The 72,089-nt window shown below is 36.4% G+C and overlaps 3 protein-coding genes, 2 long non-coding RNA genes and 1 pseudogene across 7 annotated transcripts; 5 read left to right on the top strand and 1 right to left on the bottom strand.

Annotated features, from left to right (window-relative positions):
• The first annotated feature begins 22,142 nt into the window (after positions 1–22,142).
• Positions 22,143–28,341, top strand: LOC110929598 (bidirectional sugar transporter SWEET17). Its single transcript, XM_022172756.2, has 6 exons — positions 22,143–22,277; positions 22,360–22,396; positions 22,537–22,747; positions 23,403–23,564; positions 24,374–24,493; positions 27,897–28,341. Exons 1-6 carry the CDS (start codon positions 22,244–22,246, stop codon positions 28,059–28,061), a joined length of 729 nt encoding a protein of 242 aa, XP_022028448.1. The 5' UTR covers positions 22,143–22,243; the 3' UTR covers positions 28,062–28,341.
• Positions 28,342–35,921: 7,580 nt separating this feature from the next.
• LOC110929599 lies at positions 35,922–39,525 on the top strand. Of its 2 annotated transcripts, XR_002587278.2 has the most exons (9): positions 35,922–36,274; positions 37,042–37,258; positions 37,477–37,637; positions 37,726–37,783; positions 37,894–38,106; positions 38,812–38,908; positions 38,990–39,078; positions 39,184–39,220; positions 39,331–39,525. It is a non-coding gene; the product is annotated as an uncharacterized LOC110929599 (long non-coding RNA). The 2 variants fall into 2 exon arrangements; XR_002587277.2 differs by lacking the exons at positions 39,184–39,220; positions 39,331–39,525 and having other exon boundaries at positions 38,990–39,182.
• A 597-nt stretch (positions 39,526–40,122) lies between these two features.
• On the top strand, positions 40,123–40,877 carry LOC110932005 (annotated as a pseudogene).
• Positions 40,878–42,730: 1,853 nt separating this feature from the next.
• LOC110929601 (bidirectional sugar transporter SWEET17) lies at positions 42,731–65,362 on the top strand. Of its 2 annotated transcripts, none has more exons than XM_022172759.2 (7): positions 42,731–43,019; positions 43,109–43,145; positions 43,276–43,486; positions 43,899–44,060; positions 44,241–44,360; positions 64,741–64,890; positions 65,014–65,362. In XM_022172759.2, exons 1-7 carry the CDS (start codon positions 42,773–42,775, stop codon positions 65,017–65,019), a joined length of 933 nt encoding a protein of 310 aa, XP_022028451.2. In that variant the 5' UTR covers positions 42,731–42,772; the 3' UTR covers positions 65,020–65,362. The 2 variants fall into 2 exon arrangements, with proteins under 2 accessions (XP_022028451.2, XP_022028450.2); XM_022172758.2 differs by having other exon boundaries at positions 64,741–64,926.
• LOC110929603 lies at positions 47,028–47,422 on the bottom strand. Its single transcript, XR_002587279.2, has 2 exons — positions 47,344–47,422; positions 47,028–47,262 (listed from the first exon to the last, which is right to left on the bottom strand). It is a non-coding gene; the product is annotated as an uncharacterized LOC110929603 (long non-coding RNA).
• LOC110929600 lies at positions 52,741–55,348 on the top strand. The gene is made up of 2 exons (XM_022172757.2): positions 52,741–53,650; positions 53,725–55,348. The coding sequence occupies exon 2, from the start codon at positions 54,249–54,251 to the stop codon at positions 55,155–55,157; it is 909 nt and encodes a 302-aa protein (XP_022028449.2). The 5' UTR covers positions 52,741–53,650; positions 53,725–54,248; the 3' UTR covers positions 55,158–55,348.
• Positions 65,363–72,089: the final 6,727 nt, after the last annotated feature.

Genomic DNA, 72,089 nt, shown 5'->3' with positions numbered 1-72,089 from the left:
ATATTGTTGATACCTAAAAACCCCTAATAATATGCTTATTTATACAACGGTTAATCATCTAATATGTGACATATACTTGTCACTTACAAACATGTTACATACTTGTACATTACACTTTTTACCTAATTAAATCATGTTTTATTTCATATTTCACCTTGTTACAAGTTAGGGGAAACATTGTTGCATATTATTACATAACTTAATTAACAAAATTACTCATTATAATGTTTTAAAAAAATAAAAAAAAATAAAGAAATATGGCAACCCCAATTCAGCAAAATTCAGCCCCATATAGTTGGGTTTTGTGGGCTAGTTTCAAGGTGTAACCCCTTCTAAACACTTCCAAAGCCCAACCCATTGAAACCCTAATCCTTCCCCCTATAAATACCACTTATAACCAGACTCCCTACCACTTTTGCAACACTAAAAACTCTCAAAACATCCTCCAAACCGTAGCTGAAAGCAAGGGTTCGAGCAGATTGACACCCCTTCACGAAAATGAGCATAACTCACTCAGTTCTTATCCGATTCACTCGATTCTTTTTCCTACTACTTTGTATTGACCTTATCTACGTTTCCATGGGTTTTTCACAGTAAATAAGTCCCTGGAACTCCGGAAAAAAGGCTCCAAAGTCCACTGGTTGTTTTTGTTTTCAGGAAATCCTTGTTATTTCTTACCAAACTTGAGTCTATCTCATCTCAAACCTATGTGCTAATGCTTACAACACTTTAGTGGTTGGTTAGGCTTAAAAACAAGGTTGAGACACTTAAAAATCAGAGGATTAAACCTCATAAACTTGGTGTTTTGTTTAGGGTTTTTAACCCACAAGTCATGTCAAACTTTGTCTTTGATACATGAGTGATTATGGAACAACTTGGGTTGTCCAAACATACAATCCTCACATGATTTGATGATTTCTCTTAGTTTGTGTGTATATTTCTTATTCTTTATTGTATGTTCATGACCCTCCTTGGTTGTTTTTACATCAAGTGTAGTGGTGAACACATAGAGGTGCCTAAATGGAAGACTTGATCTTCCTACCTCCTACATGATTTCTATAACATTTAGAGGTACCAAAATGAAGATTTTAATCTTCTACCTCATGCTTGAACTATTGGACATATATTATATAACCTAAACATATTATTCGAATAATCGAATCTTTGATGATGAACTAGTGTTCATATGTCGGGGTACTAGATTACATCATCCTAGACTATGATAACTTGTCACGATTCTAATGGAACCTTGTTCCATGAAAACATCTGAACTCCTTCGAGTTTCCTAGTGTCAAGAACAAGCATCATATGTACTAAATGATTATTTTCCATGTTGTTCTCATATCTTATTTTTATGTTGTTTTAAACACCGAATCTCGACTCTAAACATACTTGAACTTTAACCCTTATACATTCGGACTCTAAATCTCTACTCGTCAACAATTGGATAATCGGAAAGCATATGCAAGCCTTGTGAGTATACTCGTATTTCCCCCTTTTTACTTTTACCACTTTTGGGGTATAACATGTTTACTTATCAAAAACTTACACATGAACATTTTGCTTAAACACATGAACATTCCTATAACATGCTTGTATACGTGATGGCTTGATACTTTAAACTTTGGTGAAACTTATGTGTTGAATTTATCATTAACTTCGTACGAGCCAAACCGTGACATATGTAGCGCTATAGGATTAACGACCCGCCCTTTATCATCGGTAATGTCATGAGCATATTGCGTTTCCTTGGTTTGATATGTTAGACACATGCCATGTTTAAATGTTTATCTTGAATCACATGCTTGCTATGAGGAATTGTTCAAAACTTATCTTTTACTATGTATGTATCAAACTTGTATACTCGCCTTTGCTTTTGCATTGAATTATTTTAAACATGTTACAGGTTGATGAGGACGATGCTAAGAAAAGAAGTAGCGTTGATGCCTAGATACACATATAGACGTTAGGGTTTAATATGTTGTATCAATTTTGTTATGTTATCATGTTATTTTTGTTAAACTTGTTGTATTTGAATTTCTTGTAATGTTGACAATTCATCTTATGAAATGAAATCGGATTATTTAAATACTTGTCACAATTATTAGCGTTATGATGTCTCGAGCAATCTTCACACTTCGTCTCATCCCGATGTTTCCGCCATTGGTTGGGGTGTGACACAAACAAACAACACACAGTGACTAATCAAAGTAAATGGGTCAAAAATAATGTATCGCGAAGACATGCTCACTTATAAGTGAACACTCACCCCAAGAGTTTCCAGGTAAGAGTGACTGGTCCGATTATGAAGATTTGTACGAACACTCTAGCCTTAGACAGAAAACCCAGGGTACAGGCATTCACCCTTCCTGTTTGCACGTGTTCACACTATTTAGAACCCAAAACTTTGACGAGATTTTGAAAACTTGGAAGGCACAAGGCCAAAAGAATCATTCAAAAGCGGATGATTAAAATTTCAAAATTATTCTGAAAAATCGAATGGTTCAAAACCTTATAATAAATCATTTAAAAACAGATGATTGATTTTCAAAAATCGTTTCGGAAAATTGGGTTCTTGTTTTGGTAATCACCTAAGGATAGATGAAGTGCATGTTTTAAGATCTAAACACAAGGTTGTGTTGGGGTCCTAGAAAGGTTATAGTCTAGGTCAAAGCATTACTAATAACCTAATTCCCTATAACCATTGGTTCTGATATCAACTCTTCTGTCACACCCCGACCACGTAAAATATCAAATCGTGGCGGAAACGTTGGGGAGTGTTGTAACAGAATTATTGTTTCACAACCATGGCATTTAAAGTTATGTTTTATTTATAAACACAAAGGGATTACATTGTCTCAAACAAGGAAAACAAGAGTACATGACATAACCAAACTAGTTCTAGCTTCGTTTTAAGTCACTAAGGCCCGAGTCCACCCTAGTGTATCCTGCTCAAACCTATGCACCAGCTCCTGAAAACACATGTGAAAATAGGTACGTCAGCATAAAAATGCCTGTGAGATACATAGGTTTTGTGAAAATAGAATTCATGACTTAGGTTTAAAGAAATATTTAATAAAAACTAGTCATGAATCTTGTAAGTGTTTTCTTTTATAAATCATATGAAAATGTGATAAGAAATCAGATTATATAAAAGAAAGGTATATGGTTAATTAAATAACCAAGTAAAATGAGTTGTATAAAACAAACTGTTTTGTAAATGTCTTGTGAAAAATATGTTCTTGATGTAAAATGTTATATGTCTAAACTGAAATGTTTTAAATAACGCTACGATATGTAATATCATACAAGCACTTATATATAGGAAGTACCAGCGGCGTATCCACCATGCTTGTATCATATTACACATGCCTCGTTACTTAAATCACTTAAACAAACCACCCTTGTAAAATGTTCATGTTTAAACCAATTGTCAAATGTTATTGTATAAATGTAACACCTCGAAATTTTGTGTCCAATAATGTGTTGACACGTGTCATATTACACGTGGTATTAAATACTAAATAAAGGACTAAAGTTGACAAACCTTGAAAGTATGTAAATTCGAGGGTTAAGAATGTCAACGAGGGGTAAATATACTGTATAGTAACCCTAAATGATGCTCGTACCTTCAAACGAATAAATCATGGATCGTACGGAGCGAAACGCGGGAGAAAGTGAGAGATTACAAGCTACAGGGGTTAATTGTGTCAACATGTTTAATTTATACCTCTGAGTGACCCTTTGACGAACCCGAGGCTTTGTAACAGTAAAATACGCTCACTAGGATATACGATATAAATTTCGCGAAGTTCCGTTTTAAAAACGAGAAAGTTATGGTCAAATTCGTATACGAGGGGTTAAAAGCATCAACAATAAAAGTTAAGGCTTTTCGGATAGTAATAAACTAACCGGGGACTTAACAATGCGGGTAAAAGTTACGAGGCCCTTAATTGTAAATAATCGAGGGCCAAATCGCAAAGTTACCCCTTCGAAAACGAAAGGTCAGGTTAATGATTACAAAAGATTTGAAAATCTTGGAAATCGACCCTTAGGCGGGCCACGTTAAGTATATGATTGAGCTAATGCGGGCCGCGCACCAGTTGAAGATACGTTTACTGACTTTAGGATTCATGCGGCCCGCGTCCAAGAGGCCTGAATCCTAAAGCGGGCCGCGTACAACACCCAGATGCAGAATTCTTGGACAGATTCAATGTTTGAGCTTGTGAACGATCATTTAGGCATTAATTGAAGCATGGGCGCCCTCTACATGTCCCTTAGCACTATAGGACACCTGCTGATCATCCATGAACCATTGTAGAGTGAGTTTTAATGATCTTATGCCAAAATTTCCACTATAAAAGGCAAGGTAGTGTTCCATTGTTCAACACACCTTAAACCTGCCTTCTAGTTCATCTCTAGAGCTCCAAAGCATTCCTCTAACATCCTTAGTCGTGCACCAAGCTTCTGTAATTATGCCTAACCTTTTGTGGCTTAGTTTATGCATAGTTTTGCTTAAAAGTCAATCCATCGTAATTAACGATTGACTTTGCGATAAATCACAAATGGTCCAGTGGTTTGTCGAATCAAAGATAGTTATATGTTGGTAATCATGTGGGCTTTAAACCCCTAAAAGGGCACCCTCTGATTCCCACTCTAACTAGTCCAAATGTCGAGTCAAACGTGCTTAGAAAAAGTCAACAGAAATGCCATTTTGCGATTTAATGCATAATCAGTAATGTAGATGATGTGTAACCTGTTTAAACACTCATAAAACATGATAATAAGTGTATTAACTAGTCTAAGCTTGTTTGATCCGACCATTTACTGTTTTGACCCGGTTCGGAGCCGAAAGTCGCAAAGCTTTGACTTTTGCTTTGACTTCAGTTCTGACCCGTTAAAGTATGATTTAGATATGCCTTAGGACTCTCTTAGGACCAGGTTACATGATGGTATAACCCCCTGTGACCGGTTCGTTGTTTGTCCGAGTCTTTTACGCATTTCCGTTAAATGCTTAAAAGTTGACCGTAACGCCCTTTTTAATTTAAAACGAGAATTTCGGACATGTGAAAGGACCGTAACATTTGTTACTGATTTCCAAGCATGTCCCTAAAATTTCACGTCAATCCGAGGTCCAGAATAGGAGTTATGCTAAATAGCGCAAATTACGGAAACTTTGTAATTAAATAGCGCAATTAGCATAACGCCTATCTAAACCCAGATTTCGACACCAAACCTTTTACACACTGATGTAAAATAATATTTTGGGGTTTTTAAAGATTTTTAATTATTTTTAACCTGCTCATAACCTGCGGTTATGGCATCGGTTCGGTAAATACCGAATATACCCTTTTTGGCCATAACTTGAGTTCTACAAGGTCTTTTGACCCGATTCCAGTTGCCACTGATTTTAAATAATAAATAAAGTATTTTAGGCTTTATAAACTGTTCGGGAAACTTAGAATTCCTGTAGAACTCAGAAACCTCTTTTATAATCTTTAAAAAGACCGAAATACCCCTACGGGGCATAAAATGGATTTAAACTCGTTACGAGCATTATGGAAGGTATCCTACTGATACCACAACCTATTTAAAGCATATTGACTTAGGAAACCAGTGTAGGACTCTTACGGTTACCTGTTGCGCCTTTTTGCGCGCACGGTTCGGCTTATGTAACTAGTTTACATAAACTAGTCGAAACGGGTCAAACCATATTGTTTTGACCCCAAAATCCAGAGTGTGATTATTATACCCATATAAAACAAGTCTTCAAACTTGTTGGGTCAAAATCACATTCCATGCCCGGTTTTCGCCTTTCACGCGATTAAACCGTAACTATCCTTTGAAAATGACCGGTCTAAGCTACGGCTAAATTAAAGACCCGTTAGGATTCTAATAGGTTATTTTTAAACATCCGTTCTAGAATAGGAGACCAGTAAAAGCTTTCTGCGATTTATTTCGATTAAGTATTTATACTTGCAAAGGTAAATACTTTTTAACTTATTTTCCATTATACGGGCTTGGGTTACGGTATATAGCATACCGCTTGATCGGGCATCAGATTCTCCACCGTTGAGTGGGTAATTGAATAGATTTGATCAGCTCATTTAAACAGTCTTGTTACTTAAAAGCCTTTGGGGGGTTAATGACCATGTCCCGGATATCCCTGGCATCATTTTACGAAAAGGCCACGACCTAAGCGCGGAGTGTAGGCGTACACTCGTCAGTGCATAAATAGTCGATATGGTGTGTCTATTGATCTTTAACCCGGACTTGATCCGGGCTACTGAACGCATAAGGAACATGTAATCCGTTCACAAGATTATAAATTTAAATAATTCTCCCAAGTTATAAAAGAGTTTGTGCCTTGTGCATTCAAATCAATTTTTAATAAACATTTTTACAAAAGTGTCGGTTGAATGTATTTACCAGTGTAAACTGACATATTTTCCCAAAAAGACTAAATGCAGGTACTATGCGTAATTGGCTGGATATCTCTCCTTAGCATCATAAAGAGTCTCGCAAGTTTAAGATGCCTTCGTCTGATGAACAAAACTTATATTTTTATTTGATCCCCTGTGGATACCTTTCGACTATTCGTAGTACATTTGATATTACAAACAATGGTTGAAATATAATTATCTTTATGCTTCCGCTGTGCATTCATATATTGTGTGGTTTGACTATATTATTGCCAACTACGTCACGGTAATCCCCACCGGGCCCACCGGTGAGACACGTGGAAACCGGGGGTGTGACAGGTTGGTATCAGAGCCAGCATTGAGTGAATTAAACACTATCCTTATGTGTTTAATCTCAATGACACAATTGCACATACTTGAGTCTAGACAAGAACATAGGACAAATTCGAATTGTTATTCCAGTTTGTCTTTTTATTGTTTATTGTTATTTAAAGTTTTGAAAGCAGGAAATATGCCACCAGCAATCAGACGAGGAAGAGGCAAAGGGACAATCATTACTCACAATGATCACGAGGCTGGTCCTTCGAACATGCGAGCTCCTTCCAGTACAAGAAGTGAGGAACCACAGAGACGAAGAAGAAACCTCTTTGAACCTGCAAGGCATTCTACCTCGCATAGCTCAACACCCTCATACCGTCATTCCTTTGGACCAAACTCAGAAAATGACCCCAATAACCCTCAACCATCGTTCATACCTCTCCAGCGATCTGCTTCGCACCGTTCTTATGGTGATCCTTCACCTTTCTTCATAGGACAGTTTAACCCGGCGGATTATGTCCAAGAACCAATAGGGTATAACCCTTTAGGACCAGAGGATCACTTTTCTGAAGATAATGCAGTGGATATGGACGAGGATACAGATCCCGTCGAGCCTGCACGGGGTACTCCCAATCATCCAATCGAGATCTCTGATGGGTCATCCTTCCATGGAACGCCCTATCAAGGTCCCGACAGTTACCAGGCGAGGTTTGACCAATGTAATTGGTACTTCACACCATCTCATCATTTCTCGCCTCATGACCAACAGCAACAACAGGATCCTTCTGAGGATTCACGGTTTATGGCAGTTACGCCACCGCCACCGGTTCAACCAGTAATTCTAGATCCGCCAAGGCGTAGAAGATCAGGCGCACGGATGTCCACTAGAGGAGGGGAATTCCATTTCAGCACCCCTCGCCACTCGAGTGCGAGTCACTTTTCGTCAGTGCCTGAAGAAGAACCACAATTAGGTGAACCTTCGGGTCACCCTGCAGAGGTGAATTCTGCACCAGTTGCACCACCTCCGCCACCTTTCGGATATGACAATCCGATACCAGCGTACGGCGGCTCCACCGCGTACAATCCGTTTGAGCAGCCAACTCACACGCACTACAAATATAACTATGATGCCGATCCATACGTGGTAGCGGCTAATTACAATGCCCTCCATGGAACCTCTTGGAGACCAGATTACTCAGCTCATGGGTATCCAATACCTCCTAGACCTCCGGTTCAGCAACCGTCGCAGCAGCCACGTTTTTCTCCTCCGGAGCAAGAAGAAATACTCCACCGTTTAAACCGTGTGGAATGAGACTTCGAACAAGAACGTAAGAGTAATCGTGGATTTCTCAAGGGCCTAGCAAACCTACTAAAAGGGAGGAAGAAACGAGATCATTGGTCTCCTTATGTATTGTTGTATTTACTATTACAATTTAGTCCCTGCATGGACAATTGCATTTCAGTCCCTACGTGGACTTATCTTTTAGTCCCTGCGTGGACATCTATCTTGTATTGGTCCCCGCGTGGACTTGTTTTTCTATAAACCTCTGCGTAGGTATTTATTTATTTAAAAAGTCCCGTTTAGGGCAGCGTGTAATCATATTTGAAGTCTATGGAATGTTATGTTATAAATTTCATTTTTGTTATTATATATGAAATAAAACAAAAGACAAATTATTCCTTTTTAATTTTAAATCTGCCTAAATAAAGAATCTTAAGAGTGAAACCTAGCCAGGTGTCTTAATAAGACCCGGCCAAGATGGTAAGACCTGATTAAAAGATCCGGATTCCCAGTTAACCTCTGTAATCATGTTAACGTTCATGACAGATGTGATTAGTTAAAATCGCACGCGTCATTCTTATATAAGAATCCTTCTAAGGATTCCAAAGCCCAAATTAATGATTGTAAATCGTAGGTTAAATCATCAATGAAGATGATCACTTATTAAACATCCATTAGCGATGTAGTGCCTACGGGCCAAATTATTAAACATCCATTGATGATGTAGTGCCTACGGGCCAAACTTGTAAACATCCATTAGTGGTGTAGTGCCTACGGGCCATATTTATTGTCATATAAGACAAAAGGCAGTTGTAGTCTATGACTCCCTGTCAGAAAAGGTAAAAGGACTATGGTTCAAACCTTCATGCCTTGATTCTCTGAAATCCCGGCTAATAATATATAAAAACGTCCTTGTGACTAGGCTTTTATGCCACTAACAATATTGTTTGTAATTAGGATAAGTTATGTTCAAATCCTAAATAAAAGTAAGTAACAAATTAACCAGATATGGTCTCTGTTTACCATGGTTAATGAATTTCCATAAAAGACAATTCCATAATAAACTCCTAAATAAAACTTTTTCGTTATCTTCTGTAGCAGATTCAAGTTACAATGGCTGATCCAAATGAAGTGAATAGTCACTCGAAAGAAAATGAAAATGATAATGCCCAGATTCATTTGACGGGCGCGGAATTGAAAGCTCTTGTCGACGGTGCTGTTAAGGCAGCCCTGGATCGACAGTACGAAGAGTACACTGAATCCCGGAGCAGAACCATATCTAAACCACATTCAAAGCCAAAAACCCACTCAAAATCTCACAGCAAACCACCGTCTAAGCCTAAAAAGGACGATGATAACCACTCGTCCAATGAAAACAGTGTCCGTCCAGAAAAAGTGTATACTGATGCATCCCGCGCCAGGGGCTGCACCTATAAGTATTTTGTATCTTGTAAGCCCCGAGATTTCACTGGAGAGAAGGGTGCGGTAGATTGCATGACGTGGTTAGACGAGATGGACACCGTGGTGGACATCAGTGGCTGCGCAGAGCGAGACGTGGTAAAGTTTGTTTCACAATCATTCAAGGGCGAGGCCCTGGCTTGGTGGAGGTCGTTGGTTCAGGCCTCGGGGAAGGCTGTTTTGTACAGCATGACATGGGAGGAATTCATTTCTCTCATCAAAGAAAATTTCTGCCCTCAACATGAGGTTGAAAAGATTGAATCCGACTTCCTATCGTTGGTTATGACGAACCTTGACTGTCAAGCTTACCTCACGAGCTTCAACACGATGTCCCGGTTGGTTCCGTATCTGGTAACCCCGGAGCCAAAGAGAATAGCTCGTTTTATCAGTGGGTTAGCCCCCGAGATAAAGGCAAGCGTAAAGGCCTCTTGGCCAGCGACCTTTAGATCTGTAGCCGACATATCTTTGTCCCTCACTCTGGATGCGGTCCGACAAAGATCGCTGAGGAACAAAGAGGCCGAGAAGAGAAAGCGTGAAGATGATACTTCACGAAGGTCGAGCAAGAAGCACCGTGGAAACTGTGACAACAAGAGAGGGTCTGAGTCAAGGAAGGATGGGCAACAGTCTGGTGAGAAGCCCAAGTGCAAGAATTGCAAGAGACATCACTTTGGAAAGTGTAGACTCGAATCAAACTCACAGACTCAGTCGAAGTCATTTGCTTGCGGGTTATGCAAGTCCAAGGACCACAAGACCCTGGATTGCAAAAAGATAAAGGATGCAACTTGCTACAGTTGCAATGAGAAGGGGCACATTAGAACCAACTGCCCTAAAAATGCCAAGAAGCCTGAGGAGACCAAGAAGACCAATGCGAGAGTCTTCAGGATGGATGCGAAAGAAGCAGTGCTAGACGATAACGTGATCACAAGTACTTTTCTCGTAAATGATATCTTTGCAAGAGTACTTTTTGATTCGGGCGCTGATAAGTCTTTCGTAGATCATAAATTTTGCAAATTGCTGAATATGCCTGTCAAAACCTTAAATGTGAATTATGAGGTAGAGCTAGCAGATGGCACCATAGAAACCGTCTCCACTGTGTTAGATGGATGTGTGATATCCATTAAGAACCACTCTTTTCCTCTATCTCTACTTCCCTTTAAATTGGCCGGTTTTGACATAGTATTGGGTATGGACTGGTTATCTCACAACCAGGCCCAAATCGTCTGCAACAGAAAGCAAGTAGTGATAAAAACTCCGTCTGGTGAATCGCTTACCATTCGGGGAGATACCCAGTATGGATTGCCTGAGCAAGTGACTATGCTCAAGGCTTCAAAATGTTTAAAGAAAGGTTGTGTCATCTACATGGCACAGGTGATAATTGATGAGCCTAAACCGAAGATAGAAGACATTCCCGTCATTTCGGAATATCCAGAAGTTTTCCCTGAAGATCTACCTGGTTTACCACCAGATAGGCAAGTGGAATTCAGAATCGATATCATCCCTGGAGCAGCACCTGTTGCTCGAGCGCCTTACAGGCTAGCACCAACCGAAATGAAGGAGTTGAAGACCCAAATGGATGAACTGCTAGCTAAAGGTTTCATCAAACCTAGTTCGTCTCCTTGGGGAGCACCTGTTCTGTTTGTCAAGAAGAAGGACGGATCGATGCGTCTGTGCATCGATTATCGCGAGCTTAATAAAGTCACGATAAAGAATAGGTATCCTTTGCCGAGGATCGACGATTTGTTCGATCAGTTACAAGGGGCAAGTTATTTCTCGAAGATTGACTTGAGGTCAGGCTACCACCAACTGAAAGTCAGAGATGAAGACGTACATAAAACCGCATTTAGAACTCGTTATGGTCACTATGAGTTCCTAGTGATGCCTTTTGGGCTCACTAATGCACCGGCTGCGTTCATGGATCTCATGAATCGCGTTTGCAAGCCGTACTTAGACAAATTCGTCATCGTTTTCATCGACGATATTCTTATCTACTCGAAGAACCGAGCTGACCATGAGAAACACCTTCGTTGTATTCTCAAACTCCTGCATCATGAGAAACTCTATGCCAAGTTCTCTAAGTGCGAATTCTGGCTCCGAGAAGTCCAATTCCTAGGACATGTTGTCAGCGAGCGTGGTATCCAAGTGGATCCCGCTAAAGTTGAAGCTGTCATGAATTGGCAAGAGCCAAAGACGCCTACAGAGATTCGTAGTTTCCTGGGGTTAGCAGGATATTACAGGCGTTTCATTGAAAATTTTTCAAGGATTGCTGCGCCCTTAACTTCCTTGACCAAGAAGAAAGTAAAGTTCGTTTGGGGCCCTAAGCAGCAAGAGTCCTTTGATATTCTAAAGCAAAAGTTGAGCAACGCTCCTGTGCTGACATTACCTGAAGGTACCGAAGAGTTCGTAGTTTACTGCGATGCATCACACACTGGCATGGGATGTGTGCTCATGCAGAAAGGCAAAGTTATTGCCTATGCTTCGAGACTGTTAAAGGTGCATGAGAAGAATTACACCACCCATGACTTGGAGCTGGGTGCCGTTGTGTTCGCACTAAAACTGTGGAGGCACTATCTGTATGGTATCAAGTTTGTGATCTATTCAGATCACAAGAGCCTTCAACATCTGTTTAATCAGAAGGAATTAAACATGAGGCAACGCCGTTGGATGGAGACTTTAAATGATTATGATTGTGAAATCATATATCATCCCGGCAAGGCGAATGTAGTCGCTGATGCTTTAAGTCGAAAGGACAGGGTGAAACCCATCCGAATCAATGCCAAGAGCATTGAAGTGAAGAATAATTTGATTGAAAGGTTGTTAATTGCACAGAGAGAAGCTGTGTTGGAAGCTAACTATCCTAAAGAAAAGCTAGGAGTAACTGAGGAGTAGTTAACTCTTAGCAAGGACGGAATGTTACGATTGAATGGACGAATATGGGTTCCAATTTATGGAGGACTACGAGATGTTATCCTCCAGGAAGCCCATAGTTCCAAATATTCTGTCCATCCTGGAGCAGATAAAATGTATCAGGATCTTAAGGCAAATTATTGGTGGATAGGCTTGAAAAAGTCTGTAGCCGCTTATGTAGCCAAATGCTTGACTTGTGCGCAAGTCAAAGCAGCATCAGAAGCCGTCAGGCTTGCTACAACAGCCTGAACTTCCAGAATGGAAGTGGGAATGTGTAACTATGGATTTTATTACCAAGTTACCCAAGACGAGGAAAGGAAATGATACAATATGGGTTATAGTCGATAGACTGACTAAGTTAACACATTTCTTACCCATCAAGGAGACTTATAGCTCCGACATGTTAGCCCAGTTATACGTTGATAAGATTGTAGCCTTACATGGCATACCTGTGTCTATTATCTCTGACCGAGATACTAGGTACACGTCTCATTTCTGGAAAAGTTTCCAGCAATCCTTGGGCACACGTTTGAATTTTAGTAGGGCTTACCATCCTCAGACAGACGGTCAGAGTGAGCGTATTATTCAGACGTTGGAAGACATGCTACGTGCATGTGCAATCGATTTGGGTGGTAGTTGGGATAAGAACCTACCATTAATCGAATTCTCCTACAACAATAGCTACCATACCAGCATTAAGGCTGCGCCCTTCGAGGCATTATACGGTAGAAAGTGTAGATCGCCTGTTTGTTGGGCGGAAGTTGGAGATGTCCAATTATCAGGACCAGAGATAGTCTTCGAGACGACGGACAAGATTGTCCAGATTCGAGACCGTCTCAAAGGTGCCCGAGATAGGCAGAAGAGTTACGCAGATCCAAAGCGTAAAGATTTTCACTTCGAAGTAGGTGAAAAAGTGTTGCTTAAAGTATCACCCTGGAAGGGGGTGATGCGTTTCGGTAAGAAAGGCAAACTAAGCCCGAGATACATAGGACCTTTCGAGGTTATCGAACGTGTCGGGTCAGTTTCCTACAAATTAAACTTACCGGAGGAGCTCAATGGAATTCACAATGTGTTCCACATCTGCAATCTGAAAAAGTGCTTCGCTGACGAATCACTGGTAATACCCCATACAGATGTTCATATAGATGAGAGCTTGAAATTTGTGGAAAAACCTTTGTCGATTGAAGATCGACAGGTAAAGAAGCTTCGAAGGAAGCATGTACCTATAGTAAAGGTCAAATGGGATGCCCGTAGAGGTCCCGAATTCACGTGGGAGGTTGAATCCACGATGAAAGAGAAATACCCTTATTTGTTTCAGTAAATCTCGGGTCGAGATTTATTTTAAGGGGGTGAGGATGTAACACCTCGAAATTTTGTGTCCAATAATGTGTTGACACGTGTCATAAGTTTACACGTGGTATTAAATACTAAATAAAGGACTAAAGTTGACAAACCTTGAAAGTATGTAAATTCGAGGGTTAAAAATGTCAACGAGGGGTAAATATACTGTATAGTAACCCTAAATGATGCTCGTACCTTCAAACGAATAAATCATGGATCGTACGGAGTGAAACGCGGGAGAAAGTGAGAGATTGCAAGCTACAGGGGTTAATTGTGTCAACATGTTTAATTTATACCTCTGAGTGACCCTTTGACGAACCCGAGGCTTTGTAACAGTAAAATACGCTCACTAGGATATACGATATAAATTTCGCGAAGTTCCGTTTTAAAAACGAGAAAGTTATGGTCAAATTCGTATACGAGGGGTTAAAAGCGTCAACAATAAAAGTTAAGGCTTTTCAGATAGTAATTAAACTAACCGGGGACTTAACAATGCGGGTAAAAGTCACGAGGCCCTTAATTGTAAATAATCGAGGGCCAAATCGCAAAGTTACCCCTTCGAAACCGAAAGGTCAGGTTAATGATTACAAAAGATTTGAAAATCTTGGAAATCGACCCTCAGGCGGGCCGCGTTAAGTATATGGTTGAGCTAATGTGGGCCGCGCGCCAGTTGAAGATACGTTTACTGACTTTAGGATTCATGCGGCCCGCGTCCAAGAGGCCTGAATCCTAAAGCGGGCCGCGTACAACACCCAGATGCAGAATTCTTGGACAGATTCAATGTTTGAGCTTGTGAACGATCATTTAGGCATTAATTGAAGCATGGGCGCCCTCTACATGTCCCCTAGCACTATAGGACACCTGCTGATCATCCATGAACCATTGAGCTTAAAAGTGAATCCGTCGTAATTAACCATTGACTTTGCGATAAATCACAAATGGTCCAGTGGTTTGTCGAATCAAAGATAGTTATATGTTGGTAATCACGTGGTCTTTAAACCCCTAAAAGGGCACCCTCTGATTCCCACTCTAACTAGTCCAAATGTCGAGTCAAACGTGCTTAGAAAAAGTCAACAGAAATGCCATTTTGCGATTTAATGCATAATCAGTAATGTAGATGATGTGTAACCTGTTTAAACACTCATAAAACATGATAATAAGTATATTAACTAGTCTAAGCTTGTTTGATCCGACCATTTACTGTTTTGACCCGGTTCGGAGCCGAAAGTCGCAAAGCTTTGACTTTTGCTTTGACTTCAGTTCTGACCCGTTAAAGTATGATTTAGATATGCCTTAGGACTCTCTTAGGACCAGGTTACGTGATGGTATAACCCTCTGTGACCGGTTCGTTGTTTGTCCGAGTCTTTTACGCATTTCCGTTAAATGCTTAAAAGTTGACCGTAACGCCCTTTTTAATTTAAAACGAGAATTTCGGACATGTGAAAGGACCGTAACATTTGTTACTGATTTCCAAGCATTTCCCTAAAATTTCACGTCAATCCGAGGTCCAGAATAGGAGTTATGCTAAATAGCGCAAATTACGGAAACTTTGTAATTAAATAACGCAATTAGCATAACGCCTATCTAAACCCAGATTTCGACACCAAACCTTTTACACACTGATGTAAAATAATATTTTGGGGTTTTTAAAGATTTTTAATTATTTTTAACCTGCTCATAACCTGCGGTTATGGCATCGGTTCTGTAAATACCGAATATACCCTTTTTGGCCATAACTTGAGTTCTACAAGGTCTTTTGACCCGATTCCAGTTGCCACTGATTTTAAATAATAAATAAAGTATTTTAGGCTTTATAAACTGTTCGGGAAACTCAGAATTCCTGTAGAACTCAGAAACCTCTTTTATAATCTTTAAAAAGACCGAAATACCCCTACGGGGCATAAAATGGATTTAAACTCGTTACGGGCATTATGGAAGGTATCCTACTGATACCAAAACCTCTTTAAAGCATATTGACTTAGGAAACCAGTGTATGACTCTTACGGTTACCCGTTGCGCCTTTTTGCGCGCACGGTTCGGCTTATGTAACTAGTTTACATAAACTAGCCGAAACGGGTCAAACCATATTGTTTTGACCCCAAAATCCAGAGTGTGATTATTATACCCATATAAAACAAGTCTTCAAACTTGTTGGGTCAAAATCACATTCCATTCCCGGTTTTCGCCTTTCACGCGATTAAACCGTAACTATCCTTTGAAAATGACCGGTCTAAGCTACGGCTAAATTAAAGACCCGTTAGGATTCTAATAGGTTATTTTTAAACATCCGTTCTAGAATAGGAGACCAGTAAAAGCTATCTGCAATTTATTTCGATTAAGTATTTATACTTGCAAAGGCAAATATTTTTTAACTTATTTTCCGTTATACGAGCTTGGGTTACGGTATATAGCATACCGCTTGATCGGGCATCAGATTCTCCACCGTTGAGTGGGTAATTGAATAGATTTGATCGGCTCATTTAAACAGTATTGTTACTTAAAAGCCTTTGGGGGGTTAACGACCATGTCCCGGATATCCCGGGCATCATTTTACGAAATGGCCACGACCTAAGCGCGGAGTGTAGGCGTACACTCGTCAGTGCATAAATAGTCGATATGGTGTGTCTATTGATCTTTAACCCAGACTTTATCCGGGCTACTGAACGCATAAGGAACATGTAATCCGTTCACAAGATTATAAATTTAAATAATTCTCCCAAGTTATAAAAGAGTTTGTGCCTTGTGCATTCAAATCAATTTTTAATAAACATTTTTACAAAAGTGTCGGTTGAATGTATTTACCAGTGTAAACTGACGTATTTTCCCAAAAAGACTAAATGCAGGTACTATGCGTAATTGGCTGGATATCTCTCCTTAGCATCATAAAGAGTCTCGCAAGTTTAAGATGCCTTCGTCTGTTGAACAAAACTTATATTTTTATTTGATCCCCTGTGGATACCTTTCGACTATTCGTAGTACATTTGATATTACAAACAATGGTTGAAATATAATTATCTTTATGCTTCCGCTGTGCATTCATATATTGTGTGGTTTGACTATATTATTGCCAACTACGTCACGGTAATCCCCACTGGGCCCACCGGTGAGACACGTGGAAACCGGGGGTGTGACAGGTTGGTATCAGAGCCAACATTGTAATTAAATAGCGCAATTAGCATAACGCCTATCTAAACCCAGATTTTGACACCAAACCTTTTACACACTGATGTAAAATAATATTTTGGGGTTTTTAAAGATTTTTAATTATTTTTAACCTGCTCATAACCTGCGGTTATGGCATCGGTTCGGTAAATACCGAATATACCCTTTTTGGCCATAACTTGAGTTCTACAAGGTCTTTTGACCCGATTCCAGTTGCCACTGATTTTAAATAATAAATAAAGTATTTTAGGCTTTATAAACTGTTCGGGAAACTCAGAATTCCTGTAGAACTCAGAAACCTTATTTATAATCTTTAAAAAGACCGAAATACCCCTACGGGGCATAAAATGGATTTAAACTCGTTACGGGCATTATGGAAGGTATCCTACTGATACCACAACCTCTTTAAAGCATATTGACTTAGGAAACCAGTGTATGACTCTTACGGTTACCCGTTGCGCCTTTTTGCGCGCACAGTTCGGCTTATGTAACTAGTTTACATAAACTAGCCGAAACGGGTCAAACCATATTGTTTTGACCCCAAAATCCAGAGTGTGATTATTATACCCATATAAAACAAGTCTTCAAACTTGTTGGGTCAAAATCACATTCCATTCCTGGTTTTCGCCTTTCACGCGATTAAACCGTAACTATCCTTTGAAAATGACCGGTCTAAGCTACGGCTAAATTAAAGACCCGTTAGGATTCTAATAAGTTATTTTTAAACCTCCGTTCCAGAATAGGAGACCAGTAAAAGCTATCTGCAATTTATTTCGATTAAGGATTTATACTCGCAAAGGTAAATACTTTTTAACTTATTTTCCGTTATACGGGCTTGGATTACGGTATATAGCATACCGCTTGATCGGGCATCAGATTCTCCACCATTGAGTGGGTAATTTAATAGATTTGATCGGCTCGTTTAAACAGTCTTGTTACTTAAAAGCCTTTGGGGGGTTAATGACCATGTCTCGGATATCCCTGGCATCATTTTACGAAATGGCCACGACCTAAGCGCGGAGTGTAGGCGTACACTCGTCAGTGCATAAATAGTCGATATGGTGTGTCTATTGATCTTTAACCCGGACTTGATCCGGGCTACTGAATGCATAAGGAACATGTAATCCGTTCACAAGATTATAAATTTAAATAATTCTCCCAAGTTATAAAAGAGTTTGTGCCTTGTGCATTCAAATCAATTTTTAATAAACATTTTTACAAAAGTGTCGGTTGAATGTATTTACCAGTGTAAACTGACGTATTTTTCCAAAAAGACTAAATGCAGGTACTATGCGTAATTGGCTGGATATTTCTCCTTAGCATCATATAGAGTCTCGTAAGCTTAAGATGCCTTCGTCTGTTGAACAAAACTTATATTTTTATTTGATCCCCTGTGGATACCTTTCGACTATTCGTAGTACATTTGATATTACAAACAATGGTTGAAATATAATTATCTTTATGCTTCCACTGTGCATTCATATATTGTGTGGTTTGACTATATTGTTGCCAACTACGTCACGGTAATCCCCCACCGGGCCCACCGGTGAGACACGTGGAAACCGGGGTGTGACAATAAAAGATGGCAAATGTTTAATGTCAAAATGTAAATCATGTAATGTGTAACAAATGTTATATATGGTAAGTAAAATGTGATTACTTAAACCAAATGTAAAAATGTACAAAACAAGGTATTTTGAATATATCAAAAGTCATGTTTTGCAAAATAAATGCATGCTTTACTGATACAAACACTTATGCGGCATGTTAAACGTATACATTCAAGCCTTGAGACTGTAGGATAACCTTAGAGTAAAGGTTATCAAAATGTTTTCGGATTCAGTCATTCCTTATATCTAAACAAACCTAGGATATCAGGAATGGGAGTTGTCAAGTCCTATGGTACCACTACTTATTACCGAGCGGCGTAGCTAATGTTAATGAACGTATTTTAGTCCCGTTGAACAAACCAAATGTCATACCAAATGTAAGCATGTTATGTGAAAACAATGTACTAATTATGCTAAGTTAACATACAAAGCAAGAATGTCATGTAAATCAATTGTGCTAGCATGCTCAGTAAACATACATAGCAGAAATGTAATGTAAATCAACGTGTCCATATGATGAGTAAACATATGTAACAGAAATGTTTTGTGAAAACAATGTACTAAGTATGCACTAAATGGACATACATTGCATGAAATGTAATGTAAAACAATGTGCTAGCATGCTAAGTAAACATACATAGCAAAACATAAATGAAATCATGTACTATAAGTGTACTAATGAACATAGCAAGTACAGGATATAAAAACATGAAAAGCACGAAAGTAACAAGTAGGCACATGTTTCACCCCAAAACGTTTGAAAAACAGTAAAAGAGGGGTCTATATACTCACTTGAGATTGCCTAGAAGTCCTTGAGTAACAACCAAGCAATGCTAGAGATCACGGAAATCAAACGGCACCTAATATAGGTAACTACGTTAATAAACGGACCTAATCAGAGGATCGGGTAGAATGAGGGTTCATAAACCAAATGAGTATGGGAACTCATGTAATATGGTTTAACAAAGCCTAATACTAAAATGAAACCTAACCTAAGTGCTTACGACCCATTACGACCCGTTTAGGTAGCTTACGCTATTTTAACGCGTCGTTCGCGTAAAACGCGTTCGGACTGCCTAACTAGTCCTATGACAAGTAAAATATGCCTTAATATGTCTAATTATGTTGTCTAATCAGTTTAGATGTCAAAAATTATGTTACATATGCTTAAAATGAATTTGGCGCAAAAAGGGCATTTTGGTCATTTACCTAAGGCATATAAACTACCTATCATACAACTACTTAAACGAAGTGACCATAAGGTATAACCTCGGAAGGTTATTCCCTATACAACTATGGTCACCTAATGTGTTTGGTCGGATCCTAATGATCGACCAAATGGGTCGGGTTCGTAAGTCTAAGCGATTGATTAGATCGCTTACCTTACGACCCTATATAAGCACAAATCTAAAAGTGACGAGCTAAACATGTGAAAACATGTTTAACGAGGTTTGAAAACATGTTTGGTATCAAAACAAAGGGTCTTGATACCTAAAAGTAGTTTGGTTACAAAATACGCAAGAATACGCATTTTGGCCGAAACTACAACTCGTCACTAAGCCTAACGCCGTAATCAGCAGGTATAGTCACAAGGGACTATAACCATCGTGATTACGCTCACGTTATGAAGTTCAAACGAACTTCGTCTTGACCATAAACTAGTCAATGCAGAAAGTCAAACAAAGTTTGACTTTCGTGCTAAAAATGCATAAAAGAACGAAAGAATACTTACAAAAGGTCCAAGAACGGAAGTTTGGCCCGATTATTCTCAGGTATGAAGTGTAAGCACTTCAACTTAGAGAACTATCAGATCAAATGTGGGTTTTGCAATGAAGTGGGTGGGGTTTATATAGGAAAGCCAAGACTGTTAGGATCGTTCATTGTAAAACGAGCTTCGATCACAACCGTACATGTGCACCCCCTGATTTCTAAAACCATGGGAGCCCCTAAAAGAGCCCATAGAATGTCCAAAACTAGGTGCAAATAACAAAAACCCAGCTGCTGAAACCAGCAGCTTGTTTTGCTGATCTGCAGGTTCGGACACGGCCCGCATAAAAGCCAAGGCTTGGCTTACGCGGCCGGCCTAGAACTGTTTGGCAGATTTGGTCCCTGTATGTAATTAAGCCCATTTTCGATACTTTTAAGGCCCGTTAAGCCATTTTCAAAGCTCTACAATGATGCCTAAACATAGTGGACATGAAACTTGCTCAAAAACATGCCGGATGTCGGTTCGTTTGGTCGTACGGACGCGTTATTCGCTTAATTACGACGAAATACGCACGAACGCGAAAAACGATCCAAATTGCGCGACGAATGGATTTTTCCCATGCCAGTCACTAAAATAAAATATTTTAATGATTACATAAATTTTTGGATGTCCGGATGTATTCAGAACGTAAGATATGCGCGAAAATGCAAACTTATGCACTTTTTGGCGCTTTTAGTCCCTAAATGACCAAAAAGTTTATTTTAGCACACCAAACCTCTCAAAGCCTATTTCTAAGCTATGTAAAGGATATTTAGGGTATGTTTAACTTATGATCAAGTTCCGGAATGTCTGTTACTGTACGAATCGGCATACTTTCGCAGTTTGTCGAATTTAGTCCCTGTAAGCGAATAAACTTGATTTTGCCATACCAAAGCCTTCAAAACTTATTTCTAAGTTATGTAAAGGTTATTTAAGGTATGTTAAGCATATGTTGATGTTCCGGAGTATTTGTTGCGTTAAACTGATTACGTTTACGCACCAGTTTGCGTATAACACTACAGAAAGCGATATAGAGTTTGAAATTGAAAAAAAAACAAAACATGAAAAATGTCAAACATAAACAAACAAATATTGGGTTCAAATAACATTATTTTATTGATAACTGAACTGTTTACAATGATTACAGACACAGGTGTCACACGGATTTAAGAAATAAATAAATTGAATACTTATATGTACAATTACCAAATACCTTGACTTTCAACTAATAATTTTAACTGAAGTTAGAGACGGGAAGTGTTAGAGACGGGAAGTAGACTGACAATAAAATGAGAACATTAGAGAGGAAATACTTTTTAAACTATTGGAGCAAAAACGTTAAAACGGTCACACTACAGGAAAAAAAAAAGTTAACTCTTTATTTAAAACAAGTTTTTATGGTGGTCTACCCGTAAATGTTTTTTTAACCACCAAAGATATAAGTTTTGTACTAGTGCTTAACCACCTGCATTTGAAAGATCTAACGAGCACCGAGATTTTAATTGACTATCGATGTAGCAGGTTTATAAATAAAGACTAGTAAAGCTTAAAGTTATGAAAATCATATGCCTTGATGATGATTTGTCTAATTTAATCTTATAAAAATAATAAAGTACTGTGAAAACAAAATGGGTGACAAAGCAATTCACTTTGTATTATTTATTTATTTATTTCAATTTGCCTGTTGCTTTCATTTTATTTTAAATTTAAGCACCTGCTTTTGAAATACATCACGTTTATGAAAAGGTACAGGTAATAATTAATGTATAATATAAATCCAGCCGTTCAATATATAAAGATCTTCTTTCGTGGGACCGATTTTATAACCAATAAGTCGTAAGAAAAAAGTAAACAATTATATATGAATGGAAGTAGGGTTCATCCCCACATTTTATATATAACATAGACAGTTGTCTTTGTTCAAACATAGAAGCATCATTTATTCTTCTTTTGATCATCTCCTTGTTCTAATTGTTGCTCATCTGTTTGATCTTTAAAGATGAACAACCTGTACTTTTACGTCGGGGTCGTAGGTATATTTCGCTACACTTATTACTTTTTACCACCAAATTTTATAAAAATAACCAACACTTTTAGTTTTACTATTTGTTTCAGGAAATATCATTTCTGTTTTGATGTTTCTCTCCCCAGCGTAAGTAAACACGTGTTCTTCGACGTTTTTGTTGTTTGTTTTGGATAATACCAATATTGTTTGGTATTCTGTCGGTGATACTTATTTGTGTAGTAGTGGACAGACGCACATTGAGGCTAATGGTTTGTTGTTATATGTAGGAAAACTTTCTTGAGAATATATAAGAAAGGATCAACAGAAGAGTTTGAGAGTCTTCCTTATATTTGCACTTTGTTGAATTCGAGTTTATGGACATACTATGGAATTACAAAACCAGATAGTTACCTGGTGGCAACTGTCAATGGTTTTGGAGTTGTTGTAGAGATTGTTTATATCTCCATGTTCCTCATTTATGCCCCTCCAAGAACAAGGGTAAGTTTATTATTTATATATTCTTATATATTAGTTTTTCCCTATATATATGGAAGTGGTATAAGTGGATAAATTAAGATGAACTTTAGAGAAGTGTTTCAACCTATATATCGAAACCTATACTTTTTAGTTAAAAAACAAAATTGGTTGATAAAAAGTCGCTCGATGCCTCTATCATCATGACATATGTATGCTCATTTTCTATTTGATATAATATATATATATATATATAGATATATATACATGAGTGATCGATCTAGCCCAAAATTCATGGGCATCCCAATTTTATTTTTTTGGGGATAACGGGTATTTTTTGTATAGAACCGAAAAAAAAATTACAAACGAAAATGGTACGGAGACAGGGCTGAAAGGTCTCGTGCTAACCATGCTAATACACCAGCTCCGCCCCTGATGTTGATAGAGATTATTGGCAGACACCAGGGGCAAGAATGTCCAGATTTTGTCGGACTTATGGGAAATCATACGGATATTTGGTTGGTAATCCATCGCTAATTGAAAGATAAGATCAGGGTTTTTAAAGGATTGTTGGTGTGGGGTCCTGATTATTTTATGGTCTAAATAAATTGCAACTACTACCAAAGACGTTGATCTTTCTATATTAGTTTTACAATTAGTTTGACTGTTGAATTTTCAGGCGAAAACTGCTAAGATTGCTGGAATAGTCGATGTGGTGGTGTTTGCAATGACAGTTTTTGTGACACAGTTTGCTATGGAAGGAGAAGTGAGGATTAATGTGATAGGTTTCATGGGTGCTGCCCTTAATATAGTTATGTATGCTTCCCCTCTTTCTGCCATGGTAAGATAATCTTATATATTTCTAGTAATATTTACCTATTTACCGTTAGTTGTACTTTATGCTAAGAGGGATTTTCACAAAAAAATGATATAATTACAATTTTAACCTAAAACTATTTTGGTTTTTTACTTTTAACACCAAAGTTTTTTATGTTTGTCAATTTAACGTAAGAACTTTTTTACTTTTAACTTTGGTACCCTATGCTTTTCATATTTCGCAAAAATTCGTTTTACGTTTTGTTCTAAATTTTGCGAGTTAACATAACGCAACGTTCATGTGTGGTTGAACGTTTTTACGCTTTGGTTTACGCTTCGTTCTAAATTTTGCGAGTTAACATTACGCAACATGCGTGTGTGGTTCAACGTTTTTATGGTCGTCTATTTTTTTCTGTTTGATAGGTTCATCGTGACGCACGGGTCCTAAATCGACTTAGTTATTATTTTCTATGTTTTATGTTTCGGTCTAATTTCTCCGCATTAACACGTCGCAACTTCAATGTTGGTGGTCGCTAACGGTGTTGTGGCCTTGGTGCTATTTGTAATAGTTTTACGCCCCCACCGTAATGCGAGGGGCTTAATACTAGTTGAAATGAAAACATACATACACATATAACATAACATAACCATGTACAAAACCACTTGTTAATAATATAAAAACCCGTAGTCACTTTAAAGGAGAAAATTTGGACTATTATTCACAGTATCCTTTATCTTTTAATTATACTTTAAACATAAAGCTGTTATTCCATATTCATGCTTGTCACATGTCTAAGATGAGATTAGATCTTAATTAACTAACTAATCTTGCAGAAATTAGTGTGGACGACTAAAAGCGTGGAGTACATGCCATTTCTTCTTAGCCTCTTCCTATTTCTTAATGGTGGAGTTTGGACTTTGTACGCTTTTCTTGTGCAAGACTGGTTCCTCGGGGTATGTTCTCTCTCCGTTATAGAGTTAACGTCATAAAAAAACCTTACATACTCTCTCAGTTTATAAAAAAATGTCAACTCAAAATATTTACGCATATTATAATTCTTAAACATGTCCAGAAAAAAACAAGAAAAAATCTTTCAACTAAATTTTGCAATATTGAAGTCTACACCATATTATTTTGCCAATTTATTATACTAAAGTGTCTACACCATATTATTTTGCCGATCTATATTTAGAAAATGTAAAATTTATCTAAAAGTCTTAAATAGTACTTTGAGTGGATCCAGCCATATGTAATTTAAAATAGAATACAAAAAAGGAGGGATATGCCACCCACCTGTGTAATTTATTTAAAATAGAATACAAAAAAGGAGGTACATGCCACCCACCAGATTTTTTATTTATTTTTTAATAGCAAACCAAACCTTTATTCAAAACCAAAACCAAACCACCCACCAGATAAGCATAGCAAATTATATGAGACGTGGTCATGACCTTTCCCTCATATTTAAAACCACACTGAATGCCTTTTATATCACAAACCGATAATAGTACAATAATTTGGTTCTAAATGTGGACCATGTTCGTAATAATTTCCAACGAGAGCAATTAATTATTTCCATCAATTATCCTACTATCCATTTTCTCGTATTATATCTAAACAAATCCTACTATCCATTTTCTCGTATTATATCTAAACAAAGAAAAAACTATACAAGATTAAAATTTCATACATTATAAAATTCTTTTTAGTGTTATATAGTATTTTTTATAAGCTAGACTTGTCGATGTATCAAGTATATTCTGAAGTATAGAAACAACCTCCATTATTTATAATATATATGTTTTACAGTATTAATGTGTATGAGAGAGACATTATCCGAGTATGAACCGATATAAATGCATGGTAGGATAAACCGATATAATCAAGTAGTTGTTCTAAACGGTTTACATAATATTTTACCGTCATATGTTTATGATATTTCATTATATTATAATATTTTTTAGGTAAGAATTATTTCAGAACGCCAAATATTACAAAACGTGTAGAACTCTTAATAAGTAATCTTTTTGTTTATATATTTTTATGTTTAGGATAATTTTATCATTTAATATGTGTATTATTATGATTACGTATATGTTAGGAATAATTTTATCATTTCTATATGTAATTTTATAATTACAGATATATAAACTACTTTTAACATGTATGTAATCATAAAAATAAATAAAATAAATGATAAAAATCCTAAATATAAAAATATATATCTAAAATAATTGTTTGATAGGAGTTCTGAAAGTTATGTAATTATTTAAAGTTATGAAATGAATCCAACCTAAATTTTTTAATTAATTAACGGATTTTGGTTGCTATGTGAACTAATGGATAAAGATAACAATCCTCTTAAATATAAAAAAACATGTCTTGGAAAAATAAAATATTCCAAACCAGGAATTAGTCAAACAAATTAAAACAGACTGGTTGTGCTGCTATGCATATCCAAATATGAATTAAAAAGTAATTATTACGAGTTGAAATTGTGAGAATCATAATACAATGTGATCCACAACGCACGTCGTCCCATCACCTTCCAATTTCGGAAAGTTTACAACAAACTAATAATGCTGATTATCCACTTGATTAGGTGGTAATAAGTAATACCGTGAGGTATGGTGGGGGCGGGGATTTGGGGCATGAGTTGACACGTGGAGTTCGAGCCCTCCCATTGGTGAGTGACGTGTCCGTGGGGTATGGCGGGGCGTGGGTAGCCCGGCGTGGCTTGGCCAGGTCTATTAAAATTTAAACATGACTCGCTATGCCCTAGCCAATAAGCCAATAAGAGCCGGCCACAGAGGATCGCTAGCATGCCTCACGCCCGGCCTTAAACTCCCGCCTAAGGGGCCACGCCCAAACCCAAACCCACCCGAGGTGGTGACTTAAGCGTTTCTCTTCAACCCACGCCCCAACCCCGCCCCATACCCCATAGTCTAATAAGCACCAAATGGTAATTGTAATTGTAACTATAATAAAACAAAGAAAAGCAGTTTATTGATGGCAGTTTATTGGGACGCAAAGTGTTATTTTTTGAAACCAGAAGCACACTGATGGCAAATTATACTTTACTCTAAAATTATGTGTAGTGGTTTAGTGAATAACATCTTCATCCTTAGGTGTTTTCCGTCATGTGGAGTCCAGTCAGCAAGTGGGCATTATTGGACGTTTTTTACAAAAGGGACCTAGTGGAATAATGTCCAATAATACCCCAACCAATCACTACACAATTATTAATTTTTTTTAAATTAAAAACTAATAATACTTCATTAAATGAAACAAGAATTACAATACTAAAAAATTACATCGTAAAATTTTAGGTTTTATAAAAGATCCAAATGAGACATTTAATAAATAAAACTTTAGGGACTGATATAACATTTTTGAAACTTGAAATATTAAAGATACTGGCGGGTAGCATCTTGCTACAATTAATAAAATAATTTTTGTCGGCCGTTCAAAAAAAAGTTACATTGCAAAATTTTAGGTTTTAAAAAAGATCCAAATGAGATATTTAATAAACAAAACTTTAGGGACTGATATAGCATTTTTGAAACTTGAAATATTAAAGATACTGAAGTTTAAAACCACAGGACCTAATGTGACAGTTGAGCAAACTTTTAAATCAAACCACCCGCCTCCATCCCTTCTTCTTCTTCGTTTGACCTCCAAAATCTCCAGCTAACCACAAAACCCAAAAATTCTATCTCTATCTCTTTAAACCCACATTGTCTTATCTGATTGGCCAACAACATGCCCCAACAACGTGATTTAAAACGCGCCAAAACCAAAAACTCGATCAAACACGCCCAAACACGCCATGGGGGGCGGCTGTTCGGCGTTTAGCGGCGTTATTGGGGGCTTTTTTTAAAAAAAAAGAACGCCCATTACGGAAGGCCTAAACAAAATCATTTGGATTAATATTGGTTTATATATGTAGTGAAAAGAAACTGTAATATTATCCATGACAACCGTTACAACTCGTAACTGCTTAACCAAAACGTTGTTTGTCGCGTTTGGTTTAGTATCCATGTCCACAAGTCGCAAAATGTACAAGTTTGAATATTACGTGCATAGAATTTGTAGCTGTAAAAAATATTAGAACTTTACGTAGAGTTACTTGACAAACTCACAATTTAATTATTTATGTCAAATTTATTTTAACTCAGTTTTAGATAAATATTAGCTTGATTTGAAATTCTTAACAAGAGAAAGAGACCCCACAAATTTTAATATAGTTATCTTATATACTAAATATAATTATTGATTTCTAATGTTAGTTTTCCAACAATAACAAAACTGGTCATGTTATATATCCATCGTACTAATTGCCTTCAATCTAAATAGGTACCAAACGGGACCGGATTTGTCCTTGGGTTTGCACAACTTGCACTCTATTCAATATATAGCAAATCTAGTCCATCTAAAGTTATTTCCGATGACTTAGACTCTGGATGGCAGCACCGTCACCTTCTTCCACCGTCCACTTCAGACGACACACAACAAGTATGATGATTACACACATATATGACTTTCGCATCAAACATCCGTAAAACCATAAACTTGAAATTTATTTACGTATTGTGCTTGCCATTTTGGGAATTAGGCTTTGAATTTTGTTCTTGACATTCACAAATAATTTTGTGGGCTTTTTTGTGATTTATAAAACCTTTTTTGTTACAATTACGGTGTAAATAAGGTTAAATATTAGAAACGTGACGCTTGTAATGAAAGTTCTATATTGGATGTACTTATGTGAATCAGATTTTGTAAGTAAACACTCGTGTTCAAATTTGGTGTATACACACACACCCACTCTTGTAAGATAAGGGGAGATGATGTGTGTTACTAAGAGCATGGATCTTGTGTACACAATTATGCAGTTCAACTTATGACATTATAAGCTAACCCGTCTTTTGCTTACACTACAAAATAGACAATTGTCACCGATAGTATTCTGCCATTGAAGGTGGGACCTGTCTGTCACACCCCGCGACAACTGGACAAGGCTAGGGGCGTAATGATTGAATCAAACAAGCAATTAAATGAAGAAAACTATTATTGAATTAACAAGTTTTATGACACTTAACGGACATAGCATTGCTTTGTATCTAGTTTTACTAACCAAATATAGCACAACAACTAAGGAATAACAAGGTACATCCCATGGTCACCAAGGGGAAATGTTCTCGTGTGACAAACTCCAACTCTTAAGCCATGTTGTCAAAGTCTTCTACAAGTCCTCAAGTTAATGCACATAAAAAATATGCTTAAAAACATTAACTATAAAGTAGGTGAGCTCGAAAATTTAATCACTCGGAAAATTTTGACTATAAGATAGTATAGGTATGATGTAAAATAAACAAGTCCATAACCAAACCTGCCACCCGATATTGAGCCCCCAAATAGAATTGAATATCGTGGTAGTGGTATTCTATCCAACCCAAACTTATGTTCTACTAATGAAATTAATGTTTCAAACATAGATAATATACCGCATCGACTACATGGGTGTCATTAGGGTTACATTCTTCCAACTGTAAGCAGGGGCGGATCTAGGTGAAGCCTAGGGTGGGCGGGCGCACCCCTTGAAAAAAAAAATTAGTGTATTTTTTAGGCAAAAAACCCGACCGTACCCCTGAAAATATGTTTGAACCACCCATCCGCACTCCCAATAAATAATTCATGAGTCCACCACTAGCTAACATACACATCAATACATCATATGGTGCTGGTTGGTGAGATGGAACTATCTTCCCTGGAAGTTCCTTTGTCTTTACTACCATAGGTTCAGCTAGAGGTGTACAAATCGGTTTTTTTTTTAAAAACCAGTTACGGTTATTAACCGGACCGGTTTTTTTTCGTTCAAAATAAAAACCGGTTTTTTTAATAATCGGTTTCGGTTACTAACCGGTTTTTCAAGTCCAAAACACTAACCGGTGTAACTGGTTGGGACCAGCTATTAACCGGTTTTTTTCAAAAAAACCGGTTTTTTACCGGTTTTAACCGGTTTTTTTCAAACCGGTTTCGGTTAGTAACCGGTTTTTGAGATCAATAATAGTAACCGGTCACCAACCGGCGGTTCGGTTATAAAACCGGACCGGTTAAAAAAAAACCGGTTTCGGTTCTAAAACCGGTTTTTTTGTACACCTCTAGGTTCAACTAATGGAAGTCTTGATTTCTTTTCTCCTTTTTGGTGAAAAAGCTACAGAAATATCATATTATACGCTGTCTTCGGGACCCACTTCCCATCTCCTTCTTATATTCAATTCTGCAGGGCATTGGCGGACGCACCCTTTCGCCAAGCGACCGCACCCCTTAAAAAAAAATTTAAGTGTATATTTTAGGCAGAAAAACCCTGATCGCATCCTTAAAAATATGGTTGAACAACTCATCCACACTCTCAGCAAATAATTTTTGGAACCACCCATACGATCAGTACGATCTGCCGTCCCCTCCTCAGTTAATGGTTGTGCCCAAAAACAAATAACAATAATAATAGGCGCAAAAATGTATCAGCATAATAATAGTCCAATATTTATTGTTTATTACAACATCATATAGTTTAACAAAGATCGTTATGGGGCATGCTTTCCCCCAAAAAAGGTTTAAGCATAACAGAGCAACGTGACTCACATGGTATCATCATTGTATATTCCCCAATGTATCATCATCATGACTTTATAACAAGTATCAGGTACTCGATCCTAAATCTATCGTAAGATCCTAACAGTCATATCAAAAGCATCTATATGCCGTGAAGGATTATGACCTAATCATGCCTCAAACTTTTGTATCTACTTATGTCTATATGCATCTACATATGTCTAATGTATATATTTGAATTTGTGTGGATCACATTCACACAAACATATGTTCAAAGTATATGTTTCAACAAACTTGTTCAGGTGTCACAAACTTATGCAAATGTTTAGGTATCAAATGTATGTCACATTACTATATTTAACTGAAAAAATAAACTTTGTTAGGGGTAAAGGGCATAATGTGTAGCTTTTTAAAATATTATGTACAAAACTCATCAATTTTAAAGATAAAGGACCACGCCTGAAATTTGATATATAGATAAAGAACCAAATTTGTAGTTCACTCTTCCTTTTATCCATATCTAAAATTTTATAATATATTGGTAATTGGACCCATTTGTCTTATTTTGATCCATATCTATTATCCAAACATTAATCTAATATAATTAATAAATAGAAAGTTAAAAAAAATAAAATACAAAAACTAAATAAATATAAGGTGTTAATGAACTTCCTATGAAGTTGAAGTTATTTTTTTGAAAGGTCAACTTCATTAAAAACAACAGACGGTCCACGAAGCGCAGACCATATCAAAACCGATTACGACATATACAATGGATTTTGCACTACTCATCCCAATAAGACTATTACAACCAATCCAGTGTTTATACCTGGAAAATGACCTCGACTTTATGTTATAAATTATCTCCGATGGCTTCGTCGTCCTCTTACTAAAAATCTTCTCGTTTCGAGCTAGCCATATGCACCATAACTCCACAATCATAATACCTTGAATAATGGGTTCCCTTTTTTTCCACTGTTTGCTCCTTTGTATACCTCCAACAAATCGCCTATATCAAACGCATAAATGGGAGGCAGCTTGCACCAAGATTCAACTCTCCACCAAACCTCCATAGCAACTGTGCAAGCTGTAAAAATATGAAGAATCGAGTCAGACCCATCTTCACACATAACGCATCCCGCATCACAGACATGAACATTCTTTTTTTCCAACTCATCCTTTGTCGGTAACCTGTGTATTTAAGAACGCTACGCATGAATATTGCACTTGAGGGGAACCCACCTCGTCCATTTCATTTTAAACCACCCAGCATCTCGTCCTTCCTAAAAAACATTTCTGATGGATTTCACCGAGAAGCCAGCACCACCCGGGCCCTCCCAAACCCACGTATCCTTCGTACTACTAAATGTGACACTCGATAGAGCTAAGCAGTTAATGCGGAAAAATATCGGTTATCGGTCAAGGACCGATATTTGAGATATCGTTTATCGCGGTGAGATATCGGTGAGATATCGGTAATTTATAATATCATGCATATATATATATATATATAGAACCTATATAATATATGTATATTAATATCTAGAACCTATATAATATATGTATACAACATCTTTATGCACTAACTTGTAAAAGTCTAAGGTTAATTTTGATAAATCTATAACTGGAGGATGAAATTGTAATTCAAGTTAAAAGAAAAGGAGGTAAACTGAATGATTTAACTTTTATAACCCTACTATTACTAATCCCTTTAAACTAAAAAAACCCTAAACAACTAAAGCAGCCGTCCTCTATCTCAGCAGCCGTCCTCTATCTCCCCTGTTCGCTCCTCCATCTTCTAAACCTAAAAAACAGCCTACAGATCTTTCATTCTACGATTCGGAAGGTAAGGTTCGATCAGCAGGTAAGCTTCGATTCAACAACTTCGATTAGCCACCATTTCTTCTCTGTCAAAACTGGCCCAACCGATAATCTCGGCGATTCAACCGAGATAAATTAGACATAATATCGGCGATATATCGGCGATAACCACCGATATTATCGCTGACCGATATAAGGACCGAGATATGAAACCGATATTTGACTAAAGGACCAATAACCGCTATATCACCGATATAGCACCGATATATCGGCCGAGTTAACTACATAGCGATAGAGTTAAGTTGCACTCCTGCAGATCCAATAGCTCTTGAGACGATTCAAGAGGCTTCCTCCAGTTCCACCGAAGGTGCAGCCTGCCTTCCACTGTATCCACTTTATCAACAACACAACTAAACTTATCTTTATCAAGAATGAAAATACTAGGCCATCTGTATCGAAGTGGAGAGTTACCAAACCAAATATCATACCAAAACCTCACACTTCTACCATTACCCAACTTAGATTTTGATAAGATTATTTTAATTAAGTTGTTTAACACATTAAAAACCTAGTGAATTTAACAACCCTCTATTTTTGCTTTTCTATTGTTATAACATTAATCGTCATTTAAAAAATAGTTTATATAATTTGTTAGGAAAAAAGGCTTTTTATCAGGTTCAGCCGTCTGTGACTTCAACACTGGCCATATGTTCCTTTTCATCTATGTACTTCTTCATTTTAATGAAAAACGGTTCATCTTGATCTGCAACCAACGACCACCCAACAACAACAGTGAATCACCCCTGAAGAATTCTTGATTATGTGAGATCTCGAAAGGCCCACGAGCTCCGTTTGGGCTTACATTTTAACCCCGTACAAAGTCACAAGCTCAGCCAGCCAGGTGGATGAAAAACGGTTCATCTTTAGTGAGATTGGCAGGGGAATCAACTCAATTGTTGGGTTGGGCCGATGGGTCCCTTTAAATTTTAATTATTAGATTTCTTAAGATTAAAAATGAATTGGTAACGGACTAAAATGCTTTTAAAATTAGTTGATCAAATTGACGCCATTACAGACTTGATCCGTAAAATACGGACCAAACTCTCAATTGGCCCATAGATGACCAAAAAATGTAACCTATTTTGATTATCAGTTTCACTTTATAAAACTTTTAATTATTAAACATAGAGTTAATTACACCGTTAGTCCTTGTGGTTTATAGAAAGTAACAAGGTCAGGTACTAATAGTTTAAAATCACATTCTAAGGTTCTAACTTTTCATTTTGTAACAACCTGGGGTATTAACACTAACTTTTGTTAACTTTTCTGTCAAATTTAATTGAAATTACTTAAATACTCTTTGACAACTACAAGGACCATTTATGTAATTAATTGTATTTAAACTCAAGGGACATAATTAGAGATACTGAAGAGAGAGAAGCGACAGAGAGAGAGATGTACATAAATTGATAGGAAGAAAGTAGATCGACGGAGATGAAAGGTCGGCCTCCGACTGGCCGGTCGTGCTGCCCTGGAGACGGAGGTGATGCTAGATAGGATTCCGACGATAACGACGATGATATGGCTTTAGTCAACGGCAACGGACGAAGGCGTTAGTGTTTTCGATGATCGATGGTGTTGAAGGGGAAGACGGTGATGAGGCGGTGGTTTGGGTTCGAAGACATGGAAACAGAGGTGGGTTTCGGTGATGACGTCAGCGGTGGTCCGATAATGATGACAGTGGTGGCGTTAACGTCGACGGTGGGAGTTATGAACAGGTGCCGGGGAAGCAACTAGATTTCTGAAAAGGGTTACGACGGTGACGGTGATGTTGTGGTGATGGTTATCGGCCGCTGCGATGGTGTTCCGACAATAAAGGTGAGACCCGATTGTTTTACATTTGGTGATTAAGCAGCAAATATGATGGTGATTTTAGTGGCCACTCTCCTTTTTTGGCCATAATCGTTCCACTTGATCATCATGATGTTTAAAAGATCTTAATAAGCTGGCAATCTCCATTTGTTTATCACTTACTACGGTGGTAGATTGTTGTTGAAGTTGAACAATGTTCAGCTTTCCTTGCTTTTGGCTACCTTTGTATGTACAGAAAATTATGTGTGATGTGGCAAAATTACATTTTTTATAAACAGATTCACCATGAGTATCAATTAGTGAATATCAATATATTCAATTGGCAAGTATATCATACTTCACCTGAACTGTTAATCAGCACCCTCATCTAAGCCGGCAGCCACCTGTTGACCAAAGTTCCTTCCACTACAAGAAATTAGGGTGTTTACCCACACATAATTTACCTACACATGTAAATGTGTGGGTATTTACCTACACATGTTTGTAGATGTGTGGGTAATGGTTGATAATATATTTTCATAATGATTAACACTTAATATGTGTTGGTAATGGATTTTAGCCACACTTGGTGCTGGTGGGAAAATTTCCCCCCAAAATTGCAATCGATTAAATATTAAATTATCTACACATATGGCATATTTTCTTCATGTGTAGGTAAATTATCTACACATATGTAAAAAACTAATATATGTGTTGGTAAATTATTATGTTTGCCAACACATATTTTTCTTAAAAAAAATATGTACATAAACTAAGTTAATATGTATTTATTTTAGTTTTTTAAAAATGACGTGGCAAATTAAATGCCTACACATGTTTAAATATACAATATGTGTAGATATTAGATATATATAAAATAAGTAAATATACATTTTTGATGACGTGGCAAAACAAGTATCTACACATATTTAGAAATGTACAATATGTGTAGATATTGAATGCGTATAAAATACATATTTAAATCTTTTTTATAAGGTGATGTGGCAAAACAAATACTACAATATTTAGAAATGTACAATATGTATAGATATTGGATACATATAAAATAACTTATGAGAGTTCCAAGCTCCATCTAAAGCTCAAGCTTGGTTTGTTGGTAATTTTTCAAGCTAGGCTCCGACTTGGCTCCTATTTGATTTATTAATTTATATTAATTATAATTATATATTTTTCAAACTTTTATATATAACATAATATATATATATATATATATATTACTAAATATAACATTTCACTTAGATCTTATCTTTAGTAGCGGACGAGAATTGATAATACTACCCTTCATCCCACTACAAACAAAAAGCCATTTAGTGTCACACACTTTTAATGACATTTAGCTTTTGTGCCACTAATTTAAACTTTTAATGGCACTTAGGTATGCCATACTTGCTTAAAACAAACCTTTGATGACATTTAGCTTTTTCTGTCACTAATTTAGGTTTTTAATGGCACTTTATGTATGCCACTGAAAATTTAGCACGTTTGTTCTACATTAGATCCTATAATTTTAGTGATGCATTTACATACTTCTTATTTAAGTTGTTCAAAAAGCTCATAGCTCGCAATTTACTCAAAGTTCGCTTGAAAACGTTCCACTCATAATTGGCTCGGTTTAAAACAAGCCGAGGTGGCTATACTCAGTTTGTAAACTAGGCGAGTCCAAGCTACCAAGGTAGATTTTGTTCAGGGCTCGCTCGATTTTCTTGTTTAAATTAAAGCCCATATATATTATAGCTTTGAATTTATATATATCATGTGTGTAAAAAATACAACAAATTTAAAACATATTTTCTTAGAAACTAAAGAGATAGCTTGACGAGTTACGGGCTGAGCCCGAGCTCAACATTTCAAGATAACCAAGTTGGCATAGTACGACTCAATATTTAAATTTGCCGAGTCTGAGCCTACCCTACCCTGACACGCCTCGGCTCGGCTTATTTACAACCCTATTTGTCATATTAAATTGTTTATTTTTTTTAATTTAATAGTAAAATAGTAAAATCTAGATATATATATTTTATAATTTCTTAAAACTAAAAGTTATTGATTTTTACCTCCCAAAAAATTAGTTTCACCCAAAACTTTTCATTTCCCTCTTTCACCAAATTGAAACCTAAACATTTTTCATTTCCCTCCTTCACCAAATTCATTCTCCCGCTTCCCAACCCTAGTTATCTTCTTCACCTTATAACTCAAATTCAAACTAAAAATTTCATTTCCCCAAATTTCCCATCAATCATAGAGAAACACGCAGAGAGACGACGACAACGATAGTGAGGGCAAATCTGGACATAAATACCACAAAACTGAAGATTGTCTATACCCAGTTCTTATCATTTGATTGAAAAGCCCTTGCTTGGACTCCTCAAAATCAATTGCCTCAAATTACTTTGCCCGTTGCTATTGGTATCAAGTTGAAGAAATTTGTAAGTATCGCAATAGTCAATCACGCCCACAACCTGTTTGATAAAATGCTTGTACGAGTTTTTGCTTTCCCTTAGAGGTTAATTTACATTACATTCTATAGCAATTGATATGGAAATCAGAGATGGAACTAGAAAATGGTGCAATTGACTGATTGAGTTTGGTGGGGGTAGGGTGCAATGGACTGATACGAGCAATATCCGAGCACCCAAGTCACAACCACCGAAAAAATTAAGGGTTTTAGTCTTTTAGAATTCGAGGATTGCAATTTGCAAAATGAAGAACCCAATGTAGTAGCTGCTTTTCTGTCATACATAGATTCAGCAGCACTAAGTATGTAATTGCCGAAGGGCATGTAGCCCATGGTATCAAGGTGTTAATCCTCTGGTGGTTCAGGGTTATAGTCCTGCAGTGAAGACGTGGTGTGAACATTGGTGCAGATTTAATAGTACATTTAGTGACTTGTAATCAAGATACTTGTATGTTAACGAGAATGAATACGTCGATACCATTTATCTTTAACAAAAGTGCTTTCCTAAATAAATAACTAATTCCATTGTTTCACTATATTTTTTTTTTCTCAACACACAAATTAGAAAGAATTACCCACTCTTCCAACGTAAATTACTAGTGTTGGTCAGATTTTGAACCAAACTGAAGGGAGAATTGATTATTATTGAAAAAGCTTAGTATGGTTGTTTGATTTGTAGGTTCACAAATGTATATAGCTGTCTATTAACTAAGTTCTTGATTTCATTAATGGATGCAGGTGGTGGCAAGCATTTCTAGTGCTATTGGTTATATATTCAGCATGGTCATCCCCCTTTGAGCTAGCTTTCAAGAAGGTGGCTACAGGATCTCTCCTCTATGTCGATTTGGTTGTTGACTTCTGTTTTGCTACTGATATCATTGTAACTTTCTTCGTCGCGTATTTGGATAAATCAACATATCTGCTTGTTGATGAGCACAAAAAAGGTAGCCATAAGGTATCAATCGAAGCAAATCATTCTTGATTATTTATGAACCGACTGATATGGATTGTGTAGCCGAAAGAGGTACGGGCCAAATGGTTGAAAGTCACCCCAAGTCTAGTTTAAGGCATACGATTATCGTAACAATATTGTGTTTATAATCATAATTAAAGCAATAATCTTGTTTAAAAAAATAATAAAATTGGATGATTTCTACTTGGTGTGTGTTTCAGGTATGTCACACATATGATGTTCCCTATGGATGTGGCATCAACACTGCCATTTCAAACGATATACCGAATTTTGACTGGAAAGCTGCACCGTGGGGATGTTTTTGTTTCCTTAACTTGTTAAGGCTTTGCCGGCTAAGGCGTGTTAGCGAGCTATTCTCAAGGTACAGACAACAAAAAAACTTATTTTTGTCATAAATGTAGTATGTTTGGAACAAAAGTTCACCTAACAGGGATTTGTTTTCTAAACAGGCTAGAGAAAGATACACGCTTCAGCTACTTCATGACAAGAACCATCAAACTAATATGTGTTAGTACTACATTTACTTGACCTATAACTGAACCCATCCGTTTATATGTAAACGGGTTAAGATTACCATGTCTAGACTAACTTTATGATTTGGATTACCTTTACCACAGGTAACGCTTTTTGCAGTGCACTCAGCTGGCTGCTTTTACTATTGGATAGCCACTCGTCATCATATCTCACAAGATACATGGATTGGATCTATAATTGAAAACTTTGAGGATAGAAGCATTTGGCCTGGATACACGTATTTGATGTATTGGTCAATTGTGACACTTACAACAGTCGGCTATGGAGACTTGCATGCTGTGAAACTTCAATGACATGTGAGTTTTTTTAATGCATAAAACTTCTTAAATCGTTCATTCACATTAAATATTGTTAAATTAATTCACTTCTTTAATGATTATAGGATGATGACATAGTGAATTCATTTCTTTAATTCATTTCTTTAGTTCATTTCAATGTTGATATTTTCGTTCTATTATGTTTTGGCATATATATACTTATGAATTGGTTAATTTGGGTTGTATTTGATCCCAAATGGGTCAAATCAAGATATCTAGCTGAAAGGGGACAGGTTCAAAGTTCTTCAAAGTATATATTTATGGCTTCTACCATTTATAATAATAGCACTATAAGTTGTTGTGACTGTAAATTTAATTTTTGTTATTATTTTTTTAGTTATTTATTTAATTTGAAACTGCATATGGTTCAGCGGGAGTTCTACCTGGGGGGGGGGGGTGGTGTTGTTTGTATAGATGAGTGTTGTTTGCATAGACGAGTTCGATAAAGTGAGACCAGAAGACATGTCTTTTTTTTTTTTATAAAATTTTGATATATTAAAAAAAATATTGTAATTAGGGTTGCTATATACAAGTGTTTTCAATTCTAGAACCTAAGTCCTTGCAACTACAAACCCTCCATGAGGACGTTATGATGATGTTAAGGTGCATAAAAGTTTCACAAATATTGTTCTACTTTTCATGTAAATCATTTTCCAATCATTTAATAGCATCTTTGTATTGCAGACTCCACAAGATAACATTGATTTACATACTACATTGCTTTCAAGGTTTGACCTGAATCTTCATCGTGAAAGGGGTTAGGATGTTTAGCCAAGACAAGGTTAGTTTCTTGAAATTCAAATTTGGATTATTAGTTATAACCCGAAACAGTTTATTACGCAACATTTTTTTTGTTATACAGATTGTAGCTACTCACATCATCAAGTCCATGCATCTACAAATGCAAAACAATGATCCCAGAGATCCAAAAGAAGATATTTGATTAAAAAAGTGTGCACTAATATCCCCTTTTGTAATTTCTTTTGTTTTATTTTTAAAGTAGATTGTTGTATGTGTGAAGGGTTGAACCATAATTTGACTATATTTTTTTTGTAGACTCATCATCGCAGGGAGTTAATTTAGAATCATACAAGTATTTTCATATGGAATACTATGTTTATTTATTACTTTTAGAACTTTATTTAAATTATATTGATTTTAATATATATGCCAAGAAATGTCGACTTTTTGTATTGGATGTAGGAAATGAGGCGTTAGGCAAACGAAACTGGGGAATCAACTGGGGTACGAACAACTGTAAGACATTATAAGCTATAGTAAGGTTGTGCGAGTCCCTAGCCAAGATGAGACTATAAGCTATCAAATAGGTTTTTCTTATTCATCCATCTTGAAACTAATATTATAATTTATTAACTGATCTTTCTATTTTGTTAAATCTTTTGTGATTTAGGTCGTATGTTGCAAATGATGATGATTTTGAGTAAGCTTTTAGGCTTTTCAACAATTCAACCATGGGGGGCTAAACCATATATTAATCTTACTCTGGAGATTAGGCCAACGTTCGCCGGATGCGGTTCGTGACATTGATGGGAACTTGCACCGGTCTGTCACAAGATTGATACTACATCATTCTATCTTCAGAGGATGGGGTGGTGGCTTAACACTAGACCCCACATGAAACGAGCCGTGCCCACTCAATGTATTCCAAGAAAACTTTGAGCTCGGCCTCCCATTAACATTTTATTAAATGAGGTTTGTGGGCACACTAAGTCTTCCCTTTAAGTTTGATAGTTGTTAATTAGAAGACCAATTAAAATGTTTTTCTCCGATAACATACTAACTTGGAGGTCCATACGTCTAATTTACTACTTTATCTTTTTATGTATTTTTGATGCCTGCTAAATTTATTTGGTCAAGTTAAGACTAGAAAGCTTTGTTGTGTTGAATAATAAATCAGGTTTGTAGGCATACAAACTCTTTTACTTTAAGCTCTGACAGGACAACTGAAGGATCCAAATGTTTCTCTCAAGTAACATGGATGTCCAAATTAAAATGCTATAAGAGTTGAGATCCATAATCCTAATTATGTTATTTATGTTAAAATAGGAAACTAGACTGATGTAAGGCAGCGAAGAAGGGTGGCGAGAGGCAGTTCAACGGTTTAATCGACGTTTACTAGAAGACATACGCATCAGACGGCATTGCTGGGTTATACCATGGGTTCCCTCTTTCAGCTGCCGGTATTTTTGTTTACCGTGGTCTGTATTTCAGAATGTATGACTCTCTCAAACCAATTCTCCTCACCGGATCATTGCAGGTTAGTTTTGTTATATATGTGTGTGTGTGTGTATATACATAAGCTGATTTGGGAGCGGTTTGTTGTCAATTTTACTGCAGGATAATTTCTTTGCTGACTTTGCGCTCGGTTGGTTGATCACAAACAAAGCTGGTCTAGCCTCGTACCTGATTGACACAATGCGAAGAAGAATGATGATGACATCTGGGGAAGCCGTCAAGTACAAGAACACACTTGACGCGTTCAACCAAATCGTGAAAAAGGAGGGTGTCAAATCATTGTTCAAGGGTGGAGGTGCTAACATCCTCACTGTGGCTGGTGCAGGTGTGCTTGCCGGTTGACAATGGTCAAGATCCAACTCTTGATTCTCTTGTTAAGTTGACAAGCCTTTTAATTATTTATGATTTTACTGCCTTGTAGTTTACATTTGTTTCATGTATTAATCAAATTGGCACTTTGTTTCATGTATTAATTAATGGTGACGTTTGTGACATTATGTATGATTTTACTGCCTTTTAGTTTACATTTGTTTCAACATATATTAAGATCAATACCAACACATCTTCAACATTTACCTACATATAATATTACTTTTACCTACATATAAGATTACTTTTACCTACACATATATTCATGCCATGTCATCTGCCACGTCGGATGCCATGTCATCCGCCACGCCGGATGCCATGTCATGTGCCACGTCAGATGCCACGTCACCTGCCATGTCAAATGCCCTCTAAACAAATTGTTATACTTTTAACCACACATATAAATGCCTTTTAGCCACACATATATGTGTAGGTATAGCTTGCTATATACCTACAAATAACTTATGTGTGGGTAATGGCCTATATCCACAGTCACGAGTCTACACATCATTACACTTAATTTATGTGTAGGTAAAGACAACTACCAACACACTATATGCATTTTCCCACACATACTTTGTGTTGGTAAAGCACCAAATTTCTTGTAGTGTTCGTGACAATAGAATCATATTGGTAACCGGATTCTTCACCGGAGTCAACTTAGCTCAGAAGTCAGAATGTTTTTAAGACAGATTACCCAAATTTGGTCCACTGGAATTGACCTTCGGAAAACTTAACTTTTTAAATTTACATAAATGGCCCTTGTAGTTATAAAAGGGTATTTAAGTAATTTCAATCAAATTTGACAGAAAAGTTAACAAAAGTTAGTGTTAATACCTTAGGTTGTTACAAAATGAAAAGTTAGAACCTCAGAATGTGATTTTAAACTATTAGTACCTGACCTTGTTACTTTCCATAAACCACAGGGACTAACGGTGTAATTAACTCTTAAACATATTATATATTTATTAATTTATTTAAATTCAGTTTTCATGTATAAAAATACACTTGGTGCGCCTAAAAATACAGTTGGTGCATGTAAACTTGTAAAGAAGCTACGCTATTCGTAACTCTTTTCTCATAGACCCTCACTAACTTTTTCGAAATCATATAAGGTGTTAACTAATTTTTTTTCTTTTTTCTTTAAACCGAGTGAATTTCTGAAATAGTACTAGATCCGCACCTGGTTGAATCCAATAGACACACAAGTAGGGATCATTTATTGTTTTGTTTTAAAAAGGAGACAAAGACAAATAATTCAAGCTGTAAGGGTTTGCACGATAAGTTTTATCATTTGAAAGATTTTTTTACCGGTCAACGAATCCTTTAAATGGGCCATTGGCGAAATTCACCACATCGGGATACACTTGCCTCCGAACCGGGGAAAACCCTCACCTAGGGCTGAAGCCCGTGAACGAGTAGCCCGAAGGCACGACAGTGCGGTGAGATAAAACCCACCCAGTTCAAGGATCGAACTAGCGATCTCCACCTATTCGCCTAGTCTCCAATTATCACCAGATGCCGCAGAAAATAATGGAAAGAGCAAAATCAAACTTGGGTCACTTAAAATACCAAGTTTCTCCCTTACCATTCCACCACCACCTCATTCTCATTTAATGGCTTTGAAAGATTTAATGGCTTTGTTGTAACCATCCATTTTAACGACTATAGACGTTACATTTATTAAAATAGAGACTACTTATGTAAACACCTAAGCAAAGATAAGGTTTATGAAGAAACACGAGGACGATACTAATTTATTCATTAAAAAGATAATAAATTAACATTATCACAAAAATGGTGACAGAGCAATCCACTTTGCATTTTATATACATTCCAAAAATTAATAATGTTGTTTCCTTATCTATTAAGCTTATATTTGATCCAAGTTTTTTGCCATGTATCACGTTTTCGAAACAGGACAGCTGATAATTGATCTATTTATTTACAATAAACACCAACCGTACAATATTGAAAGATCTATTTTGTAACAAAATCACAAATAAAAAAGTATGCAATTATGAATGCAAGGAGGGCCCTTCATTATTTTATAGAACATATTACAGTTGTTTTTTTTTTTTTTTTTTTTGTACTTCAAACAGCATCTGAATGCAAGTTGGGTCCTTCATTATTTTATAGAACAGTTGTTTTTTGTTCAAATTTCAAACAACATCAATTCTTCTTCAATTTTTTTCTCCTCATTCTTTCTTCCTCTTCTGTTCAATCTTTAAGGATGAACAACCTATATTTTTACGTAGGGATCATCGGTATACTTCGCTAGACACATTGCTTTTTGTTGTCTCGATCATCACCGAATATTAAAAAAAGAAACTAACATTTTTCTTGTTTATTTCAGGCAATATCATTTCAGTTATGATGTTTCTCTCCCCAGTGTAAGTAAATGTGTTTACTTCGACATTTTTTTGTTTTTGGGCCGTTGCGGCTATTCTGTTGATAATACTCATTTGTTTAGCAGTGCAAATATATAGTGACGCTAAGCTAATGGCGTGTTGTTAAATGCAGGAAAACTTTCTTGAGAATAGTTAAGAAAGGATCAACAGAAGAGTTTGAGAGTCTTCCTTACATTTGCACTTTGCTGAATTCGAGTTTATGGACTTACTACGGAATTACAAAACCAGATAGTTACCTGGTCGCAACCGTCAATGGTTTTGGAGTTGTTGTAGAGATTGTTTATATCTCCATGTTCCTCATTTATGCTCCTCCAAGAACAAGAGTGAGTTAGTTATTCCTTTTTTTTTTTTAATTTTGTTTCTATATTAATTAATGTCTCCTCTAATTACCAAAATGCATATAAGTAGATAAATTATGAAAGTTTTGGATATGTGTTTCTACCTATGTATTAAACCAATACTTTTTAGTTAGAAAACAAATTTGGTTGATAAGTAAGTGGCTCAAGACATATATTAATAATCCTTTTTTTATTACATACAACTGTCGATTTCAAATAAAACTATTTAATATTTGGACCATTCCTGTTCTAATAATTCTATAGTCTAAGATCCAACGGCCATTAAACCAACTTAATCCCCTATGAGTTGACACAAACTGCAACTATCATATTACCAAAGACGTTAATCTCTCAGTATTCGTTTTGATAATTATTAGTTTGATTGTTGAATTTTCAGGCGAAAACTGCTAAGATTGCTGGAATAGTCGATGTGGTGGTGTTTGCAGTGGCAGTTTTTGTGACACAGTTTGCGATGGAAGGAGAAATGAGGATTAATGTGATAGGCTTCATGGGTGCTGCCCTTAATGTAGTTATGTATGCTTCCCCTCTTTCTGCCATGGTAAGATAATCTTTAAAAAAAAAAAAAAACATACAACGTCATGAATGGGTAAATTTAGTCAACTAAATTTAGTCAACTGTTCATTACTAAAATCCAATTTACTTGTATAATATTAAGATATACTTCAAATAGAATATTGTTCTGAGATGAGATTAGCCATTAATTAACTTACTCATGCAGAGGCTAGTGTGGACGACTAAGAGCGTAGAGTACATGCCATTTTTACTTAGCTTCTTCCTATTTCTTAACGGCGGGGTTTGGTGTTTGTATGCGTTTCTTGTGCAAGACTGGTTTCTCGGGGTATGTTCTCTCTCCATCACCTCTTTTATTAAGTATGCTAGACTCTATTGATTTTACCTATATGGTACCCGTATCATAGTGGTATTTGTACCAATTTTACCTATTTGGTACTCGTACTATATTGGTACTCATGTCAATTTTACATATTTAGTACTCGTACAAGTGCTCAAAAATTAAATAAAAACAAAATGGTACAAAAGCGGGTACCGTACCGAAAATACCCGTACTGTACCTATATTTTTGGTACAGTATTTGGTACCCAGTTTTGTTCAAAAAAAATCGATACCGGTATTTTTGGTACCTGTACGGGTACTGTACCAATCTCATCCCTATGAAGAGCCGAGACAAACTCATGCTTGTGCTTGGCTTAAATAACTCGTCTTGATAACGAGCCTACATGAGGTAGACTCAAGCACAAAACTTTCTACTCAATAGCCGAATTATTTCTAAAATTTTAAATTTTAACCAAAAATTGTAAACAGTTGAATAGATCCAGCCATATAAATACGTTTTGTAATTTGACAAAGAATCCAAAATAGCGGGGTTCATGTGGCCCACCAAATAAGTCCAGCAAATTATATGATCGATGTGGTCGCTTCTTTCTCATATTTGAAAAAAGCAACGTCTTTTGAATCTAAATAAAATAATAATTATTAATCGCAACCACAATAAATATTCATGTCCATCAACTAGCCAACTGTCCATCAACTCTATAACATTTTTATAATGTAACTAGGGGGAACACCCGTGCGATGCACGACATGCATAATAGTTATTGTTTTTTCCTGGAACGACGACTGATATAGATAGTGCGTGACACGGTACGAAAGTGCGAATATAGTATAGATTTTTAAAACAAAAACCGGTTTTTTTTAAAGTTAGCCGTTTGACCATGGTTATTTTGACCAAAGTCCACTCCTTGTTCGGCGCTTTGTGGTAGCACTACCAGTCAAAAAAAGGCCCAAAACGCCCGAGGGTACAGTGTTCCCCCGCGTTTTTAAGACGCTTTGAGAGAGGTTTGCGCCCCACCACATGTGGTCTCACAAAACTTCAATTCTATGGACGTGTGGTTTCTCAACCCTCTTCAAAAGACGTCACAGTTTTCCAATTTTTTTGTTTTTATTTTTTCTTTTTCATTGTTTTAGATGGTGTAAAATAGATGTTAAATATATATATTATACTACATACACATATACATATAAATTCAGTTTTGACATTTAAAAGTCAATTTGCTGGTTTTGTTCCCTTTTATAGATAAGAAAGCAATTTATTATTTATTACTAAAATGTTGTATTAACTTTATTCTGCAACATATTCTTTATAAACTATGCTTACCTTGACATAACCTAATAGCTATATTTCCTTATTAGAAGTCTCTTATAATTGAAAATTAGTACATATTATTACCTTGCTGGTGAACACATTTACTCTATGTTTAGGGAACAATTTGATTAGGTTGCTGATATTGAATTGAATATCACACCAAATTACAATAGCAGTTTATATTGCTACTATTCACCCAAATCAAGCACCTTAAATAAGTCAGTGTTTCTCTATATTCAAAAAACGAACTATAACTGACGATTATTAAATTGCAACAGTCAATTCAATCCAAATACTGCAATAGAAACATAAAATCTACCACAATTCGTTGGTTAATCACGTATAGTTCTTAATCGATTAGAATCAGAAAAAAGGAAATTGACTCACCGTAACTTAAAATCAGGAAGAAGGCGAACAAAGGGGCGGAGTTTTTCGAAATCAATGACCCCTGTCTTTCATTGTTATTCCTTGAATGAGGTAAGCAAGACCCCATACTACACACTACATACACATACATAAAAATTGGGTTCTATATTATTTGTATAAACACCGATTGGAAACCCTCACATTGCATTTGATGAAACCCTAATCAATATAAACACACACACTAACACTCACGAATCGAATCGAATTTATAAAAGGAAAAATTCGGGCTGTTTTTACCTCTTGCTGCTCCAAATCTTCATTACCATACATTATCTTCATCTTAGAGATATAGATATTGCACTTAAAGGTCTCAACCATCAAAATACGATCCAAGGGCTAAAAAGTGGTTCCTAATTATGCAATGGTTATCATTTGAACCTTATTCCATGAGACTTGAGGTAAGATGCAAAGAGCATTCTTTTGAGTTTTAAATAATTAAGTTCATTATTTAATCATTATTGTTGCAATTATTAGGTATTATAGATAATAATACCCCATGAAATTACCTTTTAGTAATTTTCGTTTCTAATTGGTTAGCATCTTTTAAGTTTTAAAACCATTTATAGTTATAATTAAATTCATAATAACGTTGATTAAGTTTTTTTATATTTAATTATTATTATTATTATTATTATTAGTATTATTTTTATTTTTATTTCATATGATGTTCATCAACTATCTGATAAAATTGCAAAAAAGGTTGTAACCTTATTTGTATGATGTTTAGCAATTACTAAACCAAATAATAATGATTCAATCAAGTAATCGGTTACGGAGAACTTGAAATGGAAAAGCAATGTAAATATGAGGAAGGTGATAATGTTCAACTAAGTCAAATGATTTAATTCTTTATCAAGTATTTAACAATACTTAATTTATAAAGTTATCAATTTAGTTGTATTTATCAATTTATACTCATGTAGAAAGACTAATTCCCTTTACTAACTTCATTGAGTTGTTGTACTATAAGCATAATATGTTGCAATTATTTAAATTTGGTTGGAACCCTTGTGAAATGCTTTATACGATAGTATAGATAAACGCAATCAATTTAAATCTTTTGCGCGGGTTGAAAACATCCGAGCCCTTAAAGTTTGCTGCCCAATCCTGTCAAACAATACCTCCTCAAATATTTCCTCTGCATCTATATTGCCTATATATAGTATCAATTAAATCACACAAAAGCATCATATGTTTAAAAAAATAGTAAAGTAGAAATTAAAAAAGGAAATACCAATAGGCCAAATAAATGTCTATCTCCAAATGAATAACTTTTCTCGTACCCACCCTTTTACACCTCCATATACATGAAGCTGCAAAAAGGAAAAAGACTATAAATTTATGAACAATTAAACAATACATTGGTAAATGGTTCCAGATACTATAGTCATGCAAGGGTACCTTGATGAAGTATGAAGTGTCTGTCTTTTTGTATCCAATAACCTGTGTGTATACTTTATATATAATATAAAATCATAATTTGAAAAAAAAAACCACTAAATCACCAAAAACATAATAAAACATCAATATAAACTCATAATTATGTAAAAGAAAACTGTTATCCCATTTGAATATTTTAAGAAACAAACCAAAGTTTTTTCGAATAAATGTTGAAATGGGTATAAAAGAACACACCTTTCCACCAAGATAAATAAATTTCATATCAACTTATCTCTTTCTTATCTCTTTCTTTTCGACTCTAACTCGCACAATAGTAGACAAAGGAGTTGATGTTGAGTGAAATGGTGAATTTATAGCAATGATAGGAGATTCCTTAATCGGTCAAATTTATTACATATTGATTGAAATTGGACCTTTGGAGTGCTTTTGCGGTTTATCCCAATAGGTTTCGTTTATTAATTGCATTTAAGAACCGAACTTATTATTGTATTATTATAATTAATAGTGATTATATTCTCATTTAATTATTTTTTTTATTTTTTAATATTAATGTAGAAAGACCATTTCACCCCTTACTAACATCATTAAGTTGTTGTACCATAAGTATAAAAGATTGTAATTACTTAAATTTGGTTGGTATCCTTATGAAATGCTTTATAATATAGTATAGATAGATAGATATAGATATAGATATAGATAATTTTTTTTTAATATTAATGTAGAAAGACCATTTCACCCCTTACTAACATCATTAAGTTGTTGTACCATAAGTATAAAAGATTGTAATTACTTAAACTTGGTTGGTATCCTTATGAAATGCTTTATAATATAGTATAGATTAGGTTCTAGCATTAATGTACTGTACTATATGTTAATATGGTGTTTCATGCATTGCTTTGTTGCAAATTGTGTTGTTTTATTTGTAAATTATTATTATTATTATTTATAATAATCTAATTAATTTAGCCAAAATCTTGTTAATAATATATTAGAATATATATATATATATATATATATATATAAATAGTTATTTTAATACTTTTATTATTTTAATATTATAATAATAATTCCTTTTTTTTACTGTTTAACTTTAATTTAATGATTTTTTAGTATTACGGGGTGGGAAAGCTTGGTGTCAACCGGTACTGGTATCGAAAATACCGGTACGGTCTTGTTTGGTATCGGTACAAATAGTAATTTTAATATTTTAATAATATATATAGTTTTTTATATATTTTTATTATTTTAATATTATAATAATAATTCTTTTCTTTGCTTTTTAACTTTAATTTAATGATATTTTTATGATACTTATGATCTTTCGGTTTAAATTTTATCTTAATCTATTAAATTCTGATACTAATATCATGGATAAGTTCTTAATATTTGATATCATTTGGATCCCTTTACCTATTTTTTTATTATATGTTTTCTTTGAAAATATATTGTTGTGTTTTTATTACGAATTATATTTGAGCCACTTTTAATATATTAGTTACTTCGAAATTTAAATTTATGGTTACCTTGTCAAAGATCATTTTATAGAATAATCATAAGTTTGGAATAATTATCTTTAAACCAATTATTAAAACAAATTAAGATCAAAGTTAACTATAAACTAATCTACCTTTATTAATGTGTTATTGATGATACTAATTTTAATGATTATTGATATATAATTATTTTATTTTATTTTTTATCTTATCTCTTATTTATTTAATATAAATTAAATGCAATTAATAGGATTTTTATAGGATGATGCATTTAAAACAACCATAAATTTTGGTTTTAAAATAGAACATATAACTAAACTTTAGAATATATATAGAATTTAAATTTGGTTGGAACCCTTGTGAAATGCTTTATACGATAGTATAGATAAACGCAATCAATTTAAATCTTTTGCGCGGGTTGAAAACATCCGAGCCCTTAAAGTTTGCTGCCCAATCATGTCAAACAATACCTCCTCAAATATTTCCTCTGCATCTATATTGCCTATATATAGTATCAATTAAATCACACAAAAAGCATCATATGTTTAAAAAAATAGTAAAGTAGAAATTAAAAAAGGAAATACCAATAGGCCAAATAAATGTCTATCTCCAAATGAATAACTTTTCTCGTACCCACCCTTTTACACCTCCATATACATGAAGCTGCAAAAAGGAAAAAGACTATAAATTTATGAACAATTAAACAATACATTGGTAAATGGTTCCAGATACTATAGTCATGCAAGGGTACCTTGATGAAGTATGAAGTGTCTGTCTTTTTGTATCCAATAACCTGTGTGTATACTTTATATGTAATATAAAATCATAATTTGAAAAAAAAAACCACTAAATCACCAAAAACATAATAAAACATCAATATAAACTCATAGATTATGTAAAAGAAAACTGTTATCCCATTTGAATATTTTAAGAAACAAACCAAAGTTTTTTCGAATAAATGTTGAAATGGGTATAAAAGAACACACCTTTCCACCAAGATAAATAAATTTCATATCAACTTATCTCTTTCTTATCTCTTTCTTTTCGACTCTAACTCGCACAATAGTAGACAAAGGAGTTGATGTTGAGTGAAATGATGAATTTATAGCAATGATAGGAGATTCCTTAATCGGTCAAATTTATTACATATTGATTGAAATTGGACCTTTGGAGTGCTTTTGCGGTTTATCCTAATAGGTTTCGTTTATTAATTGCATTTAGGAACCGAACTTATTATTGTATTATTATAATTAATTGTGATTATATTCTCATTTAATTATTTTTTTATTTTTTAATATTAATGTAGAAAGACCATTTCACCCCTTACTAACATCATTAAGTTGTTGTACCATAAGTATAAAAGATTGTAATTACTTAAATTTGGTTGGTATCCTTATGAAATGCTTTATAATATAGTATAGATAGATAGATATAGATAATTATTTTTTTTATTTTTTAATATTAATGTAGAAAGACCATTTCACCCATTACTAACATCATTAAGTTGTTGTACCATAAGTATAAAAGATTGTAATTACTTAAATTTGGTTGGTATCCTTATGAAATGCTTTATAATATAGTATAGATTAGGTTCTAGCATTAATGTACTGTACTATATGTTAATATGGTGTTTCATGCATTGCTTTGTTGCAAATTGTGTTGTTTTATTTGTAAATTATTATTATTATTTATAATAATCTAATTAGTTTAGCCAAAATCTTGTTAATAATATATTAGAATATATATATATATAGTTATTTTAATACTTTTATTATTTTAATATTATAATAATAATTCCTTTTTTTTACTGTTTAACTTTAATTTAATGATTTTTTAGTATCACGGGGTGGGATAAGCTTGGTGTCAACCGGTACTGGTATCGAAAATACCGGTACGGTCTTGTTTGGTATCGGTACAAATAGTAATTTTAATATTTTAATAATATATATAGTTTTTTATATATTTTTATTATTTTAATATTATAATAATAATTCTTTTCTTTACTTTTTAACTTTAATTTAATGATATTTTTATGATACTTATGATCTTTCGGTTTAAATTTTATCTTAATCTATTAAATTCTGATACTAATATCATGGATAAGTTCTTAATATTTGATATCATTTGGATCCCTTTACCTATTTTTTTATTATATGTTTTCTTTGAAAATATATTGTTGTGTTTTTATTACGAATTATATTTGAGCTACTTTTAATATATTAGTTACTTCGAAATTTAAATTTATGGTTACCTTGTCAAAGATCATTTTATAGAATAATCATAAGTTTGGAATAATTATCTTTAAACCAATTATTAAAACAAATTAAGATCAAAGTTAACTATAAACTAATCTACCTTTATCTATAATATATTATTTAGTATAATGTGTTATTGATGATATTAATTTTAATGATTATTGATATATAATTATTTTATTTTATTTTTTATCTTATCTCTTATTTATTTAATATAAATTAAATGCAATTAATAGGATTTTTATAGGATGATGCATTTAAAACAACCATAAATTTTGGTTTTAAAATAGAACATATAACTAAACTTTAGAATATATATAGATAATTAAAGAGAATTTGATGGAAATAAATACATTTAAAACTAATTATTTAAATTTTTTTAAGTCAACTTTCATTAAAGAAAAAAGACACTAGAAATTCCCAAGACGGAAATAAATAATCCAAAAATCAAACAAAAGTAATTATATTAACTCGAAATTACACCACTTCTCTTATTTCACATTCCACTGTATCCTGTTTAAATCTATTGTTGTACCATAAGAACTCCAATACCTTAACATTAGTAACTATATCTACCACTTTGGTCATCTTATTAGAAAAAATCCTTTCATTCCTTGTCTTCCACAACCTCCACGCCATAATTATGATAATTCCTTGAATCATAATCTTCTTAAGTCTCGAGCTTCTATTATGTTCATGAATTTCGACCAAATCTCTAACCGAAAAAGCGTATACCTAGGGAATACAACACCAACTCTGTTGATGCAACAAACACGGGACCAAGGATGGTAGCTTAGCTGGTCAGGCAAAAGGGCTGAAGGGTTCAGTTTTGCCTAACGCAGGTCGCGGGGTCCCTCCACGTTTGCAAAACGTGGAAGGAGGTTCACTAGTATGATTGAGATATTTGCTTTGAAGTTCTTTCTTCGAGACTAGCTCGAATTCGGAAAAGAAAGCAAATGAGATGAATTTGATGAAGAGTACTTTGGAGGTGACAAAGAACTCTTGAATGACAAGAGATTAAGGTATCTCTGCTTTTTTGAATGTCCAGGAAGTGTCTTCGAGCTGTCTTCTTATAGTGGAAGACACCTCTCGAAATGGTATGGACCATACTAGCGGAACCTGTTTGCTTATGGAGGGTTTCCCCTTTTGGGGTTCAAGGCTTTGGACCCCTGGTTAATAGGGTGTGCCTGTACAGACCTGCTCTGACTTTGTGAGTTGGTGAGCGTGAGTTGGTGAGATGAGTTGGTGGACATGACTAGTTACTGTTCCTCGATTCACTCATTATACAGCTTTTCATCCAATGAACCTTTCAACCTTTTAAGCCCTTTGCATATTAATAATTTTATTTGTCTTTGGGCTACCCCCGTCGTCAGCCCCCCAAGTCAGAGGTTTTTGGGGTATTATGCTCAAAGACTTCTGACTTTTATGCATGTCTTGTAAAGGTTTCAAGGGTTCGTTGTTTGGAGGCTTGAAGGGTTTGAGGCGGTTACTTTTTGAATTTTGAAATTTAATCGATTTGACAGTTGATTGGACATGTGTCAGGCGGCGGATTGGCAGGGATTTTTATTTTTATCTTTAATACCCTTACTTTACTCTTATATTCATTTTTACAGTTACAAAACTTCATCATTTTCCCTTCAATCATTCACAGTTTTTCCTTCTTCAGGTTAGTTTTCTTCTCCATTTTCACTTTTACTTTTTCCGATCATGGGTGCCCTTAAGGATTTAGCGAGGTCATTTTCTCGATTGACACAAGAGGAGGTAGACCTGTTTTGTCTTGAATATGGTATTGATAAACAGTTTAATCCAACCGCCCCTGCTTGCGATGCTTCCATTGACAAACCGATTCCTGGTTTTATTGCTTTGTATTGTCGGCATTTTGAGTGGTCTAATCTTCGTTACCCTTTTTCGTTTTTTGTTCTAAATTTGCTTGAGTATTATCGAGTGTCTTTTGGGCAAGTACATCCGAAAGGAATGGCTAGGGTTTTGCACTTTGAAGTGCTGTGTCGTGCTTTAGGTTATGATCCTTCATTGTTGCTCTTTCGGAGGTTCTTCCGGTTAGCCAAAAATGGTGATTGGTTTACTTTTGAGAACACAAAGGTTGAAACTTGTCTCGTTTCCTCCATGGTTACGACCCTTGGATCATGGAAGAATACGTTTTTCTGGGTTTCTGAATCCATCATTCCTTTCAAAATGGTGTGGAGGCATCCGGATGCTGTTCTCAACGATCCGGAGCCTTCCGAGTCTGAATTAAATGATGCCTTTCTTTCAGCCATTCGGGGGTGCCCTTCCAGGGTTCGTCCTTTTCCCGAACATTTGTTAGTGCTTTTAGGGGTTAGTAATATTTGGGCAAAAGTTGATCGGGATCCGGTGTTGATGAGAAATGGCCTTGGTATGCATTTTCTTCCCTATGCCTTTTCGTCTTACTTTGTTTGTGACTTATTTTCTTTATTTGTTTTTTGGCAGTTATGTCTGCTTTGGACTTCATCAAGAGTGACGATACGTCCGATGTGGTTTTTGAAGATGCTCCGACTGTTCCGGGTGAAAATGTTGTTGTGAGGACCTCTGAGTAGAGGTTTGAGGGTTCAGGTTATGTCAGTGTTGCAAATGCGAAGGGTTTTACCAAGTCCAATGTTCCCAAGCCTTCAACTCGCCGGTTATCTCGTCGTTTACTGAAAGCTACTCCTCAATCCACTTCTACTGAACCAGTGGATTTGAGTGATGATATCGAGGTTTCTGAGGATCAGGTTGAAGTGGAGGTTGAGAAGGAGAAGGAATTAGTTGTGCGTGGTAAGAAGGTTCGAGGGAAGAAGGGTGTTGCTACCCCTGTTCAAGAATCGTCGAGCAGAGACGTTGAAGGGTTGAACCCTGAGGGCACTTATGTGCCTGCTTGGTTGGTTAAGAATGATGACACTTTTAAGGATGCTGCTGTTTGTGAAGATGCTCTTAGTCATCTTGCTCCTCCTTCCGTTCGTGAAGCTATTGCTGAGATGGATGATGACACTATGTTATCTCGCATGGTTTTAACTACTTGCAACCTTGCAGCCATGCTTCCCCAAGGGATTACACGCTTTCGCCAGAGGATGCGGGAGTATGAGGATTTTTCTAAAAAGAAAGACAAAATGAAATCCTCCCTTGCATCGATGAAGAAGGAAGTGGCTGGGTTTGCAGAAAAGGAGGCAGCTTGGAAGAAGGAGATTGAGGATCTGAAGAAGATGCATGCCATTGAGATGGGTGACCTGAAGAAGAGCTTTGAAGCAAGTTTGCTGAAGTTGAAGGCTGATCGAGAGGCCTTGTCTGTCCAACAGAAGGCTTTTCGTGAAGAAAAGGAGGGGTTGAAGGCTTCTGTTGGTCAGGTGACTGCGGATAATCAGTGGTTGATCGAGCATGGGTTTCAGCAGGTTGTTACTTATCTTTTGCACTCTAAGGAATTTAACTCTGCCCTTGGTGATGTTTACACAAAGCTGCTGAACCTGGGGAAGCATCAGGGCCTTACTGCTGGCTATAAACTTCATGAATCTGGGCAACCTTTGGAGAAGTCACCCATGTTTCGCCCCGAGGCTTCTGATGTTTTCAAAGCTTCTGTTGAGCAGATGGAGAGGCTAACCTACCCTTACATTCATGAGGTATCTTCCTGTTTTGGCAAGCCTTTGTCTGTTTTACAGGGATTGAAGCCTGAAGGGTTGAATGAGAAGGTTTGTGCTGAGGTTTTGGGCTCTTTGTCAAGGAAGAGGTCCTACTCTGGGGACAGTGATGATACCCTTTCGAGTCTGCCTGAAACCTCGAAAGATGCTGGTTTGGAAACCTCTGCAGTTGGTGGTGAAGAAGGTGTGAAGGCGAAGAAGACCAAGAAAGCCAAAAAGTCTAAGGGTGAAGGTTCTAAGCCCTCTGGCAACTGACATTTATTCGTAGCTTTCTTAGCAAACACTTTAATGTTTTGTAATATTTTAAACAATGTTTAGGTTTTGGGAACCCTTAAGGTTCCTATGGTTGGTTAGGCCTTTATGGCCGTTGGACACTAGTTTTATCTGCAAGTCACTAGGGCTTGCTTTGACTATCTAATGAAGGTCTTTTATGGCCTTTCTGACTATGACATGATGGTTTGGTGTTTTTGTTTATTTTACTTGCTTGGTTTGTTTTGTGGGGTTTCAACCCTTCAAGCTTTTTTGTATGATTGCTGCCGGGTTGAAGCCTTTAACCTTTCAAGCTAAGTATCTGTTGGTTGAACGCTGGGTAGCTTCTGATTTGGTTTGTATGTTTGGTTGATGGGCTTGTTTATTTTTATTTTCTTGCCTTGTCTTTGTTTACTTTGTCTTTATGTTTTTTACACTTTAAAGGGTTCAGTGCTGCAGTCACTTTGCCTTAGTGTTTATCATCAAGACGTAGTATCTATCCTTTTCTTTTATTTCGTTGTGATTTGTTTGATTTCGTAAGTCTGTTTATTGGGTACATTTTTTAGACTTAAGGAACGATTGGTGTAGGCTGTTCAAACCTGTCTATGAGACACTATTGTTTTTCTTTGATAAGTCTCATGGAGTTGTATTGATTTAGGAACTCACCCCTTATATAGGTCCATTCAACCCTTGAACCTATTGAGCGATATGGCCTGGGAGCTCATCCCCTTACATGGCCCTTGCCATGGAGTTTTTTGCTAGGTTCTCAACCTGATATTAGGATAGAAAGACAAGTTTGATAAAGTAACTTCATTCATTCAAGCAACATTTGCTTTTACAAAAGGTTTTTGTTTTGCTACAAACCAAACTTTCTAAACATAAAACCTTCTAAGGGTTTTTCCGTTCCAGTGCCTTGGAAGCCTTTTGCCTTCTGAATCTGCCAGCTTATAGGATCCGCCCTTGTGTGCTTCGAGGATGGTGTAAGGACCTTCCCATTTTGGGCCTAGTTTCCCTTGGTTTTCCTTTTTGCTGGCTTCATTGTTTCTGAGGACTAGGTCCCCTGGCTTGAATCTTTCGTTCTTGACCTTTTTGTTGTAATAGGCCTCCATCCTTTGTTTGTACTTGGCTTCTTGTATTGCTGCTTGATCCCGGGCTTCTTCTAGGAGTTGCAAGTTCAACATGGTCTCTTGTGTGTTTACATTGGGATCCATGTTGACAACTCGTTGGGTTACAACTCCTATTTCAGCTGGGATTACGGCTTCGGATCCGAATACCAAGCTATAAGGTGTCTTTTTGTGACTTGTTTTTTCCGTCGTTCTGATTGCCCATAAAACACTAGGCAATTCCTCCAGCCAATTACTTTCATATCTCCCCAATCTTGTCTTGATGCCTTCTACAATACTTCTGTTGGTTCTTTCAACCTGGCCATTTGATTGCGGGTATGCCACTGAGCTGAAGATTTGGTTGATCCTGTACTCCTTGCACCAAAGGCTGAAGGGTTTCTCGGCGAATTGTTTCCCATTATCGGTGACAATTACCCCTGGTAACCCATAGCGACATATGATATTCTCCCAAACAAAGTCTATGACTTGTTTTCCTGTGATTTTGGCAAGGGGTTTAACCTCTGGCCATTTGCTGAAGTAGTCGATTGCTACCAATAGGAATTTTACTCCCCCTTTGCTTGGAGGGAATGGACCGACAATGTCCATTCCCCATTTATGGAATGGCCACGCTGAGGTTATGGGGACCAAGTCGTGTTTGGGACTTTTTGGTATCGGTGAGTGGATTTGGCAGGCATCGCATTTCTTTAGTTGCTCAGTGGTGTCACGATGCATTGAAGGCCAGAAATATCCCAAATTCATAAGCTTTGCAACCACCGATCTAGCTCCAAAATGAGCTCCACATATTCCTTCATGTACTTCTTTGACCAAATATTTGCTTTGTTCAGGGCCCACACACCTTAATAATGGTGCAAGGTATCCTTTTTTATAGAGGATTTCTCCTTGCAACACATATTGTCTTGCTTTGATCTTTACCCTTTCAGCTTCCATTTGGTCGTTGGGTAGTTCATTGTTTTGAAGGAACTTCTTTATGGGAGTCATCCAATTTGGATCTTCCTCGGTGACCACATCTTGTACTTCCAATTCATCAATTGAACGAGCCTTCAACACTTCAACCAACACCTTTTTTGTGAGGTGGGCGAATGTGAGGGACGCTAATTTGCTTAAGGCATCTGCCCTTTTGTTTTGGGATCTTGGAATTTGTTTGATGTTGCATGCTTGAAAGGTGTTCATTAATTCCTTGGACTTTTCTTTGTACCTTCTCATGTTGGGTTCTTTGGCAACATAGCTGTCATTGACTTGGCTTGATACTAGTAGTGAATCAGTGAACACGTCAAGCTTGTTGACTTTCATTTCTTTGGCTAGCCGGAGACCAGCAATCAGTGCTTCGTATTCAGCCTCGTTATTGGTGGTCTGAAAGTTGAAACGAAGAGCATACGTGAATTCTAGCCCTTCAGGGTTGATCAAGATTATACCAGCTCCTGACCCTTCAACGCTTGAAGCCCCGTCTGTGAATAGTTTCCAGGCTTCAGGGTTGGAGGGTTCAGTGGTTGTGGTGTTTACTTCCTCAGTCTTTTGGCTTGGGATTTCTACTAGGAAGTCAGCCAAAACCTGAGCTTTGATTGCTTTTCGTGGGACATAGGTGATGTTATGTTCACCTAGTTCCACTGCCCATTTTGCCAATCTTCCCGAGTTTTCAGGTTTTTCAAGCACGTTCTTAACAGGTTGGTCAGTGACCACCTGTATAGGATGTGCTTGGAAGTACCTTCTAAGCCTTCTGGCTGTTTGGACCAAGGCTAGGGCTAATTTTTCAAGGGGAGGATATTTGGTTTCAGCCAGTTTTAAAGTTTTGCTGAAAAAATAGACGGGTACCTGAGCCTTATCCCTTTCAATGGTTAGGACGGCACTGATGGCTTCATCGGCGACTGAGAGGTACACCGATATGAGCTCCCCGGTTTCTGGTGCTGCGATATCTGGCAGTGAAGCAAGGTGCTGCTTCATTTGATTAAAAGCTTCCTCAGCCTCATCGGTCCATCTGAAATCTTTCTTATCTGAACAATTCTTGAGCGTTTTGTAGAATGGTAGAGATCTTTCGGCCAGTTTTGATGTAAAACGTTTCAAGGCTGCAAGCTTCCCATTCAAGCTTTCAACCTCCTTCTTGGTTCTTGGCGGTTTAGCTTCGAGAACAGCCTTTACTTTGTTGGGGTTGGCCTTGATGCTTTGCTTTCCCACAATATGACCCAAGAATTTTCCTTCATCAAACCCAAACGAACATTTTTCCGGGTTAAGCTTCATGTTGATTTTTCTAAGATTCTTGAAGGTCTCTTGGATGTCATCAAGCATCTGGTATTCCGTTTTGCTTTTGATCACCAGGTCATCGACATAAGCTTCCATGTTTCTTCCAATTTGGCTTTCGAAGGCTTTATCGACGAGCCGTTGGTAAGTGGCTCCAGCGTTCTTGAGGCCAAAAGGCATTTTTTGGTAGCAGAAAATGCCCTTGTCGGTGTGGAAAGCCGTCTTTTCTTCGTCTTCTTTTTTCATGAGGATCTGATGATAGCCTTTGTATGCATCGAGAAAGCATTTGAACGGGTATCCCGTGAGTGAATCAACCTTGAGATCAATTTCTGGGAGTGGGTAACAATCTTTAGGACAAGCCTTGTTAAGATCTTTGAAATCTATACACATTCTCCAAGAGTTATCAGGTTTTCGAACCATAACAGGATTAGCAATCCATGACTGGTACTTAACTTCTCGAAGAATGCCAGCTGATACAAGTTTTTCAACCTCTTGGCAAGCTGCTAGGCTTCTTTCGGGTGCCAGGCTTCTTTTCTTCTGCACCACTGGCTTGATATTTGGTGGTATTCTTAACTCATGTTCAGCAATGTTTCGAGGGATTCCGGTCATATCCTCGGGGGACCAAGCGAATACATCGCTGTGATGTTTTAGCAGCTTCTCCAGGTATGAAAGAGTCTCTTGAGAAAGGTTGGGGTTGACCCTTATCCGTTGTTCAGGGTACTTGGGGTTGATGACTAACCCTTGTTTGTCTTTCTCGTCATTGGAGCTTTCTCCTTCAATTAGATAAGCTTCCTGTGAGGGTTGAAGGGTTGCAATCCCTCTCTCAGTGGGGAACTTGACAGTGCCATGGCCAACAGATACAGCCATGTAAAATGCACACTGTCCGGGCCTCCCTATGATCACATCATAGTTGGAAGGGATATTGATAACCACAAAGGTTAGTGATCGAGTCCTTTCCTTTAAACCTTCCCTGAAACATACGTTAAGAGTTATTTGCCCCAAAGGTTTCAAGGTTATATCAGCGATACCTTTTATGGAAGTCCCGGAGGGTTGAAGCCTTGAACGCTCCTCATTGCTTAATCGGTTAAAGAACTTTTCGAACATGATTTCAGTGGCTGCTCCCGTGTCTATGTATGCTTTGCATGTTTGTAATGTCCCCACGAGGGCTTCGACCACAAGAGGGCCAGGTAGTGGGTCCTTCTTTGTTGGGGGGAAGCAGACACACTGAAGCTCCCAAGCTTCCAGGCGTTGTTTCTTGTAAGGGGCCTTGTCATCAGAGTACACCATGTTTACTTCCTTTCCTTTGCTTTCAGCCATCTTGTCTCGGACTCCTTTTACCAAGTGGGCAAGTTCTCCCGACTTGACAGCCTCTTCAATTCTCTTTTTCAGTTGGAAGCAATCATTGGTGTGATGTCCCTTTTCTTCATGGAATTCACAGAACTGAGTGGAGTTCTCGTTTTTCCGACTTTTGGGAAGAGGCCTGGGAGGTCTGAAGTTTTGCTTGACCTCTTCCGTTGCCAGGATCTCCTGAGGGGTTTTGGTGAGAGGAGTGAAACTCATGTTTTTATCTCTGCTTGAAGGGTTACGCCTTTCAACCCTTCGAGGGTCTGAACCCTTTGGGCGTCTGTCGTAAGAGTTGAAGTTGCCTCTTTTTCTAGCTGGACTGCTACTTCGCCAACCAGAACCCCTTTTCCTTTGTTCCTTGATATCAACAGCTTCTTCTCCTCGGATGTGAGCCTCGGCTCTTTCAAGGGCTTCCTCCAAGGTTTTGGGTAGAGATTTGTTGAAATCTCGTGTGAGATACTTAGAGGTTATGGCGTTCATAAAACCGGCAACCCTCATTTTCTCATCAGCCCCCACGTAGGTTAGCCCTTCTTTTTTGTACAGTTCAATGAATGCTCGTAGGCTTTCGTCATCTCGTTGTTTTATTTGGAAGATTACAGTCGTGTCTTTGACGTATCTCCTTTGTTGGGAGAAGTTTGCCAGGAAGCCTCTGCTGAGATCATCAAAGCTTCGAATGCTTTGAGCAGGAAGGTCGTTGAACCAAATTCTAGCGGACCCAATGAGGGTTTGCATGAACATTAGGCAACATTCAGCATTCGACCATTTTTCTATTCGAGCAGCACCAGTAAAGATTTGAAGATGATCTTCTGGATCTTCAGTCCCATCATACGTTTTGATGTGGGCAGGCATTTTGATTTTTGACTGGAAGTCGTAATCAGCTATCTGTCTTGAAAAGCATGAAAGGTTGCTTGGCTTGTAAGGTTTAGCCAAGTCCTCTTCAGGTCTCGTGCCTCCGTTGTTATTATTGCCTTGGTTTCCCTGGGTGGCCAGCACTTGATTGATGAAGTGCTGCCAAGGGAAGTGGGCCATCATCTGAGACATCACATTGGGCACGAAATTGAAACCTTGAAGGCTTCCAGGACCAACCGAGCAACTTACCCCAAGAGGGGTGCTGGCAACAGCACTTCGTGCTAAAGGGAGCACGGACAGGGCTTGCTCCCATGTGGTATTCAGAGAAGTGGGACAACTAGTCACTGGGGATTGTAGGAGTTGGTCGAGGGTTAACTCGTGTCCCAGAGGAGTACCACTAGCGGTTGGTTGGGAAGAAAGAACGGGATGAACAGTGGGGTTTGTCATAGTAGACAAATAAGGATGAAAGTTTGAAGGGTTGCTGGGACCAGCTTCCCCTCTTGTAACAAGGGTGGTAGAGGTGGTCCAGGAGACAACGTCGGCTCAGGTTCGTCATAGTCTAGACGAATCCTTATACCTTTTTCCCTTTCTCTGTTCACATGTTGGTTAAGGAGTGATCTTAGCTCAAGGAAGTTATTGGCGACCCCCTCGGGGGTGAGTTCAACGCGTGTAGGAGTGTCGGACACACCGACGTTGGGAGACGGAGCTCCGGATCTGGACGGGGTCGGTGTGTTAAAGGTAAGGAACTCGGGTGTACTCCCCGGAGTTGAAAAAGGCGTTGTTATTGCTGTGTGAGCTTGACCACTTCCCGGGGTAGAGGTGTTAGGAACCTGGTTCACCTCCCCCGGAGATCCACTTTCTGACATGGTGATTTTGAATGAAAGGAGCTACACGTACCAGGTCTCTTTTGAGGAGAAATAGCGGCGTAGCCCCACGGTGGGCGCCAACTTGTTGATGCAACAAACACGGGACCAAGGATGGTAGCTTAGCTGGTCAGGCAAAAGGGCTGAAGGGTTCAGTTTTGCCTAACGCAGGTCGCGGGGTCCCTCCACGTTTGCAAAACGTGGAAGGAGGTTCACTAGTATGATTGAGATATTTGCTTTGAAGTTCTTTCTTCGAGACTAGCTCGAATTCGGAAAAGAAAGCAAATGAGATGAATTTGATGAAGAGTACTTTGGAGGTGACAAAGAACTCTTGAATGACAAGAGATTAAGGTATCTCTGCTTTTTTGAATGTCCAGGAAGTGTCTTCGAGCTGTCTTCTTATAGTGGAAGACACCTCTCGAAATGGTATGGACCATACTAGCGGAACCTGTTTGCTTATGGAGGGTTTCCCCTTTTGGGGTTCAAGGCTTTGGACCCCTGGTTAATAGGGTGTGCCTGTACAGACCTGCTCTGACTTTGTGAGTTGGTGAGCGTGAGTTGGTGAGATGAGTTGGTGGACATGACTAGTTACTGTTCCTCGATTCACTCATTATACAGCTTTTCATCCAATGAACCTTTCAACCTTTTAAGCCCTTTGCATATTAATAATTTTATTTGTCTTTGGGCTACCCCCGTCGTCAAACTCGAAATAGTATTCCAAACACTAGCCGCAACTCCGCACACTGTAAAAATGTGGTCCAAAGTCTCCTCACCATCCTCGCACATCACGCACAAAGTTCCATTCACGTGCACGTTCCTTTGAACCAAGGTGATCTTTGTGGGAAGCCTATTAAGAACAACCCTTTACACAAAAATATTAACTTTACTCGGGATCCATTTACACCACTTGAAATCAAAACTATCCGAGCTATTATTAGACCCTTTCAACCACCTTTCGGCCCTTGTCATCGAAAATTCCGAATCTTTACTATCATTCCAAATCCACTTATCTTTGTTACCTGCCAGACTAGACTGAGATCATTCAACTATGAAATAATTAACTAAACTAAGAATACTATAATACCAATTGTTCATATCTAAATATTAATTAAAATTAATCATTATGAGTTGAATTTGCGATATAACGTGATCCGTGACGCACGTCGCAAGTTTGGGAAAGTATCAAATAATGCTTATTATTATATCGCTTAATTGGTGTGCTGATACGTACAATTGTAACTACTTTTTTCTTATAGAATGAATAAAATGATTTTTCTATTTTTTTAAAGCATAAATAAAATACTTTGTTTATTGTGAGACAATATACATGATTAGTTTAACAAAACATTTAACGTATGAAATACGGGTGGGGTTCTAGAGTGAACACTAGTGTATTTACGAACTGAATGAACAAATACTGACCATTGATTTATATCATCAAATCGTAAAATACACTAGTGTATCTTCATAATCTTATCCATTGATTTACACTTGTATATACACTTGTGTATTGATAATTAAGCTCTAGGATTAGTTCATTAGTGCTCACAATCAAAGGGGTTGTTCACAAATGAACCTAACATTATGGAATACATACTAACTATTAAATGTAAAATACTTCGAATCAATATTTTTAACAATATCTCGGATTACATTACTCAAATTAGGAAGAGTTGGCTAGGGCTTGTGTTAACACAATTCCCCTAAAACAGTTTTACTCCCAGATATAGATTTGAATAGTAGTTGTACTCCTGGATATATAGATCTGAATAGTAGTTGTACTCCCGGATATAGATCTACGAGTAGGAGAAAGCACCAACTTTTTCCTTGTTATATCGATCGTGAAAATAAAGTTCAAGCTCGATCTCTTGATTTTGTTAAACGGAAAGAGTATTTCAAAACACTAGCTAGTTTCGAGTCACTCGCATTACATGTGTTTTGTCCCGTTTTTGTTTCTTAAAAACGAACCAACAAGTTCATACGTTCATTAACAAGGCCATATTAAAAAAATCAGTATGCACAATTAAACTTGTTATAAGCAAAACAAAGTTAGTATTGATTTTATGCAGTTTTTTATTGTTGAACAACTAAGTTTTATGCCCTTAAATTCTATAGTAAATTACACCTCCTAGAGAGTGAATCTTGATCTTCCAACAAGAGGTAATTCCTCTTCACCACTAGAGCAAAGCCTAAGTGGCTTGATTTATGCGGTTAAAGGAAACTGATTTTTTTTTTAATAACATAATCATTACACCTCATAACTGCATAATGGAACCCTTGTTAGTTAGGTTTTGATTTGGCATTCTTGTCTATGATTCGCTAAGGCCTTTGGGTATATTTTAATCTATGTTAAGTGCATCTAAGTGCAACATCAATCTTTTTTTCCTATTTCACTTTGCCACACTCTAAGAAAATGGTTTAATCCCATTAACTTCATCTAACCCTATCTTTTAGAGGTTTTTGTTCTAATAAAGAAAAAAAATTAATTAATTCAATCTCTTAACATTGAATTAACATGTTAACACATAACCCATTTAATGTCCTTCAACGCAAGGAGGGAGTGACTTACAATGTTAAATGCATAACTTCTAATATTTCACCATTTTTTACGTTAGTAGAAGTTAGAGCATAAACAACAAAAGAACATTATCTTTTTTTAATAGCTAACTCAAACCCACACTCACTAAATCTACTACAAAATCTATATCAAATTCGTTTATGGGACTAGAATTCTCATTTACTTGATAGGAACACCTTGATTATATAACCACTTGGGGTGTCTCATTGGCCTGCCTCACCCACCTCTTCTCAGAGGACCCCGGTTCGAATCCTGATAGGTACATCCTCCAGGATCTCACGTCGGGTTGGGTATTAACCGCCAGATAGCTATGGGGCTCACTCCAACGGTTGGGAATGAATTTTACCTAACATATCGGCGGCTTACTTATAAACCACTATATTGTTAACTTTAATTCAGATAATAAATCTTAGCTAAGCCTGTTGCGAAGCTCTCAACAAGGAGAACGAAACCCTACAAATTATTAAATACATAATCATATATAAATATATAGTAATTTATATACAAAATTAGGGAAAGTTATAATCACAATTAATTTTAGTAACAATAATAATTAACCTGGGCATGAAATACTAATTAACTTGTATTAATTTAATCAGGTACCAAATGGGAGTGGATTTGTCCTTGGGTTTGCACAGCTTGCACTCTATTCAATTTACAGAAAATCTAACGTTACCTCTGATGGCTTAGACTATGGATCGCAGCACCGTCACCTTCTCTCACCATCCACTTCAGACCACACACACCCAGTATGATGAACAAAACACACATACACATATATTTATGTATGTATGCCATTTTGGGATGGGGGTTTGAATATTATTTTTTGACATTCACGACTAATTTTTAGGGTATTTATTTATTTACCATAGTCCTAAAGCAATAATCAAAAAGATCAAGGAGGAGTTCATGCAGTTGAGACACAAAGGAGAAACCATTGATAAGATCACGGGGATCTTTCTCGATAAGTTGAAATTTTGTGGATAGTTGGTATAGTTCGGCATATTAGTTAATGGCGTCTGTCTTTAATGGCTACTAATTTGTATGCTTCTTACCCAATGGGTTGATGGTCTATTGACAAATGAAAAACCTTTAAATTACACCTAGGTTTGGTCTATTGACAAATGAAAAACCTTTAAATTACAGAACAAAGAGATTAAAAAGAATTTGCTGTGATTTGTATGTTTGTTGTTTTATATTCTTAAAATACTTTTTATATTTGAGTGATTTATGGAATAAACATGTGGTTATGTTTTGTAATGTCATGCGTGATTATTATATAAGGAATATATCTAAGTAGACACGATGTCTTTCAGTGTTATCTGACTTATCATGAAATCCAATGCTTAATCACAAAACTTAGTTTTTGGTAGTTCTAAGAGCTCTTCAAAAACTTGATATTATCGCTTTAGGTGTTAGGATATTATCGCTTACAGTTAAACTTGATATTTCTCCTTGCGGTCCTTGCTTTGAGGTTGGTTGATTGAATGAAGTTTATCTTTCAAAAAAAAGTTAAACATGATACATTGACATGACGGTATTATTTAATTCAAGCATTAAAAAAGTTAAAAAAAGTTTACCTTCCTTCATCTTCTCTTTTATCATATATCCGAGGTAGATCACATGTTGGCCTTGGTGGGGACACGAGTGATTATTATAACTTGTAAGATCTTAAAATTTGACGTAGATGATGACTCATCTTGATTCTTGACCTATTGCGGATTCGGGTATGTTTGGCAAAAGTAGCTGATGGCTGGAAGTTGGTCGCTGGTCGATGGTGGCTGGAAGCTGGTAGTTGTGTTTGGTGTTTGGTAGCAAGAGCTTTTAATAAAATATATAAAATGACCAAAATGAACATAACTAAAAATTTAAAAAGTGTGTGCATTAAAAAGTTCATTATCTTTATAGGTAAACAATAGTCATTTTTTCTAAAAGCTTGTAGCTCCTTCTTAACGCTACTAGTAGGAGTGTTCAATCAAAAGCTTCAAGCTTCTAACCTAAAAGCTTCAAGCTCCTTCAACCAAACAAGACTTTTTATTAAGTAGGAGTCGTTTCTTAAAAGCTTAAATCTGGAAGCTCCTAAAGGCTTCATGCCAAACATACCCTTCGTGTAACCTAGACAAATGATTAGCATACCGACATCTCTTTTACAACCAAATGATTTTGTTATTGCCTAATGTCACACTTTCTAAAAAAACCCAACCCAAATAGACAATACAAGCTACAAAGGCAATTACAGCCCATCATTGACCAACTAAAGTAGATATAATTTGTAATATCATAGACACATGTAATGGGCCAACTTGTTAATGACAACTTACTTTTTTTTTAACGTAAAATTTTTAACATCTTAATTCCATCTTTATCTTACACTTAAAGGGGTAGGGTGCCCCGTGATGTAGCGTGGTTCGTGGGTGACCACGCATGGAACACCGCTGCCTGTCTTTGTGACCATGCGTGCTGGTAAAATACATGATCGTGTCTTTGATGATTTTGAGTAATATTTGCTGTCATGTGAAATCTCAGACTTGGATTTTGGTCTGATGGTGTTGATATTAGGGCTATTTTTTACCTATAATTTAGGTTCATAAGTTTGTTAAACTGTGAGAATTGTTCAAAAATTGATCATGTTAAACTGTGAGAATTGTTCGGAATTTTCAGCAGATCTTTACTTTGTTAAGTTAAAAAACAAGCAGTCTTCTTCTTACAGACTGTAGAGATTTGGTCCACCTCTTCAGCTGTAGATGTCTGCAGATGTGGTCCGCAGACTGCACACATTTTACCTCTGAAAAACAGACAACACCTTAGTTTCTGTTTGGCACCTTCTCTATTCATGTATGTTGCAAGTTAAATCCACAATCAATTTATAGAGCTGGAGCAACATATTCAATAATATTGCTGATCTGGAATTGGAGAACCGTTATGTCTAATCATCATATAAACTATTCAGTATAAGTTTTTAGATGGTGTTTGTAAGGTTTGTAAAAACTTTCCTGCTAATTATTCTCAGACAATTCCTAACAACTGTCCATGTGAAAGTTAGGGTTTGTTGGGTTGTTTGTAGCTAGGGTTTAGAATGCTTTAAGCATATTATATGACTTTTTAGATGGTTTTTGTAAGGTTTAATTACCTTTTGTAACTTAGATTGACATCTATCATTAGAACTAGAAAATGTGAAAATACGGAACGAGATTCTTCGAGAACTAGAAAAAGAGAAAATACGGAACGAGATTCTTCGAGAACTAGAAAAAGGAGAAAATATGGAACGAGATTCTTCCACTAATTAGTCAGCAGTCATTACTTCTTAATGATGAGCAGTAGGTCGATGACATGATAGATAAAATGCGGAAATGTTGAAGTGCAAGAACGAGTATGAAGATAAGTTAAAGATAAGCCAAGAACAACGAAGAAAACTTGAAGAAAAAGCAAGAACTTGGAAGTATTACCTGTTTTGAAGCTGGATCTTGTTTGTTGTCTATGTATTTGTATTCAGTCAATGAACATGCTGTTGTAGACTATGTTTTGTAGCTGCGGCAATAGTTTTAGCAAAGTTATATATGTCCCGTATAAAGTCATACGAGTCCTATACAACCTTTTGAATTTTTTATTCGATCGTATACTCAACATATGAGCATTGTTTTATGTTATGTATACAGGCCGTATAACGTTATACGACCCGTATACAATTATCCAACTTTCTTTGTAGGTAACTTTATTTGATAAGATAGTGTAAGAAACCTCCTTGAGCCTTGTGTTTAGAACTACGAACTTTGTTTGAGTTAGTTAATAACTTTTTTTGAAGGAAAAGGACTTTGTTATGGTTTGGGGAGAATGTTCTGAAAATTGAAGGAAAAGGAGAACAAGATTTGTTGAAATCAAATAAAAGAGTAAAAAAGATGAAATGTGGTGTGTTATGTTGGAAACTAGGGTTGAAAATTTGAAGTAAAACATTTAACATCTCATTAACACAAATGCAATACTTACAATTAACCAGTTGTAAAAGAAAACTGAAACCAGCTTTTGCATTTGTAAACTTGATAGCAACTTCTTGCTTAATCAATGGGTAGATAAACAAAGCCAAGAAGAGTAACGTTACCGATCAGTCCGTTGATGAAAAGCTTAGAAAAGAAGGATGAGATATCGGCAGTTAGCTCAAAGATGTGATTAAGGTAAGCGTGCCGTAAAGTTGCATCTGATTTTTAAAACATTTCCCACAGCCATAATATTTTAGAAATGGCGACAACTGATGTAGTGAATAGACACAATTTTATTGTGTTTGTAAGGTTTGTAACAAGTTTGCGGCTAATTGTACTGGATCTCATTTGTTGTCTATGTATTTGTATTAAGTCAATGAAAACTGTACACTGCATGTAAACACATTTGTCTTGTACACACTGAGACCGCTTTGTTAATTTTAATGAAGCAATGAAGATTGAAGGTTCCAAACAGAAACTAAATGAATTATGCAACATATCCATATCCCCTTGGTAGTTGTTAGCATATAACACATGATAAAAGCGATTCTCTAGACAAACATCGATAAACATTGATCGGAACACACCGCTTAAATCGGAGGATGAGTTGATTTGATTGTGAAATAGATAGAAGGATGGGATCGGAACACGACAAAATTAACCAACCTTCTTCAACACTCGTGGTACAACCGGGAATTGCAAACCGCAACCGTTTTTTACTATGGGAACGGTGGCTATGGGAAATACAAACCGCAATCGTTTGTGACTATGGGAAACACAAGTTTTCTTTTTGAGCTTGATGGATGTTCGTTGTCTCAACGCTTCTCCTTACATTACTGATCTGGAATTGGAAAACCGTTGTGTATTTGTTTACTGATTGTTGAAAAGATTTTTTTTTTAAATCGAATAAAAGAGTAAAAAAGATGAAATGAGATGTGTTAACGCAAATGCAATACATACAATTAACCAACATACATTGATTGTGGATTTAACTTGCAACATACATCAAAGCTTCATGCAACCGAGACCACCTTGTTAATTTTAGTGAAGCAACGAAGATTGAATGTGCCAAACAGAAACTAAATGAATTATGCAACATATCCATATCCATTAGTAGTTGTTACCATTGATGTCCAATTGACGAACACGAATGTGTGAAATGGGATTTATTTAAAAGTAAAAAGAAAATTGAAACCCGTTTTCCTTGATAGCAGAAGTCGTTTGATTTGATGGTTCTGAACACTACATAGACGACCAGATCGAATGGTCATTATTAACGTAGACTCTTGATAATAATTGTGAACTTGAGAACAGAAAGCTCAAACAAACCACCAAACTAGGACATCAACATGATGTCCAATTGACGAACACGAATATGTGAAATGTGATTTATTTAAAATTAATAGAAAACTAAAACCAGTTTTCCTTGATGGGATGATGATATTATTGAAAGTTTCAGAGACTGTTTCCGACATTTCACATGTTTCATTTAACAAATCCCATTTATTCAAAGAGAAAGAACACTCAGACTCTTGATAATCACTGCGTTTTTTAGCAAGCACGACTGATGATAGATGACTTCCACTATCATAAGAAAACTCAAACAAACCACTAAACTAGGACAGCAACATCAATTGATGTCCAATTGACGAACACGAATGTGTGAAATGAGATTTATTTAAAAGTAAAAAGAAAACTAAAACCATGTTTTCTTTAATAGCAGAAGCCGTTCAATTTGATGGTTATGAACACTATATAGACTGCCAGATCGAATGGTAAACGTGTGAAAATTAACCCATAAAAAAGTTCCTATCTATATAGGTTGTATACTATTATACGATCCATATAAAGATATCGTATACATTGTATACAACCAAAGTTTGTTTTAACATGGATGTAGTCTCATCAGTATGGAAGTAGTGTTGGTCCGCACGAAGGTAATTCATGTACTATAAATAGTCGTGTGGTCCAAGTCATTTGTAGAACTTTGCAGACTTGACGACAAAGCCATGTCCATTGATTTCGTGGATGTAAATAGTTATTATATGAATGAAATCATTGAAATTTAACTAATCTTGTACTTGTCGCCTAATTGTAATGATTTCCGCGCAATATGACTAGGTTATAGATATCACCTGTGCATAACGTCGATAACAAACGGTCCTCACACTATGTATTTGAAAACTTAAACTTCAAGGTATAACACAGGTTTATGAAAGCTCTCTAGGGAAGTTCTGATACTAATGAGATTTTAACAGAAGTTCAATCAGTTTTTCTTAGTATGCACTAAAATGTTATCAAGAGCTTTGATTAGTTTTTAGACCAGTTTGTGCATAAATAGTTTTTAAAGCTTTCCCACAGTGCATACACATTGCCTACCCTAATTCTTGATGTGTCAATGTAGGTCCACTTTTCCCGTATGGATCATAACAAGACCGATAACTAACCAAGGGTGTGGAATCCCCTTGATCAATCGAACAAACAGAAGCAAGAATATCAAGATGAAGAACACGAAACAATCACATTCAATCTGGTCTTCTATTGATTATCCAACACAAGGTTTACAATCAATTCAAGACCCACAAGAAATCTCTCAGCCACTCTCTGTAGATTTCTCAAACTCTATTAACTGTCTCCTAACTGGCTAACCTTAACCCTAATGCATAATGTTGTTTATATACTACAACCATGTTTGCATACTGGGCTTTGGTCTGGGCTTGGCCATTCTCCTAGCCCATTACAACAAATAACTCACTAACAATAATGTTAAGCCTAATACAAAATATCCAATGACTAAATACTTAAACTATTAAGTTGTTGTCACAGAATATGCACCAACAAACTCCCCCTTGACAATAGCTTCATAGTGTAACTTTGTCTTCAACCATCTTGCAGTCTTTTGGTCTTTGGATAGCGTCAGCTACACAGTTTCTGACATCAACAGACTCCTCCTTAGCTGATGCTTCTAATCTCCAAAACTTTCATTTTTGTAGATCGGTGAACTAGCAATCTTTGGTTAAGCAAGTAGACTTCAACTCTTCCATATCTTTCTCTTTCCGCAATGTAGTAGAAGGATCCTACGATGCATTTTCACACATTCTGTATTTCACTCTCAATTTGCACTTTACTTGTATTCTGCACTTCATTTTGATAACTGCATCAATCTGTTTAGAAACACAAGCAAGTATCTCAAAAACCCATTAGTCTTTTTTCACATTTAAAGATAAACACAAGCAAGTATCTCAAATAACTCACTAACCAATAATGCTAAGCCCAATACAAAATATCCAATGACTTAATACTTAAACTATTAAGCTGTTGTCACAGAATATACACCAACAGACTCCCCCTTGACAATAGCTTCATAGTGTAACTTTGTCTTCAACCATCTTGCAGTATTTTGGTCTTTGGATAGCGTCAGCTACACAGTTTCTGACATCAACAGACTCCCCCTTAGCTGATGCTTCTAATCTCTAAAACTTTCATTTTTTGTAGATCGGTGAACTAGTAATCTTTGGTTAAGCAAGTAGACTTCAACTCTTCCATATCTTTCTCTTTCCGCAATGTAGTAGAAGGATCCTACGATGCATTTTCACACATTCTGCATTTCCCTCTCAATCTGCGCTTTACTTGTATTCTGCACTTCATTTTGATAACTGCATCAATCTGTTTAGAAACATAAGCAAGTATCTCAAAAAACCATTAGTCTTTTTCACATTTAAAGATAAACCAATATTTTATCTTATCACACAAAAACAACAATCTGTCAGTTCAAAATGGAAGTCTTTTTAAAACGAAATCTTTTTGGTATTTTTGATATTTTTCAAAACAACTAAAAAAACTAAACTAAACTCAAAATATTTACAATACTTCTTTTTGTGAGAATCATGTGCAAGAAGATCATATCAACAAAATCAAACTGTTTTCACACTATTAGATAATTCTTTATATATTTTTCCGTGAAAAGCAGTCCA

Source organism: Helianthus annuus, chromosome 3 (assembly GCF_002127325.2).
Source record: "Helianthus annuus cultivar XRQ/B chromosome 3, HanXRQr2.0-SUNRISE, whole genome shotgun sequence".
Lineage (NCBI taxonomy): Eukaryota > Viridiplantae > Streptophyta > Magnoliopsida > Asterales > Asteraceae > Helianthus > Helianthus annuus.
The sequence above is the reverse complement of the archived record's forward strand: the minus strand, read 5'-3'. Positions and strand labels throughout refer to the sequence as shown.

What these genes read in the sequence shown, in the direction of transcription:
- LOC110929598 (XM_022172756.2), top strand. Translation starts at nt 22,244, where the DNA reads ATGAACAACCTGTACTTTTACGTCGGGGTCGTAG. An exon ending in CTTCCCCTCTTTCTGCCATG is followed by an intron (nt 23,565 to 24,373) that starts GTAAGATAATCT and finishes CTAATCTTGCAG; the next exon opens with AAATTAGTGTGGACGACTAA. An exon ending in TGCAAGACTGGTTCCTCGGG is followed by an intron (nt 24,494 to 27,896) that starts GTATGTTCTCTC and finishes CAATCTAAATAG; the next exon opens with GTACCAAACGGGACCGGATT.
- LOC110929601 (XM_022172759.2), top strand. Translation starts at nt 42,773, where the DNA reads ATGAATGCAAGGAGGGCCCTTCATTATTTTATAGAACATATTACAGTT. An exon ending in CTTCCCCTCTTTCTGCCATG is followed by an intron (nt 44,061 to 44,240) that starts GTAAGATAATCT and finishes TTACTCATGCAG; the next exon opens with AGGCTAGTGTGGACGACTAA. An exon ending in TGCAAGACTGGTTTCTCGGG is followed by an intron (nt 44,361 to 64,740) that starts GTATGTTCTCTC and finishes TAATTTAATCAG; the next exon opens with GTACCAAATGGGAGTGGATT.
- LOC110929600 (XM_022172757.2), top strand. Translation starts at nt 54,249, where the DNA reads ATGGATGATGACACTATGTTATCTCGCATGGTTTTAACTACTTGCAAC.